Source organism: Hordeum vulgare, chromosome 6H (genome assembly GCF_904849725.1).
Source record: "Hordeum vulgare subsp. vulgare chromosome 6H, MorexV3_pseudomolecules_assembly, whole genome shotgun sequence".
In the NCBI taxonomy this organism is placed as follows: Eukaryota; Viridiplantae; Streptophyta; class Magnoliopsida; order Poales; family Poaceae; genus Hordeum; species Hordeum vulgare.
The window spans coordinates 173,000,527-173,072,615 of record NC_058523.1 but is presented as its reverse complement, the minus strand read 5'-3'; the positions used below and the strand labels follow the sequence as shown (position 1 = coordinate 173,072,615).

The 72,089-nt window shown below is 43.8% G+C and overlaps 1 pseudogene; it reads left to right on the top strand.

Annotated features, from left to right (window-relative positions):
- The first annotated feature begins 16,225 nt into the window (after positions 1-16,225).
- LOC123405266 lies at positions 16,226-25,469 on the top strand (annotated as a pseudogene).
- Positions 25,470-72,089: the final 46,620 nt, after the last annotated feature.

Sequence of the window (72,089 nt, the reverse complement as noted above, 5' to 3'; positions counted from 1 at the left end):
TCTCACAACATAGTGGATACTAGGGACCAAGCCCTAACAAAACTATCTAGATTACATGATGAATCTCATCCAAGACATCATCATCCAGCAAGCCTACAAAGAGATTACTCACTCCCAGCGGTGAACATCATGAAATTGGTGATGGAGAATGGTTGGTGATGATGATGACGGCGAATTCCCCTCTTCGGAGCCTAGAACAGACTCCAGATCTGGCCTCCCAATGAAGAACAGCAGATGACGATGGCTTCATATCATAAAATGCAATGAAACTGCCTCTCCTATTTTTTGTTGGGGAACGTCGCATGGGAAACAAAATTTTTCCTACGCGCACGAAGACCTATCATGGTGATGTCCATCTACGAGAGGGGATGAGTGATCTACATACCCTTGTAGACCGTACAGCAGAAGCGTTAGAGAACGCGGTTGATGTAGTTGAACGTCCTCACGTCCCTCGATCCGCCCCGCGAACAATCCCGCGATCAGTCCCACGATCTAGTACCGAACGGACGGCACCTCCGCGTTCAGCACACGTACAGCTCGACGATGATCTCGGCCTTCTTGATCCAGCAAGAGAGACGGAGAGGTAGAAGAGTTCTCCGGCAGCGTGACGGCGCTCCGGAGGTTGGTGATGATCTCGTCTCAGCAGGGCTCCGCCCGAGCTCCGCAGAAACGCGATCCAGAGGAAAAGCTATGGAGGTATGTGGTCGGGCAGCCGTGAGAAAGTCGTCCCAAATCTGCCCTAAAAGCCCCATATATATAGGAGGAGGGAGGGGGACCTTGCCTTGGGGTCCAAGGGACTCCCAAGGGGTCGGCCGAGCCAAGGGGGGGAGGACTCCCCCCCCAAACCGAGTTGGACTTGGTTTGGTGGGAGGAGTCCCCCTCCCTTCCCACTTCTTCCCTCTTTTTTTTTCTTTTCCTTTGATTTACTTTTCTTGGCGCATAGGCCCCCTTGGGGCTGTCCCACCAGCCCACTAAGGGCTGGTGTGTCTCCCCAAAGCCTATGGGCTTCCCCGGGGTAGGTTTCCCCCCCGGTGAACTCCCGGAACCCATTCGTCATTCCCGGTACATTCCCGGTAACTCCGAAAACCTTCCGGTAAACAAATGAGGTCATCCTATATATCAATCTTCGTTTCTAGACCATTCCGGAAACCCTCGTGACGTCCGTGATCTCATCCGGGACTCCGAACAACATTCGGTAACCAACCATATAACTCAAATACGCATAAAACAACGTCGAACCTTAAGTGTGCAGACCCTGCGGGTTCGAGAACTATGTAGACATGACCCGAGAGACTCCTCGGTCAATATCCAATAGCGGGACCTGGATGCCCATATTGGATCCTACATATTCTACGAAGATCTTATCGTTTGAACCTCAGTGCCAAGGATTCGTATAATCCCGTATGTCATTCCCTTTGTCCTTCGGTATGTTACTTGCCCGAGATTCGATCGTCAGTATCCGCATACCTATTTCAATCTCGTTTACCGGCAAGTCTCTTTACTCGTTCCGTAATACAAGATCCCGCAACTTACACTAAGTTACATTGCTTGCAAGGCTTGTGTGTGATGTTGTATTACCGAGTGGGCCCCGAGATACCTCTCCGTCACACGGAGTGACAAATCCCAGTCTTGATCCATACTAACTCAACTAACACCTTCGAAGATACCTGTAGAGCATCTTTATAGTCACCCAGTTACGTTGCAACGTTTGATACACACAAAGCATTCCTCCGGTGTCAGTGAGTTATATGATCTCATGGTCATAGGAATAAATACTTGACACGCAGAAAACAGTAGCAACAAAATGACACGATCAACATGCTACGTCTATTAGTTTGGGTCTAGTCCATCACGTGATTCTCCCAATGACGTGATCCAGTTATCAAGCAACAACACCTTGTTCATAATCAGAAGACACTGGCTATCATTGATCAACTGGCTAGCCAACTAGAGGCATGCTAGGGACGGTGTTTTGTCTATGTATCCACACATGTAAATGAGTCTTCATTCAATACAATTATAGCATGGATAATAAACTATTATCTTCATACAGGAATTATAATAATAACTATACATTTATTATTGCCTCTAGGGCATAATTCCAACAGTCTCCCACTTGCACTAGAGTCAATAATCTAGCCCTCACATCACCATGTGAATTACAATGTAATAAATCTAACACCCATACAGTTCTGGTGTCGATCATGTTTTGGCCATGGAAGAGGTTTAGTCAGCGGGTCTGCAACATTCAGATCCGTGTGCACTTTACATATATTTACGTCCTCCTCCTCGACGTAGTCGCGGATGAGGTTGAAGCGTCGTTTGATGTGTCTGGTCTTCTTGTGAAACCTTGGTTCCTTTGCTAAGGCAATGGCACCAGTGTTGTCACAGAACAAGGTTATTGGATCCAGTGCACTTGGCACCACTCCAAGATCCGTCATGAACTGCTTCATCCAGACACCCTCCTTAGCCGCCTCCGAGGCAGCCATGTACTCCGCTTCACATGTAGAATCTGCTACGATGCTTTGCTTGGAACTGCACCAGCTTACTGCACCCCCATTAAGAATAAATACGTATCCGGTTTGCGACTTAGAGTCGTCCGGATCTGTGTCAAAGCTTGCATCGACGTAACCTTTTACGGCGAGCTCTTCGTCACCTCCATACACGAGAAACATCTCCTTAGTCCTTTTCAGGTACTTCAGGATATTCTTGACCGCCGTCCAATGATCCACTCCTGGATTACTCTGGAACCTACCTGCCATACTTATGGCCACGCTAACATCCGGTCTAGTGCACAGCATTGCATACATGATAGAGCCTATGGCTGAAGCATAGGGGACGGAGCGCATATGCTCTCTATCTTCATCAGTTGCTGGGCACCAAGTCTTACTCAATCTCGTACCTTGTAACACTAGCAAGAACCCTTTCTTGGACTGTTCCATTTTGAACCTCTTCAAAACTTTATCAAGGTATGTGCTTTGTGAAAGTCCTATCAGGCGTTTTGATCTATCCCTATAGATCTTAATGCCTAGAATGTAAGCAGCTTCTCCAAGGTCCTTCATAGAGAAACTTTTATTCAAGTAACCTTTTATGCTCTCCAAAAGCTCTACGTTGTTTCCAACCAGCAGTATGTCATCCACATATAATATTAGAAACGCCACAGAGCTCCCACTCACTTTCTTGTAAATACAAGATTCTCCAACCACTTGTATAAACCCGAATGCTTTGATCACCTCATCAAAGCGTTTGTTCCAACTCCGAGATGATTGCACCAGTCCATAAATGGATCGCTGGAGCTTGCACACCTTGTCAGCATTTTTAGGATCGACAAAACCTTCGGGTTGCATCATATACAACTCTTCCTTAAGGAAACCGTTAAGGAACGCCGTTTTGACATCCATCTGCCAGATTTCATAATCGAAAAATGCAGCTATTGCTAACATGATTCTGACGGACTTAAGCATCGCTACGGGTGAGAAAGTCTCATCGTAGTCAACTCCTGGAACTTGTGAAAAACCCTTTGCCACAAGTCGAGCTTTATAAACGGTCACATTACCGTCAGCGTTCGTCTTCTTCTTAAAGATCCATTTGTTCTGAATAGCCTTGCGGCCCTCAGGCAGTATCTCCAAAGTCCACACTTTGTTCTCATACATGGATCCTATCTCGGATTTCATGGCTTCTAGCCATTTGTTGGAATCTGGGCCCACCATTGCTTCTTCATAATTTGCAGGTTCATTGTTGTCTAACAACATGATTGACAAGACGGGATTACCGTACCACTCTGGAGCAGCGCGTGATCTCGTCGACCTGCGTGGTTCAACAGAAACTTGAACTGGAGTTTCATGATCATCATCATTAACTTCCTCCTCAACCGGCGTCGCAACGACAGAGGTTTCCCCTTGCCCTGCGCCACCATCCAGAGGGATGAGAGGTTCGACAACCTCGTCAAGTTCTATCTTCCTCCCACTCAATTCTCTCGAGAGAAACTCCTTCTCGAGAAAAGTTCCGTTCTTAGCAACAAACACTTTGCCCTCGGATTTGAGATAGAAGGTGTACCCAACTGTCTCTTTTGGGTAACCTATGAAGACGCATTTTTCCGCTTCGGGTTCCAGCTTTTGAGGCTGAAGCTTTTTGACATAAGCATCACATCCCCAAACTTTTAAAAACGACAACTTTGGCCTTTTGCCATACCACAGTTCGTATGGTGTCGTCTCAACGGATTTTGATGGTGCCCTATTTAAAGTGAATGCAGCTGTTTCTAATGCATAACCCCAAAATGATAACGGCAAATCAGTAAGAGACATCATAGATTGCACCATCTCTAACAAAGTACGATTACGACGTTCGGACACACCATTACGCTGTGGTGTTCCAGGCGGTGTTAATTGCGAAACAATTCCACATTGTCTTAAGTGAGTACCAAACTCGAAACTCAGATATTCACCCCCACGATCAGACCGTAGGAACTTGATCTTCTTGTTACGATGATTTTCCACTTCACTCTGAAATTGCTTGAACTTTTCAAATGTTTCAGACTTGTGCTTCATTAAGTAGACATAACCATATCTACTTAAATCATCAGTGAAGGTGAGAAAATAACGATATCCGCCGCGTGCCTCCACGCTCATTGGACCACATACATCGGTATGTATGATTTCCAACAAGTCACTTGCACGCGCCATTGTTCCGGAGAACGGAGTCTTAGTCATCTTGCCCATGAGGCATGGTTCGCACGTGTCAAGTGAATCAAAGTCAAGTGACTCCAAAAGTCCATCAGCATGGAGTTTCTTCATGCGCTTTACACCAATATGACCCAAGCGGCAGTGCCACAAAAATATGGCGCTATCATTGTTTACTCTAACTCTTTTGGTCTCAATGTTATGTATATGCGTATCGCTATCAAGATTCAATATGAACAATCCTCTCACATTTGGTGCATGACCATAAAAGATGTTACTCGTAGAAATAGAACAACCATTATTGTCAGACTTAAAAGAGTAACCGTCTCGCAATAAACAAGATCCAAATATAATGTTCATGCTCAATGCAGGCACTAAATAACAATGATTTAAGTTCATCACTAATCCCGATGGTAGCTGAAGTGACACTGTGCCGACGGCGATTGCATCAACCTTGGAACCGTTTCCTACGCGCATCGTCACTTTGTCTTTCGCCAGCCTTCGTCTATTCCGCAGTTCCTGCTTCGAGTTGCAAATGTGAGCAACAGAACCGCTATCGAATACCCAGGCACTACTACGAGAGCCGGTTAAGTACACATCAATAACATGTATATCAAATATACCTGATTTTTCTTTGCCCGCCTTCTTATCTGCCAGATACTTGGGGCAATTGCGCTTCCAGTGACCCATACCCTTGCAATAGAAGCACTTTGTTTCAGGCTTAGGTCCAACCTTGGGTTTCTTCGGCGGATTGGCAACAGGCTTGCCGCTCTTCTTCGAATTTCCCTTCTTGCCTTTGCCGTTTCTCTTGAAACTAGTGGTCTTGCTCACCATCAACACTTGATGCTCTTTACGAAGTTCAGACTCTGTGACTTTCAGCATCGCAAACAACTCGCCGGGAGACTTGTTCATCCCTTGCATGTTGTAGTTCAACACAAAGCCTTTATAGCTTGGCGGCAGTGATTGAAGGATTCTGTCAGTGATAGCTTCTTGCGGGAGTTCAATCCCCAGTTCAGCTAGACGGTTTGAGTACCGAGACATTTTGAGCACATGTTCACTGACAGATGAGTTTTCCTCCATCTTGCAAGCATAGAATTTATCGGAGGTCTCATACCTCTCGATCCGGGCGTTCTTCTGAAAGATAAACTTCAACTCCTGGAACATCTCAAATGCTCCATGACGCTCAAAGCGACGTTGAAGTCCCGGTTCCAAGCCATACAAGACTGCACATTGAACTACTGAGTAGTCCTCCTTACGCGCCAACCAAGCGTTCTTAACATCCTGATCAGCCGTAGCGGGTGGTTCATCTCCTAGCGCAGCATTAAGGACATAATCCTTCTTTCCAGCTTGTAAGATTAGCTTAAGATTACGAGCCCAGTCTACAAAGTTGCTTCCATCATCTTTCAACTTAGCTTTCTCTAGGAACGTATTAAAATTCAGGATGACACTTGCGTGAGCCATGATCTACAACACAAATATATTCAAAGTGGACTTAGACTATGTTCAAGATAATTAGAGTTCAACTTAATCAAATTATATGCTAAACTCCCACTCAAAAAGTACATCTCTCTAGTCATTTGAGTGGTTCACGATCCACTTACACTATCCCAAGTCCGATCATCACGTGAGTCGAGAGTAGTTTCAGTGGTAAGCATCCCTATGCTAATCATATCAACTATATGATTCATGATCGACCTTTCGGTCTCATGTGTTCCGAGGCCATGTCTGTACATGCTAGGCTCGTCAAGCTTAACCCGAGTGTTCCGCGTGCGCAACTGTTTTGCACCCGTTGTATGTGAACGTTGAGTCTATCACACCCGATCATCACGTGGTGTCTCGAAACGACGAACTGTAGCAACGGTGCACAGTCGGGGAGAACACAATTTCGTCTTGAAATTTTAGTGAGAGATCACCTCATAATGCTACCGTCGTTCTAAGCAAAATAAGGTGCATAAAAGGATTAACATCACATGCAATTCATAAGTGACATGATATGGCCATCATCTCGTGCTTCTTGATCTCCATCACCAAAGCACCGGCACGATCTTCTTATCACCGGCGCCACACCATGATCATCCATCAACATGTTGCCATCGGGGTTGTCTTGCTACTTATGCTATTACTACTAAAGCTACATCCTAGCAAAATAGTAAACGCATCTGCAAGCACATATGTTAGTATAAAGACAACCCTATGGCTCCTGCCGGTTGCCGTACCATCGATGTGCAAGTCGATATTTCTATTACAACATGATCATCTCATACATCCAATATATCACATCACATCGTTGGCCATATCACATCACAATCATACCCTGCAAAAACAAGTTAGACGTCCTCTAATTTTGTTGTTGCATGTTTTACGTGGTGACCAAGGGTATCTAGTAGGATCGCATCTTACTTACGCAAGCACCACAACGGAGATATATGAGTTGCTATTTAACCTCATCCAAGGACCTCCTCGGTCAAATCCGATTCAACTAAAGTTGGAGAAACCGTCACTTGCCAGTCATCTTTGAGCAAAGGGGGTTACTCGTAACGATGAAACCAGTCTCTCGTAAGCGTACGAGTAATGTCGGTCCAAGCCGCTTCAATCCAACAATACCGCGGAATCAAGAAAAGACTAAGGAGGGCAGCAAAACGCACATCACCGCCCACAAAACCTTTTGTGTTCTACTCGAGAAGACATCTACGCATGAACCTAGCTCATGATGCCACTGTTGGGGAACGTCGCATGGGAAACAAAAATTTTCCTACGCGCACGAAGACCTATCATGGTGATGTCCATCTACGAGAGGGGATGAGTGATCTACATACCCTTGTAGACCGTACAACAGAAGCGTTAGAGAACGCGGTTGATGTAGTTGAACGTCCTCACGTCCCTCGATCCGCCCCGCGAACAATCCCGCGATCAGTCCCACGATCTAGTACCGAACGGACGACACCTCCGCGTTCAGCACACGTACAGCTCGACGATGATCTCGGCCTTATTGATCCAGCAAGAGAGACGGAGAGGTAGAAGAGTTCTCCGGCAGCGTGACGGCGCTCCGGAGGTTGGTGATGATCTCGTCTCAGCAGGGCTCCGCCCGAGCTCCGCAGAAACGCGATCTAGAGGAAAAACTATGGAGGTATGTGGTCGGGCAGCCGTGAGAAAGTCGTCCCAAATCTGCCCTAAAAGCTCCATATATATAGGAGGAGGGAGGGGGACCTTTCCTTGGGGTCCAAGGGACTCCCAAGGGGTCGGCCGAGCCAAGGGGGGGAGGACTCCCCCCCAAACCGAGTTGGACTTGGTTTGGTGGGAGGAGTCCCCCTCCCTTCCCACTTCTTCCCTCTTTTTTTTTCTTTTCCTTTGATTTACTTTTCTTGGCGCATAGGCCCCCTTGGGGCTGTCCCACCAGCCCACTAAGGGCTGGTGTGTCTCCCCAAAGCCTATGGGCTTCCCCGGGGTAGGTTGCCCCCCCCGGTGAACTCCCGGAACCCATTCGTCATTCCCGGTACATTCCCGGTAACTCCGAAAACCTTCCGGTAATCAAATGAGGTCATCCTATATATCAATCTTCATTTTCGGACCATTCCGGAAACCCTCGTGATGTCCGTGATCTCATCCGGGACTCCGAACAACATTCGGTAACCAACCATATAACTCAAATACGCATAAAACAACGTCGAACCTTAAGTGTGCAGACCCTGCGGGTTCGAGAACTATGTAGACATGACCCGAGAGACTCCTCGGTCAATATCCAATAGCGGGACCTGGATGCCCATATTGGATCCTACATATTCTACGAAGATCTTATCGTTTGAACCTCAGTGCCAAGGATTCGTATAATCCCGTATGTCATTCCCTTTGTCCTTCGGTATGTTACTTGCCCGAGATTCGATCGTCAGTATCCGCATACCTATTTCAATCTCGTTTACCGGCAAGTCTCTTTACTCGTTCCGTAATACAAGATCCCGCAACTTACACTAAGTTACATTGCTTGCAAGGCTTGTGTGTGATGTTGTATTACCGAGTGGGCCCCGAGATACCTCTCCATCACACGGAGTGACAAATCCCAGTCTTGATCCATACTAACTCAACTAACACCTTCGAAGATACCTGTAGAGCATCTTTATAGTCACCCAGTTACGTTGCGACGTTTGATACACACAAAGCATTCCTCCGGTGTCAGTGAGTTATATGATCTCATGGTCATAGGAATAAATACTTGACACGCAGAAAACAGTAGCAACAAAATGACACGATCAACATGCTACGTCTATTAGTTTGGGTCTAGTCCATCACGTGATTCTCCCAATGACGTGATCCAGTTATCAAGCAACAACACCTTGTTCATAATCAGAAGACACTGACTATCATTGATCAACTGGCTAGCCAACTAGGCATGCTAGGGACGGTGTTTTGTCTATGTATCCACACATGTAAATGAGTCTTCATTCAATACAATTATAGCATGGATAATAAACTATTATCTTCATACAGGAATTATAATAATAACTATACATTTATTATTGCCTCTAGGGCATAATTCCAACATTTTTGTCTCACAAAATAGGAACTTATAGTATATAGATTATGGTCAGTGGAGTCTTCTGGGCCCCACTACCCACTAGGGCGCACCAGAGGGCGGTAGGACACCCTGGTGCCTAGTGGGCAGCCGGGACCCCCCTCTAGTGGGTCTTGGTTCCAATATTTTTCTTTTATTCGAAAATAATTCTCGAAAAAGTTTCTTCCAATTTCGAGAACTTTTAGTTCGTCACAAAAACAACACCATGGTAGTTTTGCTGAAAAGAGCGCGAGTTCGGGTTAGTTTGATTCAAATCATGCAGATTAGAGTCGAGAACAAGAGCAAAAGCGTTAGGAAAAATTGATATGATAGAGACATATCAACTCCACCTAGCTTAACCCACTCCTTGTGCTCAAGCAATTCAGTTGACAAGCTGAATGTGATAAAGAAAAGCTTTTACAAACTTTTTTGTTCTTGTGTCCATATATATGCTTAAATAATACCCCGGTTTTCAGCAAAGATCATTCCTAACCATGAAAACGATAACTCTTAGAAATTATATTCACTCATATCAATGGCATAATCAACTAGTTAGCAATAATAAAATATTTCAAATGCCAATGCATTATCAAAATGATCATGATATAATATGAAAATAATGGTATCTCGCTACCCTTTTTGAGACTACAAAACATAAATGCAGAGCACCTCCGAAGCTCAAGCAACGAGTAAACATTGTAATTCATGGTAGAAGAGATCGAGTCATGATGCAGACAACATTGACAATAAACAATGCATGAGAATGACAATAGTGTTTTCCAGACTGGTGTTGTTTGAGAAGGTGAGGACTCAATAATAGAAGTGGAATTACATTAAATTAAGTATATATTCCTTTCATAGAGGAAAGCAGGGATTTGCAGAGGTGCCAGAGCTCATAGGTTAAATTAGAGATTAATATAATTTTGGGAGTTGGACCTTTCTTGTCAACGTTACAACCAAGAGCTTTCAATATCTTCCATGCTAAACAAATTAGCGACGGTTCCCTAGCAGTAAAACTAAAATTTACTGCCCCTCCACCAACAAACACAAGCCATGGCTAGCCGAATCCTCAGTTGCCCTCCATACCAACAACAATTCGGGGGAGTTTTGTTGAATTAGTTGCCATTTTGATCATGGGACTGGGCATCCTGATTACTGGCCCCTCTTGTGCAAGGACGAGTGAATAAACACTCATCATGAGAATAACCCACTTAGCATGGAAGTTACTGACCACCCCCTATCGCTCCATGAGCGGTAGAGACTCACAAAAGAGATGTTCATTTGAATTTTTAAAGGCGGCACATGCAAATTTACTTGTAACGACAAAGTAATACCGCATATAGGTAGACATAGTGGACTCATCTAGAACTTCGGTTTAACGATTTAGATGCACAAGCAGTATTCCCGCTTAGTACAGGCGAAGGCCAGCAAATAGGTTGAGAAGCGAACAACTAGAGAGCGAAAACGGTCATAAACATGTGTTGTGAATAATTAACACCGAATACTAGCATGAATAGGATATAGACACCATGAAAATAAATATCGTGGAAGCTATGTTTGTTTTCAATTAACTACACGCGTGAGCATGTGCCAACTCAAGCCACTCAAAACATTCATAGTAGGATACCATATCATCATACTACATCACAACCATTTTAATGCATGTTGACATCTAAAATAAATCATTATCCACTCCTAGCCACTTAAACATGGCATGGGCAACTATAATCTCTAATTGTCATCATTAACATGTTCAATCATAATATGCTGAATCATGCATACTGAGTTAAACATATTTAGAGAAACAAAAACAAGTTGAGTTCATACCCACCTTTCTCTACCCCAGTCACTTCATCATATATCGTCATATTATTGCCTTTCACTTGCACAACCGAATGAGAAGAAAATAATAATAATAGTGCAAGAGTGTCGTGGACTAAGCTGGAATGTGTAAACATTTTATTCAAAGGAGAAGGCAAGTTAGTATGGACACATTATTAAATCGACAATAATGCAAATGAGAGCCACTCAACATTTTCATCATGGTCTTCTCGTTAGTACTACTCAACAAAAGAAAATAATTTCAGAGAAACACACAGAAATATTTTTGCAGTTTTTAGTTTTTCTTAAAGTAAAAAAATAACAAACGAAAACAAAAAAGAGAATATTATTTACATAGGAAAGCTCCCAACAAGCAAAACAAAAACAATAATCTTTTTGGGTTTTCTCTTAATACTACAACTCATTAAAGAAGAGAGAAAAATCTAAAAGAAGCGAGAAATGTTTTTCGATTTTCTCAAAGTTTTTCAAACACACAAGAAGAAAGCGAGAAAATAAATATAACCTGGATAAATTTTTTTTAAGAGGATGAACACCAACAACTGGAATGAAATGTGTGAACATGAATGTAATGTCGGTGGAAATATGTACTCCCCAGAGCTTGGGCTTTTGGCGTATGTTGCTAATCACCATACGTAGTAGCCGTACGGTCCCATGTGAAAGTGCTGAGGCGGCAACACAGGAGAATCCCACTCCTGGGGCGCCTCCTCTGCCATTGTCTATGCATTCCGGTAGGCGACAATGTCCTCTGGTAGGAAGGTATATCCGTTCCTTGCATAAGAATCAAACAAAGCAGATGCAGACAATGGAATAATATCACGAGTGTTCTCATAAAAACTAAATTATAATGGATGAGATGTGGAGGCTCAGGCTCATCGATAAAGTGGAGAGCTATCATAGACTGCTGTTCTAAAAAGGCTCAAGGTAATAAGTAATCATGAGGGCGTATAGATACATTTAAACATCTCGCAAAGCGAGTAGCGAAAATACCACCATGAATTTTACCCTTAGTCCTATTAGTGTGTAGGCGACGTGTGATAGTGGCCCCAAGGTTACAAGTAGTGTTATTATGAAGTGCTCATGTAGAATGGCAAGGTTAGGGGCGCTGAGTATAATGCCTTTATCTCTAGCAGTCACATGTTTCATTATGAATAAGCAAAGTAATGAACAAAAGAAAATTGTAAACTAGTTGCAGTTGCTTTCGACACGCCCCTTTCCTATTCCGTGATTAATGTGCCAAGGAAATCATGAAACTCCGCTGGTCTAGGCTCTCTTAATTCCCCGTCAGAAGGGATGAAACATATCTCATACAATTCAGTAAGCAATATCTCACAGGTTTCATAAAGTAAATTGAAACGCACCGCAGGAGGTTCGAGGCTTTTCAAGAAATGAAAGTTTTGCACAAAGGAATTCAAAAGGATGTGGTGTTGGTCACACTCATCTGTGAGGAAATTGGTCAGCCCAACATTTGCAATGAATTGGACGAACTCTGCGTAGAACCCAGCTTCGTTCATAAAATCATTGTGCGACCATTCGCATGGGTGGACCATCGTCGTTCGCGGAGTGTTGAGATCATTGTCTGATGATTCCTCGGTGACTCCCTTGGGATTCCTTTTTGAGGATTACCTCCGGAAGATACCCATTTTTCCTATCAACAAATTTGTAAAATCTTTGGGCCACAAAATGATATCAATAAAACTCTGCAAAACTGATAGGAACCACTCACATGGATGTCTAGAGGCTATATCAAGTATTCAAAGTACCTGGAACTCAAAGAATGCAACATGCAAGGTCATTTTTAGTAGCACCAAGAGCAGCTAATTACTCAAAATATCAATCAATTGAGAAAAACTATTTGGAGCAATGGAGGAGTCACATACCAAGTAGCAATCCCCCAAAACAGTTTTGGAAACGAATCTCTCAGCAAAGAGATTGAAAATCTCAGCTTTGGGAGCAAGAGCGCGCGATAGAGCTATTGGGATGTTTTGGAGGTAGGTGATGAAGTGAGCTAAAGGAGTGGTTGAGTGGAGGCTCGTGGGGCACACTTCCCACCAGGGCACACTAGGTGGGTGTGGCGTGTCCTGGTGCCTAGTGGGCACCTTGGGCACCACCTTGTGGTGTTTTTACTACAAGAACACTATAAGAAATATGCTCATACATGACGTTCTTCAAGATGTCATTGATGAATTCGTCATAAATCTATGATGATTTCATCCGAGATGGTCGTAAGCCTATGAGGGGATCGAATCTACATATAAGTTACGACGATGTGAGTCAAAAACGTCGTAACCGCATAAGATGGGATCATCATAACTTTTACAACGATTATAAAAATGTCGTAACATGTTCTAACTATGTTGACATGTCACTCGTGGGTCCATTCTATCCCACCTCATCCTAGTTTGTGAAGCAACCTACTATTTTTTCATTCCAAAAATTCTCGAAAAATTATCATAAATACTTTGGATCATATGTTCCTCAAATATGTGAAAACCATTCCTTCCATAGTTCAAAAATAATTCAGCAATATTCATTTCCCTATTCTGTTCAGAATAGCACTTTGTGAAGGAAGTGCTATTTCTATTTCTTTGATTACCCTCATATTTTTACGCACTCTTTCCTATCCAAATCATTGCCTCATGAAAACTTTCGTAACTATTCACCTAGTAAATCTTTTTCAGCAAATTTCGAAAGTTTGTGTTGAGCTAACAACTTTGTGAAGGAAGTACTAGATAGGAATATCCTGATGAGTTGATTTTTTCCACATCTTCTATGTGCCCAAACCATAGCTCTACACAAAATTTTAGCCCCATCTAACAATCCATGTGAGCTCATCATCCAATCTTTGTTTCTGGTAATATTTCCAGTTTGTGAAGAAACTACATTTTATTATTCTTTATAGTTGATGAAAACTTACCATGGAATTAAACTGACCATATAACCTCACTCGACCAAATTTCAGGTTATTTAATTCAGCCAGTTTCCCTCAATATTTTTCCCAATATTCTGTTCAGTAGAGAGCATTGTGAAGGAAATAAAAATTTTGTTTATCCAAATTTTATGAAATTTTTACTGTGCCTTAATGTGCCCAAATTATCATCCTCCTCCAAATTTCAGCTCAATCCAATCATCTTTGTGATCCGAGTTTCAATTACCATTTTTTGTCCAGATTGGCACATTGTGAATGAAGTGTCACTTTGAAATGTCCAAATGGTATAACTTTTTTACTGTTCCTTCATATGCCCAAATTAACATAATACACCAAATTCCAGCTCAATCCATTCAATAATTTGATCCGAGCTTCAACATCCATATTTTTGCATAGTGTGTTACTTTGCAAAGCAAGTGCCACCTAGGTTGATCCATTTGAGCTATACATTTGCCAAGAGAGTCTCCTTAGTAGATGATCATCCTCAGCCAAAATTTAGGCCCATTGTCTATGTGCATTACCCACACCGCTAATCAAATACTTGGCTGCTAATTCATGTTTGAGCTTAGTTCAGTCTCCTCGTGAGATTCTTCTATTGTATTCTTCTTCCTAGCACCTACCAAGGGATTGTCCAACCCAGCAGACATGCCTATTCCACCCAGAACGCGTGGCAATGCAACGATCAGGCGGTGACCATGCGGCTGGCATGCAAGTTCATGCGCTCTGGAGTTGGTGCCCTCGACCACCATCCAAACCTTGACGTCAAGCCACCACACCATGTATTTACGATTAAATATATCATTATGTATCTACAAATGATTTTTGGGTGAAATAAAGAGCAAACTATAATGCAACTGCAGTTCAAATTTAACCTGCTTCCAAGTGAATTGACATAAATTTGTGTTTTTCACGAGAGGTGGATAAAAGCTTTTAACATCCAACTATTTTGTCAATTTTACATTAAATATGGCCTAGTATTTTAGAAAAATGATTTGGTACAATTTTGAAACAAATATATGGTAGGTCCTTCACAAAAAAACTCATTTTAGACACTGTGAAAAAGGAAATGATTTTTCTGTGCAAAGAAAATGAAAACTCCCTTTGGCAACATTGTTTTTCATTCGAACATGCACCCTTGTGCAAAATATTAGATCATTTGAACAAACTATGGCATGAATGTGGCCGCGAGATTGATCATTTGGCTTGAAAGCATGAATCTTCACACATGATAGCTCATTTCTGAGAACACTTTTTAAAAATAATTACCGTATTATAAGTTTATTATTTTTCCTGGTAACTTGGTCACATATGATGACAAAACGCGAAGGTTTTGTATTTTTTGATTTTTGTTGAATTTGTTATGCCCGTTTCAAAATGCGGTCAAATCATCGAGCATGACCGTTCATAGTTAGGTGTTGAATCTTGACAAAAAAGTTTTGGATCTCTGACTAAATAGATACTTCTTTACCTAAAAATGGATTTTGGAAAAAATCATGAGAAAACTATGAGGCAACTCTAGTTCAAATTTGACCCGCTTCCTCCTGAATCGATGCTAATTTGTCTTTTTCACTAGAGGTGGATCGAGACCTTTTGACATCCAACCATTTGGTCAATTGTGCATTGAATATGGACTAATATTTTAGAAAAAAGATTTGGTCCAATTTTACAACAAATATTTGGTAGGTCCTTCACAAAAAACTCAATTTAGGCACTCAAAAAATGGATAATGAATTTTCGTACAAAGTAAATGAAAACTTCCTTTGGCAACATTGTTTCCATTAAAATATGCACCCTTGTGTAGAATATTATATCGATTCAACAAACTATGCCATGAATGTCGCCATAAGATTGATCATTTGGCTTAAAAGCCCTGAATCTTCACACATAATAGGTCATTTCTGAGAATACTTTTTTAAAATAATTGCCGTATTACAAGTTTATTGTTTTACCTGGTAACTTTGTCAGATATAATGACACAATGCAAACTTTTTCCTTTTTTTATTTTTTCACGCCCATTTCAAAATGCGGTCAAAACGGCGGGTATGACCATTCATATTATTTGAAAATGTAAACAAGATTTCATGTTTATGAAATTTGGTGTGGTATTGGTTTATAGTCTCTAGAAGGCGTGGAATTTTTTTGAACATTTTTACTAATTTTTGAAATGTTTATTTTGGCAAAACTAATAGTACAAAGAAACACAAATTATTTCAAGCTTTCCTATTGGATGGAATGGAACTCTCCTGGATCGATGATGTGGCGGACAGATCCACGCCCCACACCCACCACAGATCCCAGCCGAGTCCCACGTGTCATTGTGTCCAAACCCAACCCCTCGCCGTCCCTCCCCACGAACCCCTCCTCCCTTCCAGATGGAGAGAGAGTGCGAGAGCGAGATCTTGCCTCCTCCCTTCCAGATCCGCGCCGCCACCTCCCTACTTCGACTCCCCCGACGACGAGCTGAAGACTATAACGGTCCGCGACCTCGCCGCGGGCAAGAAGGTGGAACTGTTCGCGGTCCCGGCCACCTTCATGCCCACCTTCACCTAGAAGCACCTCCCGAGGTTCGTGGCCAGGGCCGGGGAGCTGCACGCCAAGGGGTGGACACCACCGCCTGCGTCTCCATCAACGAAGCCTTCGTGATGCACGCGTGGAAGGAGAGCCTCGGTGTCGGCGCCGAGGTGCTACTCCTGTCGGACCACAATGACGAGCTGACCCGTGCCATGGGCGTGGAGCTGGACCTGTCGGACAATCTGTTGGGGAACGTCGCAAGGGAAACAAAAAATTTCCTACGCGCACGAAGACCTATCATGGTGATGTCCATCTACGAGAGGGGATGAGTGATCTACATACCCTTGTAGACCGTACAGCAGAAGCGTTAGAGAACGCGGTTGATGTAGTGGAACGTCCTCACGTCCCTCGATCCGCCCCGCGAACAATCCCGCGATTAGTCCCACGATCTAGTACGGAACGGACGGCACCTCCGCGTTCAGCACACGTACAGCTCGACGATGATCTCGGCCTTCTTGATCCAGCAAGAGAGACGGAGAGGTAGAAGAGTTCTCCGGCAGCGTGACAGCGCTCCGGAGGTTGGTGATGACCTTGTCTCAGCAGGGCTCCGCCCGAGCTCCGCAGAAACGCGATCTAGAGGAAAAACCGTGGAGGTATGTGGTCGGGCTGCCGTGGAAAAGTCGTCTCAAATCAGCCCTAAAACCTCCGTATATATAGGTGGGTGGGAGGGGAGGAGGCAACCTCAAAACCTAAAGGTTTGGCCGAAATTGGAGGTGGAGGAGTCCTACTCCAATCCTACTTGGAGTAGGATTCCACCTTCCCACTTGGAAACTCTTTCCACCTTATGTTTTTTCCTTCTCAAACCTTATGGGCCTTAGTGGGAACTTATTCCAACCCACTAGGGGCTGGTTTATCTCTTCCCATAGCCCATGAGACCCCTTGGGGCGTGACACCCCTCCCGATGGTCCCAGGCACCCCTCCCGGCACTCCCGGTACACTACCGATGAGCCTGAAACCTTTCCGGTAATGCACGAAAACCTTCCGGTAACCAAATGAGGTCATCCTATATATCAATCTTCGTTTCCGGACCATTCCGGAAACCCTCGTGACGTGTGTGATCTCATCCGGGACTCCGAACAACATTCGGTAACCAACCATATAACTCAAATACACATAAAATAACGTCGAACCTTAAGTGTGCAGACCCTGCGGGTTCGAGAACTATGTAGACATGACCCGAGAGACTCCTCAGTCAATATCCAATAGAGGGACCTGGATGCCCATATTGGATCCTACATATTCTACGAAGATCTTATCGTTTGAACCTCAGTGCCAAGGATTCATATAATCCTGTATGTCATTCCCTTTGTCCTTCGGTATGTTACTTGCCCGAGATTCGATCGTCAGTATCCGCATACCTATTTCAATCTCGTTTACCGGCAAGTCTCTTTACTCGTTCCGTAATACAAGATCCCGCAACTTACATTAAGTTACATTGCTTGCAAGGCTTGTGTGTGATGTTGTATTACCGAGTGGGCCCCGAGATACCTCTCCGTCACACGGAGTGACAAATCCCAGTCTCGATCTATACTAACTCAACGAACACCTTCGGAGATACCTGTAGAGCATCTTTATAGTCACCCAGTTACGTTGCGACGTTTGATACACACAAAGCATTCCTCCGGTGTCCGTGAGTTATATGATCTCATGGTCATAGGAACAAATACTTGACACGCAGAAAACAGTAGCAACAAAATGACACGATCAACATGCTACGTCTATTAGTTTGGGTCTAGTCCATCACATGATTCTCCTAATGATGTGATCCCGTTATCAAGTGACAACACTTTCCTATGGCCAGGAAACCTTGACCATCTTTGATCAACGAGCTAGTCAACTAGAGGCTTACTAGGGACAGTGTTTTGTCTATGTATCCACACAAGTATTGTGTTTCCAATCAGTACAATTATAGCATGGATAATAAACGATTATCATGAACTAAGAAATATAATAATAACTAATTTATTATTGCCTCTAGGGCATATTTCCAACAGTCTCCCACTTGCACTAGAGTCAATAATCTAGTTCACATCACCATGTGATTCCAACGAATCCAACACCCATATAGTTATGGGGTCTGATCACGTCTTGCTCGTGAGAGAGGTTTTAGTCAACGGTTCTGAAACTTTCAGATTCGTGCGTTCTTTACAAATCTTTATGTCATCTTATAGATGCTGCTACTACGTGCTATTCGGAAATGCTCCAAATATCTACTCTACTATACGAATCCGTTTCACTACTCATAGTTATCCGGATTAGTGTCAAAGCTTGCATTGACGTAACCCTTTATGACAAACTCTTTAACCACCTCCATAATCGAGAAAAATTCCTTAGTCCATTAGTTACTAAGGATAAATTTCGACCTCTGCTAGTGATTCAATCATGGATCACTCTCTGTACCTCTCAACATACTTTGAGTCAAGGCACACTTCAGGTGCGGTACACAGCATGGCATACTTTAGATTCTACGGCTAAGGCATAGAAGACGACCTTCGTCTATTCTCTTTATTCTGCCGTGGTCGGGTTTTGAGTCTTACTCAAATTCACACCTCACAACGCAACCAAGAACTCCTTCTTTGCTGGTCTATTTTGAACTCTTTCAAAAACTTGTCAAGGCATGCATCTTGTTGAAACTTCTATTAAGCGCTTTCGATCTATCTCCATAGATCTTTGATGCTCAACGTTCAAGTAGCGTAATCCAGGTACTCCTTTGAAAACTTCTTTCAAACAACCTTGTATGCTTTACAGAAATTCTACATTACTTCTGATCCACAATATGTCAACCACATATACCTATCAGAAATTCTATAGTGCTCCCACTCACTTCTTTGGAAATACAAGTTTCTCATAAACCTTGTACAAACCCAAAATCTTTGATCATCTCATCAAAGTGTATATTCCAACTCCGAGATGCTTGCACCAGTCCATTGAAGGATCACTGGAGCTTGCATACTTGCTAGTATCTTTAGGATCGACAAAACCTTCTGGTTGTATCACATACAATGTTTGCTCAAAGAAACCGTTGAGAAAACAATGTTTTGACATCCTATGTGCAATATTTCATAAATAATGCATCAACAACTAACATAATTCTAACAGACCTTTAGCATCGCTACGAGTGAGAAAGACTCATCATAGTCAACAATTTGATCTTGTCGGAAACATCTTTGCGACAAGTCGAGCTTTTATTAATAGTGACTTATCACCATCACCGTCTGTCTTTCCTTTGAAGACCCATCTTTACTCAATAGTCCTCTGACCATCAAGTAGTTCTTCCAAAGTCTACACTTTGTTTTCATACATGGATCCTCTCTCGGATTTCATGGCTTCTAGCCATTTGTCGGAATCTGGGCCCACCATCGCTTTCTCCATAACTCGTAGGTTCACTATTGCTCAACAACATGACCTCCAAGACAGGGTTACCGTACCACTCTGTAGTAGTACGCGACCTTGTCAACCTACGAGGCTTGTAGTAACTTGATCTGATGCTCGATGATCACCATCATCAGCTTCCACTTCAATTGGTGTAGGCGCCACAGGAACAACTTCCTGCGCCCTGCTACACACTGGTTGAAGTGATGGTTCAATAACCTCATCAAGTTTTACCACTCTCCCACTCAATTCTTTCGAGAGAAACCTTTCCTCGAGAAAGGATCCGTTTCTAGAAACAAACAGTTTGCTTTCGGATCCGAGATAGGAGATGTACCCAACTGTTTTGGATATCCTATGAAGATGCATTTATCCGCTTTGGGTTCGAGCTTATCAGACTGAAACTTTTTCACATAAGTGTCGAAACCCTAAACTTTCAAGAAATGACAGTTTAGATTTCTCTAAACCTCAGTCTATACTGTGTCATCTCAACGGAAATACGCGGTGCCCTATTTAAAGTGAGTGCGGTTGTCCCTAATGCATAACCCATAAACGATAGTGGTAATTCGATAAGAGACATCATAGTATGCACCATACCAAATAGTGCGTGGCTATGACGTTCAGACACATCATCACACTATGATGTTCCAGGTGGCATGAACTGCGAAACAATTTCCACATTGTCTTAACTGCGTACCAAAACTCGTAACTCAGATATTCATTTCCATGATCATATCATAGACAGTTTATCCTCTTGTTACGACGAACTTCACTCTGAAACGGAATTGAGCTTTTCAACATTTCAGACTTGTGATTCATTAAGTAAATACTCCTGTATCTACTCAAATCGTCAGTGAAGTAAGAACATAATGATATCCACTGCGTGCCTCAGCACCCATTGGACTGCATACATCAAAATGTATCACTTCCAACAAGTTACTATCTTATTTCATCTCAATGAAAACAAGGCCTTGCTCATGTGGTATGATTTGCATGTCACTAGTGATTCGAAATCAGGTGAGTACAAAGATCCATCAGCATGGAGCCTCTTCATGCAATTTATACTAACATGACTCAACTGGCAGTGCCACAAGTAAATGGTACTATCATCATTAACTCGTATCTTTTGGCACCAATATCATGAACATGTGTAACACTACGATCGAGATTCAATAAACCATTGAAGGTGAATATTCAAGAAAATAGAGTAACCATTATTCTCTTTAAATGAATAATCGTATTGCAATAAACACGATCTAATCATGTTCATGCTTAACGCAAGCACCAAATAACAATTATTTACGTTTAACACCAATCCCGATGGTAGAGGGAGCGTGCGGCGTTTGATCATATCAACCTTGGAAACACTTCCAACACGTATCGTCACCTCGCCTTTAGCTAGTCTCCGTTTATACCGTAGCTTTCATTTCGTGTTACTAATCACTTAGCAACCGAACCGGTATCCAATTCCCTCATGCTACTAGGAGTACTAGTAAAGTACACATCAACATCATGTATATCAAATACACTTCTTTCGACTTTTGCCAGCCTTCTTTATCTACCAAGTATCTAGAGTTGCTCCGCCTCAGTGACTGTTCCCCTCATTACAGAAGCACTTAGTCTCGGGTTTGGGTTTAATCTTGGGTCTCTTCATTAGTGCAGCAACCGTTTTGCCGTTTCACGAAGTATCCCTTCCAGCCCTTGCCTTTCTTGAAACTTAGTGGTTTTACAAACCATCAACTATTGATGCTCCTTCTTGATTTCTACTTTCGCAGTGTCAAACATCGCGAATCGCTCAAGGATCATTGTATCTATCCTTTATAGTTCATCATGAAGCTCTCACAGCTTGGTGGCAGTGACTTTGGAGAACCATCACTATCTCATTTGGAAGATTAACTCCCACTTGATTCAAGTGATTGTCGTACTCAGACAACCTGAGCACAGGCTCAACGATTGAGCTTTTCTCCTTTACTTTGTGGACAAAGAATCTTGTTTGGAGGTCTCGTACCTCTTAACAAGGGCACAAGCATGAAATCACAATTTCATCTCTTTAGAACATCACTTATGTTCCGTGACGTTTTACAACGTTTTCGGCGCCTTGCTTCTAAGCCATTAAGTATTTTGCACTGAACTATCGTGTAGTCATCAGAAACGTGTATGTCGGATGTTCACAGCATCCACAGACGACGCTCGAGGTGCAGCACATCGAGTGGTGCATTAAGGACATAAGCCTTCTGTGCAGCAACGAGGACAATCCTCGGTTTTACAGACTCAGTCTGCAAAGTTTGCTACTATCAACTTTCAACTAAATTTTCTCTAGGAACATATAAAACAGTAGAGCTATAGCGCAAGCTACATCGTAATTCGCAAAGGCCATTAGACTATGTTCATGCCAATTAGTTCAATTAATCATATTACTTAAGAACTCCCACTCAAAAAGTACATCTCTCTAGTCATTTGAGTGGTACATGATCCAAATCCACTATCTCAAGTCCGATCATCACGTGAGTCGAGAATAGTTTCAGTGGTAAGCATCTCTATGCTAATCATATCAACTATACGATTCATGCTCGACCTTTCGGTCTCATGTGTTCTGAGGCCATGTCTGCACATGCTAGGCTCGTCAAGCTTAACCCGAGTGTTCCGCGTGCGCAACTGTTTTGCACCCGTTGTATGTGAACGTTGAGTCTATCACACCCGATCATCACGTGGTGTCTCGAAACGACGAACTATAGCAACGGTGCACAGTCGGGGAGAACACAATTTCGTCTTGAAATTTTAGTGAGAGATCACCTCATAATGCTACCGTCGTTCTAAGCAAAATAAGGTGCATAAAAGGATTAACATCACATGCAATTTATAAGTGACATGATATGGCCATCATCACGTGCTTCTTGATCTCCATCACCAAAGCACCGGCACGATCTTCTTGTCACCGGCGTCACACCACGATCCGCGTGTCGCCATCGGGGTTGTCGTGCTACTCATGCTATTACTACTAAAGCTATGTCCTAGCAAAATAGTAAACGCATCTGCAAGCACAAACGTTAGTTATAAAGACAACCCTATGGCTCCTGCCGGTTGCCGTACCATCGACGTGCAAGTCGATATTTCTATTACAACATGATCATCTCATACATCCAATATATCACATCACATCATTGGCCATATCACATCACAAGCATACCCGGCAAAAACAAGTTAGACGTCCTCTAATTTTGTTGTTGCATGTTTTACGTGGTGACCATGGATATCCAGTAGGATCGCATCTTACTTACGCAAACACCACAACGGAGATATATGAGTTGCTATTTAACCTCATCCAAGGACCTCCTCGGTCAAATCCGATTCAACTAAAGTTGGAGAAACCGACACTTGCCAGTCATCTTTGAGCAACGGGGTTACTCGTAGCGATGAAACCAGTCTCTCGTAAGCGTACGAGTAATGTCGGTCCAAGCCGCTTCAATCCAACAATACCGCGGAATCAAGAAAAGACTAAGGAGGGCAGCAAAACGCACATCACCGCCCACAAAAACTTTTGTGTTCTACTCGAGAAGACATCTACGCATGAACCTAGCTCATGATGCCACTGTTGGGGAACGTCGCATGGGAAACAAAAATTTTCCTACGCGCACGAAGACCTATCATGGTGATGTCCATCTACGAGAGGGGATGAGTGATCTACATACCCTTGTAGACCGTACAGCAGAAGCATTAGAGAACGCGGTTGATGTAGTGGAACGTCCTCACGTCCCTCGATCCACCCCGCGAACAATCCCGCGATCAGTCCCACGATCTAGTACCGAACGGACGGCACCTCCGCGTTCAGCACACGTACAGCTCGACGATGATCTCGGCCTTCTTGATCCAGCAAGGGAGACGGAGAGGTAGAAGAGTTCTCCGGCAGCGTGACAGCGCTCCGGAGGTTGGTGATGACCTTGTCTCAGCAGGGCTCCGCCCGAGCTCTGCAGAAACGCGATCTAGAGGAAAAACCGTGGAGGTATGTGGTCGGGCTGCCGTGGAAAAGTTGTCTCAAATCAGCCCTAAAACCTCCGTATATATAGGTGGGTGGGAGGGGAGGAGGCAACCTCAAAACCTAAAGGTTTGGCCGAAATTGGAGGTGGAGGAGTCCTACTCCAATCCTACTTGGAGTAGGATTCCACCTTCCCACTTGGAAACTCTTTCCACCTTATGTTTTTTCCTTCTCAAACCTTATGGGCCTTAGTGGGAACTTATTCCAACCCACTAGGGGCTGGTTGATCTCTTCCCATAGCCCATGAGACCCCTTGGGGCGTGACACCCCTCCCGATGGTCCCCGGCACCCCTCCCGGCACTCCCGGTACACTACCGATGAGCCTGAAACCTTTCCGGTAATGCACAAAAACCTTCCGGTAACCAAATGAGGTCATCCTATATATCAATCTTCGTTTCCGGACCATTCCGGAAACCCTCGTGACGTCTGTGATCTCATCCGGGACTCCGAACAACATTCGGTAACCAACCATATAACTCAAATACACATAAAATAACGTCGAACCTTAAGTGTGCAGACCCTGCGGGTTCGAGAACTATGTAGACATAACCCGAGAGACTCCTCAGTCAATATCCAATAGAGGGACCTGGATGCCCATATTGGATCCTACATATTCTACGAAGATCTTATCGTTTGAACCTCAGTGCCAAGGATTCATATAATCCTGTATGTCATTCCCTTTGTCCTTCGGTATGTTACTTGCCCGAGATTCGATCGTCAGTATCCGCATACCTATTTCAATCTCGTTTACCGGCAAGTCTCTTTACTCGTTCCGTAATACAAGATCCCGCAACTTACATTAAGTTACATTGCTTGCAAGGCTTGTGTGTGATGTTGTATTACCGAGTGGGCCCCGAGATACCTCTCCGTCACACGGAGTGACAAATCCCAGTCTCGATCTATACTAACTCAACGAACACCTTCGGAGATACCTGTAGAGCATCTTTATAGTCACCCAGTTACGTTGCGACGTTTGATACACACAAAGCATTCCTCCGGTGTCCGTGAGTTATATGATCTCATGGTCATAGGAACAAATACTTGACACGCAGAAAACAGTAGCAACAAAATGACACGATCAACATGCTACGTCTATTAGTTTGGGTCTAGTCCATCACATGATTCTCCTAATGATGTGATCCTGTTATCAAGTGACAACACTTGCCTATGGCCAGGAAACCTTGACCATCTTTGATAGACGAGCTAGTCAACTAGAGGCTTACTAGGGACAGTGTTTTGTCTATGTATCCACACAAGTATTGTGTTTCCAATCAGTACAATTATAGCATGGATAATAAACGATTATCATGAACTAAGAAATATAATAATAACTAATTTATTATTGCCTCTAGGGCATATTTCCAACACAATCCTGTGGGGCTCGGCCTCCGGTCGCGCCGCTACGCGCTGCTCGCCGATGACGGCGTCGTCAAGGTGCTCAACCTCGAGGAGGGCGGCGCCTAAACCAACAGCAACGCCGAGGATATGCTCAAGGCGCTCTGAAGCTTGAGCTGCGACTCCCCTCCGCCCTCGCCATGCCTGTCGAGTCATCGTCGCCGGCTCGGTTCGTCCTCTATTTCCTGATGAAGGCTTTTTTTTGCTTCGTTTTCCCCTAAATAATAATAATCAGTGTGACAGCGGTGGACTGTGTTTACTGCTGCTGCTGTCCCCTCGATGTGATGTGGCGAGTACCGAGTAGTGCATCGTAGCTTTGCGAAGTTTCTGGAGAACTATGAATCTGTCGTGGCCGTGTCCTGGTTTGCAATCTGGCATGGAATGGAATATCAACTTGTGGTATTTTTTTGCATCGTATCATAGTGATTCGTATTCGTGATGGCACGACTGTAGTACCTAAACCTGAGAATGGTTATTAAAAAACCGGGTGTAACGGTTTGGTTTTTTCTTTGGGTTTGATTGGTTCAGGTTTTATTGGATTGAGAATTTTTTAGTTTGGTTTTGGTTTGGGTATGTGGGGAAACCAGTTTGGGTATAGTTGGTTATGGGTTTAAACGGTTTGGTTATTAGCGGTTATAAACTTTGGGTCCAAACCGGTTTCTAGGCATTGGTTATATGCAATAATCAACGAAGACCGAGAACGAGTATCTTTGATCCGTGTGCATGCTGTAATGCACTATGTAATTATGTATTATGGGGAAACAACACATGAAAATCGGAAGTGTTTTCTAATGCGTTCGCTAAGCAATTTGGTTTTAATACACTTGTTAGTGAGCTTTTCAGCCATGTGCATGTTCTTTTTGTCTCTTATTATGTGTCGAGTGTATCTCAAGGATAACTTTGTTTCCAAACGGTTTTAGATGCACTTGTGCCTTTTCTATCTCATTTGCTTCTTAACATGTCAATTTGTGCAATCATGTGTACATTAAAGCAAACCCAAAGTTATGTACTGGGTTGAAACCCACGGTTATGTATTGGGTTTAAACTGGTTTGGGTGGAAAAAATAGTGGGTTTGATTTTGGTTGGGCTAAAAATGACATTAAATGGGTATGGTTCAAGTTTGGTTTTGAGAGATAATTGAACGGGTATGGTTCAAGTATGGTTCAAGTATGAAACCATTCTCAGGTTTAGTAGTTCCATGGCTCCGTTTATATGCAGGAAAATTAAGGTTGTGATGTGTACCAGCGTTGCTCCCAGGTTGTAAATCTGTGATGGAGGCGGAGGACTACCAGGTTGGAAAATTAACGTTGTGATGCGCACCAGCGTTGGTATCCATGATGGTCATGTTAGTTTTTATACCCTTTGATTGGATTACTGAATACATTGCACGCCTTTCGTTGAGTATAAGGGAGTTGTTCCAACAGATCAGTTACAGGATACAAAAATCCAACTAGAAAAGGAGGCGAACGAACTGATTTCGAAAGGAGCCAAGGTATTACCCAAGAAACCTTGGCGTATAGGATTTCATGACTTGGTATATTTTGATTGTTTGCCATTGATGCAGATCTTAGTCTCTGCTTTCCCTTATGAGGAGGCAGCTAAATTATGTGGAGGTGCTCTGCCTAACTACATTTCAGAGGTTAGTTCAGTTCAATACTCTTCGATGGATTTGTCTTCCTTGTATTAAATTCAAACTGTCCCAACATCATGGATATTTTTGTGTATATTTGGATGACTTCTCATATATAATTCACAACTTTAATTTAAACTCTCATTTTAATTTAAAAAACACAGAAGTACTCCCCCGTTTCCATATGTCGGGACCCCGATCCTAAGCCATAGGAATCCAGCCTGTAACACATCGCATCCCTTTGTGGTCTCACGCACGGTTAACTCCACGGCTGCAGCCTTACCTTAGCCGGGACCGTTTGCGTCTTTTGACTCACGTATGCGATAGTGTCGCTAGCATTCCAATGTCAAAGAACCCGGATCGACATGTCTAGTCATAAGCCAAAGTGGCAGTTCCGCACAAGGACAGGCATACATGACCCAACAAAGCAGGTGTCGGTCATCAACGAACGTAGACGAGTCGTAGCAAGCTACAAGGACTCCATTACGTCGCGTGACATTTCCCAAAGGGGATAGACACAGCAGCTAAGAAGGACACATGCCGGTCAACCAATGTGTCCGGAGCAGTAGCGAACTACCAAGGCTCGCTGGATCACAACGGGGCATTTCCTTGTAGGGAGTGCTACTAAAGTTCACGACTAGGTATTCGAACCCCATACATATCAAGTAAGACACACGTACGCATGGCATACCGATATGTATAGATACATTGATGGCATCACAACATAACCATAAACATACAAACTTTATTTAGGAGGCTCGGAAGAGCCACACACATAATATTACACATCAAGGGTCTCGCGACCCATAATAGCAGTCATACAATACAAGCCAGCGGAAGGATTATAAACTGCCTGGGTACAGACAGAGCAACTAGAAGGCACATGGCCTGACTGTACTACAGAGCCGATGTAGGGCCAGATCGTAGCTGGGACACCAGCTACTCGTCGTTGTCGATGTCTACGAAGAACCCTCCATTAGGGTCATTAGCAACCTCTGCAACATTATTAAGCAAACATGAGTACGAAGGTACTCAGCAAGACTTTAGGATGGCTAACTACTCATGCAAGGTATCAAGAAGGTATTGTGGGGTTTCATGCAGAAAGCCAGCATTTGTCTCGTGGCTAGACAACTTGCTTTTTCAAATTAGTTTTGACAATTCGATTTCTCGCACACGAGTCCACTAACACCACAACAATACCCTATCGTGGAATCATTCCGTCTCCATACGGAAATGCCGTCCACGACACTCACGCTTATCTTGACAATTTTATGAGTAGCCATTGAAGTTATCTATGAACAACATATGTCTCCAAGTAGTCCATATCCGCGGACGCGGCTATTCGAATAGATCATAACCCTGCAGGGGTGTACTTCGTCACACACGCTCCCGCCACTTATCGCCATGTGCACGTCATGCACCTCGGCAACCTTCAAGCGGAAGCCCAGCGAGGGAGTCGGCCACGACCGTTAACCACATTAGTACCTAGTCCAGGTTTATCGCCTATCTGAGAGTAACCCGTACGGAAGTCCGGCCGAGGTTTCCGCCACGGCCTCAAACGATGTGCGGAGGGTTCCCAAGCCCACCATCCGGGTGCCACTTGGTACACCGTGCCACTGCCTACCGCATCACGGTCCACCTCTCAGGTCAGCACCATGCACGGCCTCCAGCATTACTATAAACACCAGAAACTACTTGCAACTCCTGGACCGAGTACTACGTGATTAATAGGCCGAGCGGGGTCATATTTCAGGGCCCAACATGTGGTAGTATCTAGTCTTGGATTACATACACGGAACTCAGTTCCTAAGGACGGCTCCAGTGAAACAACCCACCATGTACTCCTACACAGCCTTTCACCGGTACCTTTATCAAATCAAGTTCAACACACGACCTTTGCTTACCGAACACATTCCACATTTCTGTTCATCTCCCAGATGACAGACCATACACAACTCTAAGCATAGCATGCATAGCAGGATAAGGCACATCATAGCTCAAGCAACTACCAGGTATGCTAGGTTGCAAGGTTCGGCTATTTACTGTGACAAGGTTAAGTCATGCAAAGGAAGTGGGTCCAACTATTATGGCAAAAGCAGTTGAAGCATTTGATCCTAATGCATTAAATAGGTGCAGGAGCAAGAACATAGGTGTTATCGGGATGATCAAAAGGGGTGCTTGCCTTGTTGCTCAGAGGAGGAACGATATCCGTCGGACGGATATTCGGTGGAATCCGGGGGTGCGGAGCCTACCGAAATGAACGACAACATTCAATAACAATCATATGCAATCAAAATGATGCATGAACATGGCATGAGAATGCAAAGTGATAAGTTATTATAATCAAGATGTTTTAGGTTTAGAGTTGATTTGAATCACATTCGAATAGCAATTCAAACGGGTATTTTCGGATACCGGTTTAATTGACTCGACCTGATGCTCAGATCAACCTAATGTTAACATGCATGAAATGTCATGTTATGGTACTGGTTTATATCTAGGGCAGTGTGTGATCATTGCATTTATAATGTAATTTGGATATCTTTGCAAATTCCATTTATAAAGTGATTAAAGAATTGAATTATTCCTTATTTCACAATTTAGGGTTCTGTAACTTTTTCAAACATAGCTGAAAATAGCATAATCAGAATCCTTGAATTTTTCTGATACTTTTTCATATATAAATTATTTTCATTGGAGTTACAGATTAATTTCTATGATTTTTGCAATTTTTAGCAATTTCCTGAATTATTTTTATACTGGAAATTCCATTTATTGCATCAGGCTGAAGTTAGCAGGTCAGCCGACCTGTGCAGGTCAAACCTGACAGGGGGGCCCACAGGTCAGCCTCTCTGGGACTAATCCCGCGCTTACCAGCCCCTAATTGGGGTTTGACCAGGCGTGGGGCCCTCTGTCAGCGACTCAGAGGAGGGCGATTAGGCCCTAATGGCCGGCCACGTCGACGGCCACCGGAGGATGGTCGCCGGCGACCAAACCCGCGGCGAAGGGCTCGCCGGAGGCGACCTAGACGGCGCTGCACCGCACGAAAACGCACGCGGTTGGCAGCTAAAGCAAGCTCGCGAAGTGGCCGATCTGGCAGGACCAACTCGGGAGGCTAGGTTCGCCGGAAAAGGCGTCGGCGACGAGCCGGAGCGGCGGCCGAAGCTCGGGCGTCGTCGGGGGCTTTGAATCAGAGGGATCCACGCTTAGATCTTAGCTGCTACGGCATCTACGCGTCGTCCTGGAGCTTCTGGTGCTCACGGGAGGACGAGCTGGACATCGGAGGGCTACCGGCGACGAGCGGCAGCGGCGGTGCTCGTCGGGCTCCGGTGAAACTAGGGCTAGAGGAGGGGATCGACAGGGGAAAGCTTAGGGAAAACCACCGCATGCTCACAGGGAGTGCAGAGAAGAGCTCAGACGGCTCGGGGAAGGCCTAGGGGCGACGAATCGACAGGAGAGGTCCGGCGGCCGGAGGAAGAAGACGACGGCGTTGCGGGCGTTGCAGGGCTCGAGGGGACTTCGGCTTCTGCAGGGACGACCAGGGCGACGAGGAGGAGCTAATGGCGTGCTCGCGGAGGAGATCCTATGGCCAGGGGCACGGCCAGCTCGAGCTCGAGCTCGGCTCTAATGGCGGCAGCAGGGAGGGGGAGGAGATCCGGGCGGAGGGGAAGAACCGAGGCGGGGAATGGATAAGGGAGGCTCTGGGGAGCTTATCCCCGTCGTCGCCAGCGCGAACCGGCGGCCAGGCAGGCACGCAGGTGCGTGGCCGCGCTGGAGGAGGCGGCGGCCACCTCCTGCTGCCTACTGGCGCGGGGAAGGGGACGAGCGGCGAGATGGGCTGGGCCTGGCTTGGGCGTCAGGTAAGTCTTTTCCTTTTTTTTCTGCTTTTGTTTTTCTGTTTTGCTATTTATTGCTTTGCTAATTATTTCAGCTCCAAAACAAAAAGTAAAAACTAATTTTGACCTCCTGAAATATTTGTTATAATATCCCCACTCATTTCCAAGACTTTCAACATTTTTGGAAAATTATAGTTTCTGATTTCAAATTTTTAAATTTGAAACCAGTGGCTTTTGCATTTATTTAAAATGCTTAAAGTGTCAAGAAAATAGTTTTCTCTAATGCTCATTTACTTTCATGATTTATCAGAAAGTTTGAACATTTCTTGAGGCCATTTTGGGTTCATTGATTTTGAACTAGTTGAATTTTCCTTTAATTGAAATGGTGGCTAGGGTTTAGAGTTTTTCCTTTGCCACTTTGTTGTTTTTGTTGGAACTTCTTGGATGCAAATGCAAAGAAGACATGAGCACAATGCTATCTAGCTTAAGGTTTAGGGATGTGACAACTCACCCCCACTCAAAAGAATCTCGTCCCGACATTTAGAAGTCGTCGGGAATAACGCAGGATATTCAAGTCGGAGACGATCCTCTCTTTCCCAAGTTGGCTCCTTTTCAGAATGATTTGACCATTGAACTTTAAGAAACTTGAGATTTCGATGTCGAGTGGTACGCTCAGCTTGATCAAGAATACGCACGGGGTATTCTCGGTAAGAAAGGTTATCTTGGAGATCAAGCGTTTCGTGGTCCACTTCACGGATAGGATCCGAAAAGCAACGCCTGAGTTGCGAGACGTGGAAAACATCATGAACTTTGGAAAGATGCGGAGGAAGTTCCAACTGGTAGGCAACTTCTCCTCGTTTGGCAAGAATGCGAAAAGGTCCAATGTAACGAGGAGCCAACTTGCCCTTGATACCGAAACGATGGGTACCCTTCAAAGGTGTAACCCGAAGATAAGCCTTCTCGTCAACTTCAAAGGTCATAGCCTTATGATGACGATCATATTGGCTCTTTTGACGAGACTGGGCTGTTTTCAACTTTTCACGAATAATGCGAACCTGCTCTTCTGCATCCTGGATTATGTCCGGGCCAAAGAGTTGCCTCTCTCCGGTTTCTGACCAATTAAGAGGTGTTCGACATCTTCGTCCATAGAGAACTTCAAAAGGGGCTTTGCCCAAGCTTGATTGATAACTATTGTTATAAGCGAATTCGGCGAATGGAAGGCACTTCTCCCAATTCATACCGAACGAAATAACACAAGCTCGGAGCATATCTTCTAGGATTTGATTCACTCTTTCTACTTGACCACTTGACTGGGGATGGAAAGCAGTGCTAAAAGATACGTGAGTCCCCATGGCATTCTGAAAACTTTCCCAGAAGCGAGAAGTAAAGATACTTCCACGGTCCGAGTTAATTTCTAGGGGAACACCATGAAGAGACACTATTCGAGAGATATATAACTCCGCTAGCTGGCTAGCTGTTATACTCTCACGAACAGGAAGAAAATGAGCCACTTTGGAAAGACGGTCAATGACCACAAAGATAGCATTGTTTCCTTTCTTGGTCTTGGGAAATCCGGTAATCAAATCCATGCTAACTTTATCCCATTTCCATTCAGGAATAGCTAAAGGTTGAAGGGTGCCAGCAGGCCTTTGATGTTCTACCTTAACTCGACGACAAACGTCGCAGTTAGCAACGAACTCAGCAATTTCTCTCTTCATCCTAGTCCACCAGAACCTCTGGCGTAGGTCCTGATACATCTTAGTACTACCGGGGTGAATGGTGAGAGGAGAATCATGAGCCTCCTTAAGGATTAACTGCCTTAGATGTGGGTTCTTAGGAACCACTAAACGATTCTGGAAGAACACCACACCTTGATCATTCATGGAAAATTCTTTAGCGTTACCGCTAAAAATATTCTCCTTGATCCGTGATATACCCTTGTCACGCTTTTGGCCAGCTATAATTTGATCCTTAAGAGTAGGCTTCGCCACCAGGGTAGAAAGGAATCCTTGAGGAACGATATGAAGATTCAACTTCCGAAAGTCCTCATGGAGAAGTGGTTGACCTTGTTGTAGCATCAAATTGTTACAATAAGATTTACGACTTAGTGCATCGGCCATAACATTGGCCTTCCCCGGGGTGTAAGTTATCCCTAAGTCATAATCCGAGATCAACTCAACCCACCGTCTTTGCCTGAGATTCAATTCCGGCTGGGTGAAGCTATATTTCAGAGTTTGGTGATCAGTGAATATTTCGCAACGATTACCCAAAAGGTAATGTCGCCAGGTTTTTAGTGCATGGACCACAGCTGCAAGCTCAAGGTCATGTGTGGGATAATTATCCTCATGTGGACGCAACTGTCGAGATGCGTATGCGATCACATGACGATCTTGCATGAGAATGCAACCTAATCCCTGTCGCGAGGCGTCGCAATAGATAACAAAGTCCTTAGAAAAATCTGGTGGTAGCAACACAGGTGCGGAAGTCAAGCGTCTTTTCAGTTCCTGAAAACTATGCTCACACTATGGTGTCCACTCGAACTTCTTATATTTCTTGAGGAGTTCAGTCAGAGGCTTTGCAACCTTGGAGAAATTCTCGACGAAGCGGCGACAATAGCTCGCTAGACCAAGAAAACTCCTAACTTGCTTAACCGATTCAGGTTGAGTCCAATCAAGGACAGCTTGAACTCTCTCGGGATTGACAGCAATACCCTTACCAGAGATTACATGGCCTAGATAGGTCACTTCTGGTAACCAGAATTCACATTTTGAAAATTTGGCATAAAGGCGATGCTCTCGAAGTTTCATCAATACCAGCCTTAGATGTTCGGCATGTTCTTGTTCATTCTTGGAGTAGATGAGAATATCATCGAGGTATACTAGGACGAATTTATCCAAATACTCCATGAAGATTGAGTTCATCAGCCGAGAGAAGGTGGCTGGGGCATTGGTTAAACCGAAGGACATGACGGTGTACTCATATTGGCCATAACGAGTAACAAAAGCCGTTTTTGGAATGTCCCCGTTCTTAATCTTGATTTGATGGTATCCCAACCTCAAATCCATTTTGGAGAAGACTGAGGATCCAGCGAGCTGATCGTACAGGTCGTTGATCCTGGGGAGCGGATACTTGTTCTTTATGGTGACCAGGTTAACTGGTCGGTAATCTACAACCATCCGATCCATTCCGTCTTTCTTCTTGACGAAGAGGACGGGACAAGCCCAAGGAGAAGAGCTAGGACGAATGAATCCTTTGCTCAAGGCCTCATCTAATTTCTTCTTAAGTTCGGCTAGCTCCAGGGGTGCCATCTTATAAGGTCTTCTGGCTATTGGGACAGTTCCCGGAACAAGATCTATCACAAACTCTACATCTCTGTCAGGTGGAATTCCTGGCAGTTCCTCTGGAAAAACATCCGGGAAGTCACGGACTACCGGAATGTCTTCAAGTTCCGGAAGAGGGTTGGCATTTAGGGAATAGAGCTGGCATTTGGCAACTCGAGTAGAGACATTTACTATCTCACCCGAGGGATGGGTAAGCTGGACATTTCTAGAGTGAGTATCAATCTTGGCATAGTGAGCTGACATCCAGTCCATGCCCAAGATGATATTAATATCCGAAGATTTCAATGCTATCAATGAGGCTAGAAAAACTAGCCTGTCTACTAGAATTTCATTGTCATAGGTTATCCTAGAGGTTTGCCATTTACTACCAGGGGTTTGGACAACCAATGGGATTGGCATATCACAAAATGACATGTTATGCAACTGTGCATAACTTTCTGAAATGAAGGAATGAGAAGACCCAGTGTCAAAGAGAACGGACGCTGGGTGATGATTAACAAGAAGCGTACCCAGCATGACGTCGGGATCCTCTGCAGCTTCTTCTGCTGACACATAGTTCACACGGCCACGTGCAGAAGTTGGCTTCACATAAAACGCTTTGCCCGACTTGGCCTGCCCGACGGACTTTCCGGGTTGCTTGGCACCCACATTGTGAGGAAACTCACGGGAATAATGCCCTGGTTCTCCACACTTGTAGCATATCACCTGGTTGGCACGTGGTGCAGCATTGCCAGCTGGACCACCATAAGCTTTTGCTAGAGGGTTGGCCTGATTCGTCTGAGGTGCCACATAGGATGGCCTCGGAGTGTATCTTGGCGGCAGAGAACTGTTTGGAACCCACAGCCTGCGTTTTGGAAACGCGGAACCAGAAAACGAGCCAAAGTCACGGGAGTGCTTCCTTGTGGCTTCGAAGTCAGTATGACCAGTCTCCGCACTGATCGCTTTGTTGACCAGGGCTTGAAAGCTTGCACACTCATGGAGGAGCAGATCTCGACGGAGCTTAGGGCTCAGACCCTTACGGAATCTTGCTTGCTTCTTGGCGTCAGAGACACCTCCTCTGTTGCATAGCGGGCGAGGTTACCGAACTCGCGGCTATAGGCATCCACAGACAACTTGCCCTGAGTGAAGGCACAGAACTCCTCTCTCTTTCTGTCCATCAGACCCTCTGGGATGTGGTGCAGACGAAAAGCTGCACTGAAGTCTGCCCATGTGGCCACTGGTTCAGCGGGACGCATAGCTTCAAAATTCTCCCACCACAGATTGGCGGGTCGCTCCAGGAAATACGTCGCGAAGGTCACCTTGTCGGCTTCAGATACATTTGCCGAGCGAATCTTGCATGAGATGCTGCATAGCCAGTCATCAGCGTCGAGGGGATCGACGGAATGATGAAACTTTGGAGGATTCAGCTTCACAAAGTCATTGAGGGATACTGCAGCATTCCTAGGCTGTCGAGCCGTATTCTTCTCAATACGCTCTAGCAGTCGGTTGGTCTCCCTTTTGTTTCTTTCTACCTCAAGCATCACTTCTACCAGAGAAGGTGGGTGAGGGAGGTCTTCCTGCGATGCTTGACTACCCTCACCTTGCTCATGAACTGGGGCACGGTTCACGCTGGTGAACACCATCCTGACAAACAAACTCATAGCTTAGACCAATATCATATCATTACTAGCTATGGATTAAGAATGTACTGAACACACGGAATGCGAAATGAATATCCGAACAACATGGTAACAAGCAACTGCTATATATACACCATGGTTCATACACACCCTTACATAGTTTAGTACAAACTTACTCGAAGAGCAAACTACTGAAATGGTGGAACTACTCATCAGAGGCTTACAAGCTTCCTATACATTATTTATCTAGGCCTCCGGAATTCGTTTCACATTACTACCATACTCCACAAGTCACACAGGACTGTGAACGTACGACTACTACCATACTATCCTTCCGCTCACAGCTCAGGCATCCGCATAGAACATCTCATACAGATTACCTCCATGACCTGGAAGCTCAACCTGCGGATCAGGAAACACTCTAGCGTGTGATCCCTGGGATCCATAAGGACACGGATGTGGCCTTGGTCCCCTGACTGGTGGTAAGAGGGGTCCCTGAAGAGGTGTGACTCCTCCTATAGCTGGCCAGTCAACGTGGGCCGGAAGATGGGTCCTAACAGGGTTCAGCATCTCCATCTCTCCATACCCTGTCTGGACTACCGGTGCCAGCTGCGCCAAAGCTGTCCACAGACAGGCACGGGTAGCGTAAAGCTCCATGCGGAGAGCACGAGCATCCCTGTCTTTGTTCTCTAGCATCTCAACAGTGGTCTGCAGAAGTGGATCCTCCATAGATGAATCAAAATAGACTCCACTGAGGTATCCCTCTTCGCCAGACTGAGAGGCCGGAACATAGCAGAACTATGAATTCTGCAGCAGTGCATGTCTCGCTCTCATAATAGTCAGCATTGAATAGGCAGCATCTTGTACTGCCATGTCAACAGTGACTCCCAACCCATAGGACCAATGGATTGGCTTCTCCGCTCTGGTTGAAATACCCTAACAGTGCAGATGTACTGGCTCTGGTTGAAGTCTCGGTACTGTTCCTCCACTGTGTACTCGGGGTACCAGCGGTAGCCGCACACCGACAACATCCTGACCAGCATGGCCGTATGACCCGGTACATCAATGCACCTGGTCAGACGTACCACCTGACGAGAAGGACGGCCAGGCATCTGTAAATAGAGAGTAATGCAAAAAGCATTAGAGCTCTGAATGCAAAATTGGGTGCCATAACGGCTGTAAATGCTCAAAAACAAATTTTGAGACAACCCAAAAAATGAAATAGCGTCACCACTCAACTATCAAGTTCAACTCTCTGATCATCAAACTTACTTCCTGCTTCCTAGGAATAAAAGAAACTCAATATCTCTCGACCCGTAGTCCTATAATCTACCGATCAAAAATCCGAGCCTAGGAGAAGATGAGTAACCTAGTCCTTAATTCCCGCAGAAAAGACGAGAATGACCAGAATAGAATACCTTGAGAAGAGAACAAGAGTGTTACGTTCCCTTCCACAAACAATTCCCTTATATATAACTAAAGCAATTCTAGACTCAACTTCGACCAGTTTGGCTTAGTAATCCTACAGTCAGTCAGGCTCTGATACCAACGCTGTCGGGACCCCGATCCTAAGCCATAGGAATCCAGCCTGTAACACATCGCATCCCTTTGTGGTCTCACGCACGGTTAACTCCACGGCTGCAGCCTTACCTTAGCCGGGACCGTTTGCGTCTTTTGACTCACGTATGCGATAGTGTCGCTAGCATTCCAATGTCCAAGAACCCGGATCGACATGTCTAGTCATAAGCCAAAGTGGCAGTTCCGCACAAGGACAGGCATACATGACCCAACAAAGCAGGTGTCGGTCATCAACGAACGTAGACGAGTCGTAGCAAGCTACAAGGACTCCATTACGTCGCGTGACATTTCCCAAAGGGGATAGACACAGCAGCTAAGAAGGACACATGCCGGTCAACCAATGTGTCTGGAGCAGTAGCGAACTACCAAGGCTCGCTGGATCACAACGGGGCATTTCCTTGTAGGGAGTGCTACTAAAGTTCACGACTAGGTATTCGAACCCCATACATATCAAGTAAGACACACGTACGCATGGCATACCGATATGTATAGATACATTGATGGCATCACAACATAACCATAAACATACAAACTTTATTTAGGAGGCTCGGAAGAGCCACACACATAATATTACACATCAAGGGTCTCGCGACCCATAATAGCAGTCATACAATACAAGCCAGCGGAAGGATTATAAACTGCCTGGGTACAGACAGAGCAACTAGAAGGCACATGGCCTGACTATAATACAGAGCCGACGTAGGGCCAGATCGTAGCTGGGACACCAGCTACTCGTCGTCGTCGATGTCTACGAAGAACCCTCCATTAGGGTCATTAGCAACCTCTGCAACATTATTAAGCAAACATGAGTACGAAGGTACTCAGCAAGACTTTAGGATAGCTAACTACTCATGCAAGGTATCAAGAAGGTATTGTGGGGTTTCATGCAGAAAGCCAGCATTTGACTCATGGCTAGACAACTTGCTTTTTGAAATTAGTTTTGACAATTCGATTTCTCGCACACGAGTCCACTAACACCACAACAATACCCTATCGTGGAATCATTCCGTCTCCATACGTAAATGCCGTCCACGACACTCACGCTTATCTTGACAATTTTATGAGTAGCCATTGAAGTTATCTATGAACAACATATGTCTCCAAGTAGTCCATATCCGCGGACGCGGCTATTCGAATAGATCATAACCCTGCAGGGGTGTACTTCGTCACACACGCTCCCGCCACTTAGCGCCATGTGCACGTCATGCACCTCGGCAACCTTCAAGCGGAAGCCCAGCGAGGGAGTCGGCCACGACCGTTAACCACATTAGTACCTAGTCCAGGTTTATCGCCTATCTGAGAGTAACCCGTACGGAAGTCCGGCCGAGGTTTCCGCCACGGCCTCAAACGATGTGCGCAGGGTTCCCAAGCCCACCATCCGGGTGCCACTTGGTACACCGTGCCACTGCCTACCGCATCACGGTCCACCTCTCAGGTCAGCACCATGCACGGCCTCCAGCATTACTATAAACACCAGAAACTACTTGCAACTCCTGGACCGAGTACTACGTGATTAATAGGCCGAGCGGGGTCATATTTCAGGGCCCAACATGTGGTAGTATCTAGTCTTGGATTACATACACGGAACTCAGTTCCTAAGGACGGCTCCAATGAAACAACCCGCCATGTACTCCTACACAGCCTTTCACCGGTACCTTTATCAAATCAAGTTCAACACACGACCTTTGCTTACCGAACACATTCCACATTTCTGTTCATCTCCCAGATGACAGACCATACACAACTCTAAGCATAGCATGCATAGCAGGATAAGGCACATCATAGCTCAAGCAACTACCAGGTATGCTAGGTTGCAAGGTTCGGCTATTTACTGTGACAAGGTTAAGTCATGCAAAGGAAGTGGGTCCAACTATTATGGAAAAAGCAGTTGAAGCATTTGATCCTAATGCATTAAATAGGTGCAGGAGCAAGAACATAGGTGTTATCGGGATGATCAAAAGGGGTGCTTGCCTTGTTGCTCAGAGGAGGAATGATATCCGTCGGACGGATATTCGGTGGAATCCGGGGGTGCGGAGACTACCGAAATGAACGACAACATTCAATAACAATCATATGCAATCAAAATGATGCATGAACATGGCATGAGAATGCAAAGTGATAAGTTATTATAATCAAGATGTTTTAGGTTTAGAGTTGATTTGAATCACATTCGAATAGCAATTCAAACGGGTATTTTCGGATACCGGTTTAATTGAGTCGACCTGATGCTCAGATCAACCTAATGTTAACATGCATGAAATGTCATGTTATGGTACTGGTTTATATCTAGGGCAGTGTGTGATCATTGCATTTATAATGTAATTTGGATATCTTTGCAAATTCCATTTATAAAGTGATTAAAGAATTGAATTATTCTTTATTTCACAATTTAGGGTTCTGTAACTTTTTCAAACATAGCTGAAAATAGAATAATCAGAATCCTTGAATTTTTCTGATACATTTTCATATATAAATTATTTTCATTGGAGTTAGAGATTAATTTCTATGATTTTTGCAATTTTTAGCAATTTCCTGAATTATTTTTATACTGGAAATTCCATTAATTGCATCAGGCTGAAGTTAGCAGGTCAGCCGACCTGTGCAGGCAAACCTGACAGGGGGGCCCACTGGTCAGCCTCTCTGGGACTAATCCCGCGCTGACCAGCCCCTAATTGGGGTTTGACCAGGCGTGGGGCCCTCTGTCAAGGACTCAGAGGAGGGCGATTAGGCCCTAATGGCCGGCCACGTCGACGGCCACCGGAGGATGGCCGCCGGCGACCAAACCCGCGGCGAAGGGCTCGCCGGAGGCAACCTAGACGGCGCTGCACCGCACGAAAACGCACGCGGTTGGCAGCTAAAGCAAGCTCGCGAAGTGGCCGATCTGGCAGGACCAACTTGGGAGGCTAGGTTCGCCGGAAAAGGCGTCGGCGACGAGCCGGAGCGGCGGCCGAAGCTCGGGCGTCGTCGGGGGCTTTGAATCAGAGGGATCCACGCTTAGATCTTAGCTGCTACGGCATCTACGCGTCGTCCTGGAGCTTCTGGTGCTCACGGGAGGACGAGCTGGACATCGGAGGGCTACCGGCGACGAGCGGCAGCGGCGGTGCTCGTCGGGCTCCGGTGAAACTAGGGCTAGAGGAGGGGATCGACGGGGGAAAGCTTAGGGAAAACCACCGCATGCTCACAGGGAGTGCAGAGAAGAGCTCAGACGGCTCGGGGAAGGCCTGGGGGCGACGAATCGACAGGAGAGGTCCGGCGGCCGGAGGAAGAAGACGACGGCGTTGCGGGCGTTGCAGGGCTCGAGGGGACTTCGGCTTCTGCAGGGACGACCAGGGCGACGAGGCGGAGCTAATGGCGTGCTCGCGGAGGAGATCCTATGGCCAGGGGCACGACCAGCTCGAGCTCGAGCTCGGCTCTAATGGCGGCAGCAGGGAGGGGGAGGAGATCCGGGCGGAGGGGAAGAACCGAGGCGGGGAATGGATAAGGGAGGCTCTGGGGAGCTTATCCCCGTCGTCGCCAGCGCGAACCGGCGGCCAGGCAGGCACGCAGGTGCGTGGCCGCGCTGGAGGAGGCGGCGGCCACCTCCTGCTGCCTACTGGCGCGGGGAAGGGGACGAGCGGCGAGATGGGCTGGGCCTGGCTTGGGCGTCAGGTAAGTCTTTTCCTTTTTTTTCTGCTTTTGTTTTTCTGTTTTGCTATTTATTGCTTTGCTAATTATTTCAGCTCCAAAACAAAAAGTAAAAACTAATTTTGACCTCCTGAAATATTTGTTATAATATCCCCACTCATTTCCAAGACTTTCAACATTTTTGGAAAATTATAGTTTCTGATTTCAAATTTTTAAATTTGAAACCAGTGGCTTTTGCATTTATTTAAAATGCTTAAAGTGTCAAGAAAATAGTTTTCTCTAATGCTCATTTACTTTCATGATTTATCAGAAAGTTTGAACATTTCTTGAGGCCATTTTGGGTTCATTGATTTTGAACTAGTTGAATTTTCCTTTAATTGAAATGGTGGCTAGGGTTTAGAGTTTTTCCTTTGCCACTTTGTTGTTTTTGTTGGAACTTCTTGGATGCAAATGCAAAGAAGACATGAGCACAATGCTATCTAGCTTAAGGTTTAGGGATGTGACACCATACTAGCTGTTCTTTTGGACATCGACATGTTCTCTAAAATGTAACTTTGGCCACAAATTTCTATTGCAATGTATTTATGAAATCTCACTGAATTGTGTGCTGTGAAATTACGCTTAACAAATTCAGACATATTATTTTCAGTTATCTAGTTCAAATATTTTTAAAGATGTTGGTTGTGAAAGCTCTATATGTTTGACTTCCCTTATGTGACAATTGTTAGGGAAGCATTGTTTGTGTCAAATCTTTACTATGTACCATGCTTAGTGTTTATTGAGCCGAGGCATTGGGAAATGGAAACATTACAGTCAACTGTCAAGTTGATTCTAAAATGTCTCATGAACTTCATTGCTGCTAATGGTTGGGTAACAAAATAAGATTGTACCTTCGTTAGAAGCAAAGTGCAAGTTGTATTAGAAATAAAATAGAAACACTATTCTGCTTTAATTTATGATGTTCGACAATTTAACATCATGATGAGGATTGCTTGTTTTTGTGCCTTGTTTCTATTCTTGATCTGTATCTTGTAGCTCCTAAAAATATGGTTGTTTCTTTTACAGGACCTCCACGCCTAAGAAAGTTGAAGTGCGAAGCCTTAAAGCCAATTGTGTGAAGCTCTGCTTATCCAAGAATGCATATTATGTATTGTAATAATAGGCATATCTGGTTTGTAACAGATTGGAAAAATTGTAATATACTACCTTCATGTTAATTTGATGAATTTCACATGTTCTCTGTTCTCTATTTTAAATATTTATATCATATGCGATTTGAAAATGTGTGAAATGAAAACCTGACCAGAACTTCTTGACATATGGGACAAATTATGAGAACAACATGACAAGTGGGACGTGCGCACAAAATATAATGGCTAAAAATAGATAATCAATGGAGTAAAAAGGCCATGACCAAAAAATAGAAGGGCTGGATTGTGGACTCGGCCCATCTAGCTAACCAAAATTATCAGAAAAATAGATTATAAATGGGCTATTATTTATAGATATATTAACATCATAAAAGAAAAAAAAGCTCCTAAATTCAAAAATGAAAAAAGGCCGAATCTGAAACTGGACCAAATGTATTTGAGCACTAAAAGGCCAGGGCCCAAATTATAATGGTACAAAAAAATTAGAAAAAAATACTATAAGTGGTTGTAAATAGGCTAAGGCCCAAAAATAAGCCCAATAAGAAAAGCCCCAAAAAGTAATACCAACCCATGTGATCAATTGAAATGGGTTGGGTTGATTTCAACCATGACGTTTTGATTTCGTCGTAATTTTGCCACGTAGGACTGAGTTAGATTGCTAACGATGATTTAGGATCGTCGTAAAGGTTACGATGATGCAGGAATTGTCGTAAAAGTTACGACGATTTTGATCAAAATGCCATTGCTGTCAGTTTTAATGCTTCATTTTCGACACTTGGTTTTTCGTCGTAAGATCGTCATAAATTAAAAATCGTGATGATGTAGCAACGAAAATATAGCGTCATGTATTAGCATATTTCTTGTAGTGGAAATTCTCAAATATTCCGAAAAAAATGTGGTAAAATTTTATGACATTCTAAGCACTTTTATTTTTGGGATATTTTTTATTGCATAGATAATTTAGAAAACAGGATAAACATGGAATTTTATTGCATTTAACTAAAAATAAGAGAAAAACAAAAGTAGGGACAAAAGGCTCTGCTTACTAAATACATCGACCACATGCCTCTCGAAAGTAATCAATTAATAAGGTTGATCAAGTCTTATTAACAACCACCTTCGATTAGCATGAACCAGGGGAATCTTCGTAGAACACTAAGTTACCTCAACGGGGATATGCATATCCCCAACAATAACTATTTCATATTTCTATTTGACAGTAGGAAGGGGAAGTTGGAAACTACCAAAAATAATTGTCGAGGTCTTTTCAATAACGTTAATACCATTCACTTGAAATTATTTCTTTGAAAAGTGCATCGTATGCTCACTACCATTGATATGAAAAGTGACCTTGCTTTTATTGCAATCAATAACAGCCCGTGCAGTATTCAAAAAGGGTCTACTAAGTAAAATCGACATGTTGTCATCCTCGGGCATCTAAAGTATAACAAAGTATGTTAAGATTGTAATATTTGCAACAACAATGGGTATTGTAGTTGATTTGTCAGCCATTTGCAAAGATATTTTAGTAGATGTGAGTTTATGTAAATCAAGTCTTTTATAACAATAAAAGGGCATGACACTAGCACCAACCCCTAAATCACATAAGGCGGTTTTGACATAGTTTCTTTTGATAGAGCATGGTATAGTTAGTGTTCTTGGATCTCCTAATTTCTTAGGTACTCCATCCTTAAAAGAATAATTAGCAAGCATGGTGGGATTTTAGATTAGGTATTTTTATTTTATTAGCGACAATATCTTTCATGTATTTAGCATAAGGGGCCATTTTCAAAATATCAGTTAAACAAGTGCGCAAAAAGTCTAGCCTAAGCATTTCAGCAAAGCGTTCAAATTCTTCATCATCCTTTTTCTTAGATGGTTAGGTGGAAAGTTCATGTGTTTCTAAACCCATGGTTCTCTTTCTTTATCGTGTTTCCTAGCAACAATGTCTCTCTTGTCATAATGTTTATGCTTAGCACGTGGGTTGTCAAGATCAACAACAGGTTCTATTTAAATGTCATTGTCAGGTTTTTATCATTTTCTAGTTGAGCATCTACATGAACATCATAATTGTCATTTTCATTATCACTAGGTGAATGTTCATTATGAGATTGTCCTTCATCATCAAAAATAGAGACAACATTATTATCCAGAGAAGTTTTCCTACCTCAGGTTCACTAGAAGTACGCAATGTCCTATCATTTTTCTTTTTATTTTCCTTTTTGGAAGGACTAGGTGCGTCAACATTATTTATTTGAGAATCTTTTTCAATTCTTTTCGGGAGTCCCTCAAGATAAAGTACTCTTGAGTCATTTACCTCCTCTAGTCATTACTCTAACAACATGATCATTCATAGTATTGTTCATTTCATTACGCAATTCACTTTGAGATTTCGCAACTTGCTTTAACTGAGTTTGACCCACAGAAGCATGTTTACTAAAACCTTTGACATCATTAACAATTCTGAACAGCAAGTCACTTAATCGTTCTATCATATCAGAATCCGTTTCAATTGTTTCCTAACGTTTGCATTGAAGTAATCTAGCTTTATAATGTAATTGTCAAACTCATACAAGCATTGACTCGGATGTTTATTGTAAGGAATATAAACTTCATCAAACTTTGTAAAATAATTTATCTCTACCCTCTATGGTGGTGTGTCAAGACCATGTATTTCTTCAATAGGTGGTAAAATTTTAAGATCTTCAGCTTTAATACCCTTTTCCTTCATATATTTCTTTGCTTCTTCCAAATCTCTAGTACTGAGAGATAAGATACCCCTCTTCTTAGGAGTGGGTTTATGCGGTGGTCCAGGTAGTGTCCAATAATTATCATTCTTCAATATATTGTTCAATAATTCATCATCTTTTTCAATAATTTGTTCCCTGAAAACACATCCACCACAACTATCTATGTAGTCCCTAGAAGCACCGGTTAGTCCATTATAGAAGATATCAAGTATTTCACTTTTCTTAAGGGGATGATAAGGCAAAGCAGTAAGTAATTAGAGCAGCCTCCCCCAAGCTTGTGGGCGACTCTCTTCTTCAATTTGCACAAAGTTAAATATTTCCTATAAGGCAGCTTGTTTCTTATGAGCAGGAAAATATTATCCACAGAAGTAATAAATCATGTCCGGGGACTACGCAGACATCTAGGAGCAAGAATATTATACCATATCTTCGCATTTACCCGTTAATGAAAAAGGAAACAACTTAAGAATATCTTAATAGAGAAATTTTTCTCATCAGCAAATTGGGTGGCTATATCTTTTAATTTAGTGAGATGTGCCAGAACAGTTTAAGTGTCATAGCCATGGAAAGGATCACATTCAACCAAACTAATTAACTCTAGGTCGACACAGAATTTGTAATCCTTATCAGTAATAAAGGTAGGTGAAGTAGCAAACTTAGGATCATATTTCATTCTAGCATTCAAAGATTTTTCTTTTCACTTGCACAGTAATTTCCTAAGATCATCTCTAACCTTACAAGCAAAAAAGTATGTACGTATTTCTCTATCCATAACGTAACCCTTAGTTATCTCACATAGTTCATATCTAGGAGCACTAGTTCCAATAGGTGAATCATAATTTTTAGTTTCAATAATTTCATCTGTTTGAGGATTCTAAATTTTTCTAGCTTTAGCGAGTTGTTCATCAAGAAATTTACCCAGTGGTATAGTGTTATGAAGCAAAGTACTAGCATCATCAATAGCATCATTCCCAGCATCATGCATATCAGAAGTGGCATCCTTAATTACTTGCGACATATTGATGTCCACTACATAACTTGTTTTTTAGACTCGTGTTGGGCCTCCAAGCACGGAGTTTTGTTGGACAGTAGAAAATTTCCCTTAAGTGGATGACCTAAGGTTGATCAATGTGTGCGAGTCGTGGGATGGAGATGGTCTCTCTCAAAAAACCTTGCAACCAAATAATAAAAAGTCTCTAGTGTCCCCAACAACAAATAAAATTATAAATTGTATAGGTGCACTAGTTCGGCGAAGAGATGGTGATACAAGTGTAGTAATGATACAAGATATAGTTTTATGTAATCTGAAAATATAAAAACAACAAGGTAGCAATTGACAAAAGTGAGCATAAGTGGTATTGCAATGCTTGAAAATGAGACCTAGGGTCCGTACTTTCGCTAGTGCAATATGTCAACAATGCTAATATAATTGGATCACGTAACAATCCCTCAACATGCAATAAAGAATCACTCCAAAGTTCTTATCTAGTGGGGAACATAAGAAGAAATTTTTTGTAGGGTACGAAACCACTCAAAGTTATTATTTCTAATCAATCTTTCTATGGGGACCCCGACTTACGAGTCGAGATCGCCGAATGAACGTATGCTCACCGAACACACATATGCTGAATAATAAGAGTCTTACATCCAACATAACGAAATAATACAACACATGAGCAATAAGGTCAAGTTCACATAGGTAGGGCCTATAAGGCAAAAAAAAAGTGATACAACTAGTGGCGGAAATCTTGGGGCTAAGCGGGTGCCCATGCCATCAGGCTACACCAAGAGGCATTCTGACTGGGAAGCATCCTAGTTCGCAGATCCGTCTCTCAAGACGTATTCTTCTCCAAACTCTGGTCCTTCCATGTCTGGTCAATAATATAACAAGTGGCAAGCCAGTGAGTACTTTGAATGTACTTTGATATCATAACAATTAATATGCAATATTGGTGGATAGCAGCTTAACTATAAGTTAACATGATCATAGATGAATGTGCAACATAAGTTGGATGGTATTTTAGAAGATCAGGTCACAAATATCAATATATCTGTTAAGGGCTGAACACTCCGGGTTCACTCGATATGCCAAGTCACCAAACTTGGTCATATCAACTCCTTCTCGGATAACACCATTAAACACACACACACTTGGTTTATGCGGGAACGACTAGACGTAGTTTAAGCAGCACCACCCAACTGTCCTTGACCGTGGACACGACTATTCGAATAGTTTTACACTCTACAGTGGTTGTACGCTGTACCCACGAGATCCGGGAAACTTCCGTGTCATCCACGACTCGCGGTATATAACATACTTGAGGTAAGTACCCGATCAATGCCTTTCCCCTGACGATACTAGACAAAGAGATCCACTCGATTGGTACCCAAACCACATGATGTACATCTTACGAGCATCGACACTGGATAGTATCATACACGCGGGGTCCAACGGTGTGTCCGGAACACGTAAAAATGGCATAGTCGTCCTACCTGGCATGAACTCGTCACGAGAGTGACCACACATCACTCCAGCCACTAGTAATGTGGCTCTTTGCTAGCATCGACCAAAGTAATCAACAAAGCACCGTCCAATAAAGAGGTAACGTGGTCGCACATGTGAGGTTGGGACGGTCGACATATCATAAATCTATTCCCATTTCCGAAACCACTCACACCAAAATACACCCGGTGCACCACTTCTCCAAAACTGGCCACCCATCTCATCATCACTCTCGGGCATTAGTGGCACCCGACGGGATTTTCATAAACCTTTGTTATTTACCATCATCATGCTCATGCTACTACTATGCTTAGCTCTACTAGTCAAGATGGTATTAGCGTGACACTCATTGGTGGTAGGATCATGCTCAAAATGCAAGTGCTCCTGAGGAGCCATCAGTAACATCACATCGGTGATTTACCAAATATTTATGGTCATATGCAACGGGAATAATTGCTCTACTAGCATGCAATATAACATATGCTCAGACATGGTGAAAGGGCTGCTTGCCTCAATCAGCTAAGTATCGGGGGTCTTCGGGGGTTCTCAAGTCCAACTCCTTCGTCAAACGTGGTTTCTATCGTCGTAATAAATAAAGAAGCAATAAGTAGCTCACTCAAAAATAGATCAAAAACTCACTTTAACAATGTTGCCTTATTCTGATAAATCCACATTGTTATGTTTAAAATATTTACCTTTGGTTTTAGTAAAAGGATTATTTTAAAAATCACTTTAACAGAAGCAAAACTATTCCAAATAGCCTTTTTAATTATTATAAACCAGAAAAGTTGTCTTAAAAATTTGTGCAAAGGCTGTGTTAAATTCTACTCATTTTTAGAAGAATTATGGTGGAAAAATAATAAAAATATATTGGATAACCATTTTTATAAAAATCCTTTAAGACTAGAATAAACAGAAAAAGAGAAAGAGGCTGGGGCTCAGGCCTGGCTCGACGTGTGGCTTGGGCCGGCCTAGCTAGCTAGCCAGCCAGCCAGCCCACGCACGTGCACGACAAGGTTCAAACCTAATGTGCAGGCCCCTGCAGTCACCGATAGAGAGAAGAGAGGGGGAGAGAGAAGAGCCACCGACATGTCTGCCCCACCTGCCGGGGTCGTCTTTCACCTCGGGACAAAGAGGAGGGGAGGCACGCCCGCGTTGCTACCGACGTCCTCGAGCCCAACCGAAGGCAGAAATGGAACCATCTCATCATCCCCTACCTGCTGGTGGTCGAGGGGTCGACGAGGAGGCCCTTGTTCACTAGTGACGAGGTGGCTGCGGCGGAGCTATTTTGGGAGGCTAATGAACTAGGTGCTACATGTGTGGATTAGCTCGGGGAGGTGATGGGGAAGCTCCCTGCGGGTTCTAGGGTCACAAGAAAGGTGACAGGAGCGTCGGAGCTGGCCCGTAGCCCGAGATCGACGGAGCTCTGAAACGGCGGGGCCTCGGTCTATCTCGAGCACAGGAGCTCGCTATGCTCAAATGGAGTGGCTAGGGGTGGAATTTAGGCACTGGAGGAGTGGGATGGGGGTGCTGGAGCGAGGGGGAGGCCTATTTATAAGCTCCCTGCGGGTGCTAGGGTCGCAGGAGGGGCAGTCAGTACTCGGGGTAGAAACCACGGTATGTGGATGTGGTTTAGGACCTGCGTGACCCACTGAGAGGGAGAGAGAGCAAAGAGGAGCGTGCATGCATGGCCGTGGTCTTCTGGTTGGATCTGGCGCGCGTGGGCACACGTTGCTCCGGTCAACAAAGCAAGGGAGGAGGGGCCCTGAGGCTGCCCTCATACAAATATGTGGTCTGGGACTGGAATGGGCATCAGGGGGAGGCTCGAACCAGCGGGGCTGGCCACCTTTGCTTCGGGTGCGCCCAGTAGCTTTCCCAGAGCGCAGTTTTGGCATGCCACTGCATGCTGGCGCCTCTGGGCGCTTTGGCCATGTCTCGAGGTGTCCTGGGACTTGGTCTCAAGATGCCTAGCCGTTTGGCAGCCGCGGGACTCTCTACTGGCCATGGAGTGTGATGAAAGAAGATATGCCATCTTTGAACCAGAAATTAGGATTGGGGTTTTTGGATCTTTTGCTTGGATTCAAGGAGGGGCCACTCTCCTGTAGTTGGGAGTGGTGTTGGCTCCTTGGTCAAAGAGTTTGGAGGGAAGAGCTTAGGTGTGGAGTGGGGTAGGAGCTGATTTGCTAATATGACAGAAGGTGTTCGATAGGTGTTTGGGATAGCAACAGCTCACCACTGGTGATGAGAGTTAACATGATTAAGTTTGATGGAAAAATAAGATACTCCACCAAATCTGAGCTTCATTGGACAAGTTTGGCAATGCAAACTTGAAATCACCCCGAAATGGGCAGATCTGTCCCTTCCAAAGGGAATGTGGGTAGATTACCTCCTGCAAATCCCATTTTTGGCAGAGACTCCTCATTTGGGGTGTTGAACACTCCTACAAAGTTTCAACCTATTTGGATAAACTTTTTAATGTAGAGATGTTTCAACTTGGTTCTGGACAGAGAGGGTTTTCGGATTATTTAGTGAACCAAATCACCTTGTAATGAGGTGAAACTTGGTGTGGCCACCAAATATAGCTTGGGAAGGTTGGTGGAATTTTCTAGGATTTTATTCGAAATATTTCCTTTGGAAATAGTCCAAAAGATCAAAACAAACAGAATAGGTTTTCAAGGTTTTGCTCAAATATTTTGAATATAAATAAGTTTTGAAAATATTAGTATCTCCAAATTTTCTCAGATTTCTCTAAGGGAGAAAAGTAATTTTCCATATAGGATTATCATTTCTGGCCTCAGAAATGGACATGCATAATTATAAAATAACTATTTTATGGGTTTGGAGAGTTAAAATAGTTTTAGAACTAGATCACCATCTTTGGGTAAGAGCACTCCCTTGCTATCGAGGACTTGTAGTGCAACCCAAAGCAAGGCTTTGAAATAGTCAAAAATAAGAAAAAGAATTTTGCGAATATTTATGTTATGAAAAATATGGTTTTTGATACAACACGATCAAGCATACAAACATACAATGACAACCTTGGCACTCACAACACTGTTTTTTTTAATTTTTTACTAAACTCAGATTTTGAAACTACAGTGAAAGTGAGGTGAAAGCAGGGTGTGACACTTTCCAAGAGTTCATACTAATATAACAAGTTATCCTTTCCGACCGGTCTATGAAGAGTTCATCCTAAAATAACACCACAACAAATTCAGATTTATTCAATCCAACACAAAGAACTTCAAGGAGCCCACCAAGATTTCTATTGGAGAGCATAGTATGTAAACGTGCAATCAACCATTGTGCCTAGATTACAACAATGTCACCTCGGGAATCCGTGAGTTGATGCCACAAAATATATCAAGTGCATCATTTGAGTATCCCCAATGTCACTACGGGTATCCACATGCAAGACATATATCATCTGCTCTCAAACCTGAATATTCAATCCAACATAACGATATCTTAAAGTGAAAGAGTCAATTCATCACAAGAGTAGCATGGGACAAACACCATATGATCCAACTATATTAGGAAGGCTCGTGATATATCAAGATCATGACATCTCAAGAACACGAGAGAGCGAGATTAAACACATAGCTACTGGTACAAACCCTTAGCCCCTAGGTTGCACTACTCCCTCCACTACATGGTCTCGACCGGGAAGATGAAGATGGCCACCGGAGATGATCTCCCCCTGCGGAAGGCTGCCTAAACAGGCTCCCAATTAATTTTTCGTGGCTACACACGCTTGCGGTGGCGGAACTTCTAGTCTAGTGTTATTTCTGGAGGTTTCTATATTTATAGGATTTTTGGGCGTTGGAATCATGCCAAGATGGGCCACGATGTGCCCACTAGATACCAGGTCATGCCAGCTCGGGCTGGTGTGCCCTGGTGTCTAGTGGGCACCAACCCCCTCTGGTGGTTCTTTGCTCCAATATTTCTCTTTTCCTCTAACAAAATCATCAAAAAGTTTCTTCCAATTCTGTGAACTTTTATTTCTGCATAAAAAAGAACACCACGGTAGTTTTGCTGAAAATAGGGTGAGTCTAGGTTAGTTCTAAATAAATCATATAAAATGCAACAAAACCATATAAAAGTATTGTAAACATAGGCAAACATGGCATGAATACTTCATAAATTATTGATACGTTGGAGACGTATTAGCATCCCCAAGCTCAATTCCTACTCGTCCTTGAGTCGGTAAATGATAAAAGAATTAATTTATGAAGTGTGAATGCTAAAATAGTGCATAAGTTTAATCCATGATAATTTCCGTCACTTTTCCTAGCCCCATAATAGCAACTCTTTCTCATAAAACTCATCATGATAAAGTAGCAACCAATTCACATGTTACGGTTCAAACAATGGACTTGCTTGAAACTTAACAACCTATGTTCTTAGTCACCAAATAATTGCAATTTAACTTATTCTCAGCAAAGTCTAAGTAAGAGCTCCACATACTCAATCTTGATATAGGCTTCTGTTGGAAACATGCCCTAGAGGAAATAATAAAGTTGTTATTATTATATTTCCAGTTCATGATAATTGTCTATTATTCATGCTATAATTGTATTAGCCGGAAACCGTAATACACGTGTAAATATATAGATCATAATGTGTCCCTAGTGAGCCTCTAGTTGGCTAGCTCGTTGATCAACAGATGATCATGGTTTCTTGATCATGGACACTGGATGTCGTTGATAACGTGATCACATCATTACGGAATGATGTGATGGACAAGACCCAATCCTAAGCATAGCACTAGATCGTGTTGTTTGTCTGCTAAAGCTTTTCTAATGTCAAGTATCATTTCCTTAGACCGTGAGATTGTGTAACTCCCGAATACCGCAGGAGTGCTTTGGGTGTACCATATGTCACAACATAATCGGGTGATTATAAAGGTGCACTACGGGTATTTCCGAAAGTGTCAGTTGAGTTGTACGAATTGAGACCGGGATTTGTCACTCCGTGTGATACAGAGGTATCTCTGGGCCCACTCGGTAATCCATCATCATATTTAGCTCAGTGTGACTAAGGGGTTAGCCATGGGATGATGTGTTACAGAACGAGTAAAGAGACTTGCCGGGTAACGAAATTGAACAAGGAATAGAGATATCAATGATCGAATCTCGGGCAAGTATAATACCGATAGACAACGGGAACTGCATACGGGATTGATTGAATCCTTGACATTGTGGTTCATCCAATGAGATCATCGTGGAACATGTGGGAACCAACAAGCATATACAGACCCCGTTGTTGGTTATTGGCCGGAGAGATGTCTCGGTCATGTCTGCATGTCTCCCGAACCCGTAGGGTCTACACACTTAAGGTTCGATGATGCCAGGCTTATAGGGAAATATTGTACGTGGTTACCAATGGTTGTTCAGAGTCCCGGATGAGATCTCAAACGTCACGAGGAGCTCCGTAATGGTCCGAAGGTAAAGATTGATATATAGGATGAGGGGTTTTAGACACCGGAAATGTTTCGAGCGTCACCGGTAACGTACCGGGACCACCGGAAGGGTTCCGGGGGTCCACTTGGAGGGGCCACCAGGACCAAAGGGTAGCATGGGCCAAAAGGTAGAAGGGAACCAGCCCAGAGTGAGGTGGTGCGCCTCCCACCTAGGCCCAAGCCGCAGCAACAAAGGGAAGGGGGCGGTGACACCCTAGCACAGATGGGCCTTAGGCCCATCTCGGGTGCGCCACCCCCTCTCTCTTACCGTGGTCGCCACCTCCCATGCCAGATGGGGATGCCGCACCCCTTGGGGGTGGGAACCCTAAGGGAGGAGCCCCCTTCCCTCTTCCCCTATATATAATGGAGGTTTTGGCCTTTGGAGAACACGAAATCTCTCTCTCTCGGCACAACCCTTCCTCTCTCTCCTCGTCCTCCGCATTTCCTAGCGAAGCTTTGTTGGAGAACCACGTAGCTCCAGTGCCACCACGCCGTTCTGCTGCCGGAGCTCTCTCCCTCAACCTCTCCTTCTTCCTTGCTGGTTCAAGGTGTTGGAGACATCACCGGGCTGCACGTGTGTTGAACGTGGAGGTGCCGAGATTCGGCACATAGATCAGAATCAACCGCGATCTGAATCGCTGCGAGTACGACTCCATCAACCGGGTTCATAGTAATGCTTCCGCTTAGCGATCTTCAAAGGTATGAACATGCTCTACTATTGGAAATATGCCCTAGAGGCAATAATAAATTAGTTATTATTATATTTCTTTGTTCGTGATAATTTTTTATTATTAATGCTATAATTGTATTGATTGGAAACACTAATACATGTGTGGATACATAGACAAAACACTGTCCCTAGTAATCCTCTAGTTGAATAACTCGTTGATCAAAGATGGTCAAGGTTTCCTGACCATAGACAAGTGTTGTTGTTGGAAATATGCCCTAGAGGCAATAATAAAATGGTTATTATCATATTTCCTTGTTCATGATAATCGTCTATTGTTCATGCTATAATTGTATTAACAGGAAACAGTAATACATGTGTGGATAAATAGATCACAATGTGTCCCTAGCAAGCCTCTAGTTGGCTAGCTCGTTAGTCAATAGATGATCATGGTTTCCTGATCATGGACATTGGATGTCATTGATAACAGGATCACATCATTGGGAGAATGATGTGATGGACAAGACCCAATCCTAAGCCTAGCACTAGATCGTATTGTTCGTATGCTAGAGCTTTTCCAATGTCAAGTATCTTTTCCTTCGACCGTCAGATTGTGCAACTCCCGGATACCGTAGGAGTGCTTTGGGTGTATCAAACGTCACAACTTGTCGGGACCCCGATCCTAAGCCATAGGAATCCAGCGTGTAACACATCGCATCTCTTTGCGGTCTCACGCACGGTTAACTCCACGGCTGCAGCCTTACCTTAGCCGGGACCGTTTGCGTCTTTTGACTCACGTATGCAATAGTGTTGCTAGCATTCCAATGTCAAAGAACCCGGATCGACATGTCTAGTCATAAACCAAAGTGGCAGTACCGCACAAGGACAGGCATACATGACCCAACAAAGCAGGTGTCGGTCATCAGCGAACGTAGACGAGTCGTAGAAAGCTACAAGGACTCCAATACGTCGCGTGACATTTCCCCAAAGGGGACAGACACAGCTGCTAAGAAGGACACATGCCGGTCAACCAATGTGTCCGGAGCAGTAGCGAACTACCAAGGCTCGTTGGATCACAAAGGGGCATTTCCTTGTAAGGAGTGCTACTAAAGTTCACGACTAGGTATTCGAACCCCATACATATCAAGTAAGACACACGTACGCATGGCATACCGATATGTATAGATACATCGATGGCATCACAACATAACCATAAACATACAAGCTTTATTTAAGAAGCTCGGAAGAGCCACACACATAATATTACACATTAAGGGTCTCACGACCCATAATAACAGTCATTCAGTGACAAGCCAGTGGAAGAGTTTAAAACTGTCTGAGTACAGACAGGGCAACTAGAAGGCACATGGCCTGACTATACTACAGATCCAACGTAGGGCCAGATCGTAGCTGGGACACCAGCTACTCGTCGTCGTCGATGTATATGAAGAACCCTCCATTAGGGTCATTAGCAACCTCTGCAACATTTATTAAGCAAACATGAGTACGAAGGTACTCAGCAAGACTATAGGAGAACTAAATACTCATGCAAGGTATCAAAGGGTATTGTGGGGTTTCATGCGGAAAGCCAGCATTTGACTCGTGGCTAGCCAACTTGCATTTTGAAATTAGTTTTGAGAACTTGATTTCTCGCACACGAGTCCACTAACACCACAACTATACACTATCGTGGAATCATTCCGTCTCCATACGGAAATGTCATCCACGACACTCACGCTTATCTTGACAATTTTATGAGTAGCCATTGAAGTTATCTATGAACAACATATGTCTCCAAGTAGTCCATATCCGCGGACGCGGCTATTCGAATAGATCATAACCCTGCAGGGGTGTACTTCGTCACACACACTCTCGCCACTTATCGCCATGTGCACGTCATGCACCTCGGCAACCTTCAAGCGGAAGCCCAGCGAGGGAGTCGGCCACGACCGTTAACCACACTAGTACCTAGTCCAGGTTTATCGCCTATCTGAGAGTAACCCGTACGGAAGTCCGGCCGAGGTTTCCGACACGGCCTCAAACGATGTGCGCAGGGTTCCCAAGCCCACCATCCGGGTGCCACTTGGTACACCGTGCCACTGCCTACCGCATCACGGCCCACCTCTCAGGTCAGCAGCATGCACGGCCTCCAGCATTACTATAAACACCAGAAACTACTTGCAACTCCTGGACCGAGTACTACGCGATTAATAGGCCGAGCGGGGTCATATTTCAGGGCCCAGCATGTGGTAGTATCTAGTCTTGGATTACATACACGGAACTCAGTTCCTAAGGACGGTTCCAATGAAACAACCCGCCATGTACTCCTACACGGCCTTTCACCGGTACCTTTACCAACTCAAGTTCAACACACAACCTTTGCTCACCAAACACATTCCACAATTCTGTTCATCTCCCAGATGACATACCATACACAACTCTAAGCATAGCATGCATAGCAGGATAAGGCACATCACAGCTCAAGCAACTACCAGGTATGCTAGGTTGCAAGGTTTGGCTATTTACTGTGACAAGGTTAAGTCATGCAAAGGCAGTGGGTTCAACTATCGTGGCAAAAGCAGTTGAAGCATTTGATCTTAAATGCAATAAATAGGTGCAGGAGCAAGAACATGGGAGTTATCGGGATGATCAAAGGGGTTGCTTGCCTTGTTGCTCAGAGGAGGAACGATATCCGTCAGACGGATATTCGGTGGAATCTGGGGGTGTGGAGCCTACCGAAATGAATGGCAACATTCAATAACAATCATATGCACTCAAAATGATGCATGAGCATGGCATGAGAATGCAAGGTGATAAGTTATTATTTTAAACATGTATTAGGTTTAGAGTTGATTTGAATCACATTCGAATAGCAATTCAAACGGGGTATTCTCGGATACTGGTTTAATTGATTCGACCTGATGCTCAGATCAACTTGATGTTAAAATGCATGAAATGTCATGTTATGGTACTGATTTGTAATTAGGACAGTGGTAAACATTGTATATATAATGAAATTTGAATATTTTTGCAAATTCCATTTAAAAAGTAATTATAAGAATTGAATTATTCCTTATTCCACAATTTAGGGTTCTTTAACTTTTTCAAACATAGTTGAAAATAGCATAATCAGAATCCTTGAATTTTTCTGATAATTTTTCATATATAAATTATTTTCATTGGAGTTACAGATTAATTTCTATGATTTTTACAAATTTCAGCAATTTCCTGGAATTAGTTTTATACTGGAAATTCTAATTATTGCATCAGACTGACGTCAGCAGGTCAGCCGACCTGTTCAGGTCAAACCTGACAGGGGGCCCCACTGGTCAGCCTCTCTGGGACTAATCCCGGGCTGACCAGCCCTAATTGAGATTTGACTTGGCCTTGGGCCCACTTGTCAGCGAGTGATTAAGTCCTGGGCTGCTGGGTTAGCTTTGCCACGTCGACCCCCACCGAAGGGTGGTCGCCGGCGACCAGGCCCGCGGCGGAGGGCTCGCCGGAGGCGACCTAAACGGCGCTGCACAGCACCAAAACGCACGCGGTTTGCAGCTACGGCACGCTGGCGAAGTGGCCGATCTGGCAGGGGCATCAGGGGAGGTTAGGGTCGCCGGAATAGGCGCCGGCGACGAGCCGGAGCGGCGGCCGAAGCTCGGCCTTCTATGAGAGACGGCTCTAAGGCACGGGGAGGGCAGCTGGAGGGCTCGACACGCTCCTGGGGGTTCCAGGAGCTCGAATCCTAGCTCGAGCGCGTGGATCGGACATCACAACGACGACGATGACATGACCGGCGGCGAGAAGCTCTCGGCCTTGGTGGGGAACTAGGCTACGATGCACGGGAGAGCGTGGGGCGAGAGGGGAAACGACGACGAGCTCACGGCGGTTCTGATGGTGCTGAAGAGGGGCTCGGGGATGCGCCGGAGGAAGCGAATCGACGGGAGAGGTCCGGCGGCCGGAGGTGGAAGACGACGGCGTTGGGAGTGATGCAGAGCTTGGGGAAGCTTCGGGTTCTGCAGAGATGACCAGGGCGACGAGGCGGAGCTAACAGACTACTCGGAGGCGGGATCCCATGGCTAGAGGTGCTGTGGCTCGAGCTCGAGCTCGGCTCCAATGGCGGCAACAAGGAGGAGGAAGAGATCCGGGAGGAGGGAGAGAGCCGATGCGGGGAATGGATAGGGGAGGCCTCAGGGGGCTTATCCCCGGCCTTGCAAGCGCGAGGCGACGGCCAGGTAGGCGCACAGGTGCGTGGCCGCGCCGGAGGAGGCGGCGGCCACCTCCTGCTGCCTACTGGCGCGAGAGAGGGGACGAGCGAGGGAGATGGGCCGGGCCAGGCTAGGCGACAGGTAAGGGTTTCCCATTTTTTTTCTGTTTTTGTTTTTCTGTTTTGCTAACTATTGTTTTGCTAATTATTTCAGCTCCAAAACAAAAAGTAAAAACTATTTTAGACCTCCTGAAATATTGTTATAACATTCCCAACCATTTCCAAAGTTTTCAACATTTTTGGAAATTTATAGATTCTAGTTTCAAATTTAAAACTTGAAACCAGTAGCCTTTTGCATTTGTTTAAAATGCTTAAAGTGTCAAGAAAATAGTTTTCTCCAATGCTCATTTACTTTCATGATTTATCAGAAAGTTTGAACATTTCTTGAGGCCATTTTGGGTTCATTGATTTGAACTAGTTTGGGATTTTCTTTAATTGAAATAGTGGCGAGGGTTTTGAGTTTTTCCTTTGCCACTTTGTTGTGTTTGTTGAAACTTCTTAGATGCAAATGCAAAGAAGACATGAGCACAAGACTAACTTGCTTAAGGGTTAGGGATGTGACAACTCACCCCCACTCAAAAGAATCTCGTCCCGAGATTTAGAAGTCGTCGGGAATAACGCCGGATATTCAAGTCGGAGATGATCCTCTCTTTCCCAAGTTGCCTCCTTTTCAGAATGATTTGACCATTGAACTTTAAGAAACTTGAGGTTTCGACGTCGAGTGGTACGCTCAGCTTGATCAAGAATACGCACGGGGTATTCTCGGTATGAAAGGTTATCTTGGAGATCAAGCGTTTCGTGGTCCACTTCACGGATAGGATCCGAAAAGCAACGCTTGAGTTGCGAGACATGGAAAACATCATGAACCTTGGAAATATGCGGAGGAAGTTCCAACTGGTAGGCAACTTTTCCTCGTTTGGCAAGAATGCGAAAAGGACCAATGTAACGAGGAGCCAATTTGCCCTTGATACCGAATCGATGGGTACCCTTCAAAGGTGTAACCCGAAGGTAAGCCTTCTCGTGAACTTCAAAGGTCACAGCCTTATGATGACGATCATATTGGCTCTTTTGACGAGACTGGGCTGTTTTCAAATTTTCACGAATAATGCAAACCTGCTCTTCTGCAACCTGGATCATATCCGGGCCAAAGAGTTGCCTCTCTCCGGTTTCTGACCAATTAAGAGGTGTTCGACATGTTCGTCCATAGAGAACTTCAAAAGGGGCTTTGCCTAAGCTTGATTGATAACTATTGTTATAAGCGAATTCGGCGAATGGACGACACTTCTCCCAATTCATACCGAACGAAATAACACAAGCTCGGAGCATATCTTCTAGGATTTGATTCACTCTTTCTACTTGACCACTTGATTGAGGATGGAAAGCAGTGCTAAAAGATAAGTGAGTCCCCATGGCATTCTAAAAACTTTCCCAGAAGCGAGAAGTAAAGATACTTCCACGGTCCGAGTTAATTTCCAGGGGAACACCATGAAGAGACACTATTCGAGAGATATATAACTCTGCTAGCTGGCTAGCTGTTATATTCTCATGGACAGGAAGAAAATGAGCCACTTTGGAAAGACGGTCAATGACCACAAAGATAGCATTATTTCCTTTCTTGGTCTTGGGAAATTCGGTAATGAAATCCATGCTAACTTTATCCCATTTCCACTCAGGAATAGCTAAAGGTTGAAGGGTGCCAGCAGGCCTTTGATGTTCTGCCTTAACTCGACGACAAACGTCGCAGTTAGCAACGAACTCAACAATTTCTCTCTTCATCCTAGTCCACCAGAACCTCTGGCGTAGGTCCTGATACATCTTAGTACTACCGGGATGAATGTTGAGAGGAGAATCATGAGCCTCCTTAAGGATTAACTGCCTTAGAATCATGAGAACAAAGTATGGACTTTGGTGGACTTATCCGATGATCGGCGAGCCATAGAAAATAAATGGATGTTCAAGAAGAAGATTGACGCGGATGGTAATGTGACCATCTATAAGGCTCGAATTGTCGCTAAGAGTTATCGACAAGTTCAAGGGATTGACTACGATGAGACCTTCTCACCCGTAGTGATGCTGAAGTCTGTCCGAATCATGTTAGCAATTGCCGCATTTTATGATTATGAAATGTGGCAAGGCTTTCTTAAAGAAGAATTGGATGTGATACAACCCGAAGGTTTTGACAATCCTAGCAGTGCTAACAAGGTATGCAAACTCTAGCGCTCCATCTATGGGCTGGTGCAAGCATCTTGGAGTTGGAACATTCGCTTTGATGAGGTGATCAAAGTGTTTGGGTTTATACAAACTTATGGAGAAGCCTGCATTTACAAGAAAGTGAGTGGGAGCTCTGTAGCATTTCTCATATTATATGTGGATGACATATTGTTGATGGGAAATGATATAGAACTATTGGAAAGCATCAAGGCCTATTTGAATAAGAGTTTTTCAATGAAAAACCTTGGAGAAGCTGCTTACATATTAGGCATCAAGATCTATAGAGATATATCGAGACGCCTCATAGGTCTTTCACAAAGCACATACCTTGATGAGATATTGAAGAAGTTCAATATGGAGAAGGCTAAGAACGAGTTCTTGCGTCTATTGCAAGGTGTGAGGTTGAGTACGACTCAACGACCGACCACGGCTAAAGATAGAGAAAAGATGAGAACCGTCCCCTATGCTTCAGCCATAGGCTCTATCATGTATGACATGCTGTGTACCAGACCTGATGTGAACCTTGCCATAAGTTTGGTAGGGAGGTACCTGAGTGATCCAGGAGTGGATCACTGACAGCGGTCAAGAATATCCTTAACTACCTGAAAAGGACTAAAGATATGTTTCTCGTCTATGGAGGTGCCAAAGAGCTCGTCGTAAAGGGTTACGTTGATGCTAGCTTCGACACAAATCCGGATGACTCCAAGTCACAAACCAGATACGTGTACATTTTGAATAATGGGGCAGTTAGCTGGTGCATTTTCAAGCAAAGCATCGTGGCGGCATCTACATGTGAAGTGGAGTACATAGCTACTTTGGAAGCAACACACGAAGGAGTCTGGATGAAGGAGTTCATCACCGACCTAGGAGTGATTCCAAGTGCGTCGGGCCCGATGACTATGTTCTGTGACAACAATTGAGCTATTGCTATTGCAAAGGAGCCCAGGTTTCACAAGAAGACCAAGCACATCAAGCGCCGCTTCAAATCCATTCGTGGATACATCCAAGATGGAGATATAGATATTTGTAAAGTACATACAGAAGTGAATTTCGCAGACCCGTTGACTAAATATCTTCCACGAGCAAAGCATGATCAACACCAGAACTCTATGGGTGTTCGATTCATCACAATGTAACAAGATTATTGACTCTCATGCAAGTGGGAGACTATTGGAAATATTCCCTAGAGGAAATAATAAAGTAGTTATTATTATATTTCTAGTTCATGATTATTCATGCTATAATTGTATTAACCAGAAACCGTAATACATGTGTGAATATATAGATCACAATGTGTCCCTAGTGAGCCTGTAGTTGGCCAGCTCGTTGATCAATAGGTGATCATGGTTTCTTGATCATGGACATTGGATGTCGTTTATAACGGGATCACATCATTAGGGAATGATGTGATGGACAAGACCCAATCGTAAGCATAGCACTAGATCGTGTTGTTCGCATGCTAAAGCTTTTATAATGTCAAGTATCATTTCCTTAGACCGTTAGATTGTGCAACTCCCGGATACCGTAGGAGTGCTTTGGGTGTACCAAACATCACAACGTATCTGGGTGATTATAAAGGTGCACTATGTTTATCTCCGAAAGTGTCTGTTGAGTTGTATGAATCAAGAACATGATTTGTCACTCCATGTGACACAGAGGTATCTCTGGGCCCACTCAGTAATCCATCATCATATTGATCTCAGTATGACTAAGGGGTTAGCCACGGGATGATGTGTTATAGAACGAGTAAAGAGACTTGCCGGGTAAGGAGATTGAACAAGGTATAGGGATACCGACGATCGAATCTTGGGCAAGTATCATACCGATAGACAAAGGGAATTGTATTTGCTATTGATTGAATCCTTGACATCGTGGTTCATCCGATGATATCATCGTGGAACATGTGGGAACCAACATGGATATCCTGATCCCGTTCTTCGTTATTGTCCGGAGAGATGTCTCGGTCATGTCTGCATGTCTCCCGAACCCGTATGGTCTACACACTTAAGGTTAGTTGACGCCAGGGTTATAGGGAAATAGTGTACATGGTTACCAAAGGTTGTTCGGAGTCCTGGATGAGATCCCAGACGTCACGAGGAGCTCCGGAATGCTTCGGAGGTAAAGATTAAATATAGGATGTCGGTGCACTAAAGACTGGGGTCCTTAGCGCCCCAGACTTGTGCACGGGTGCAAAGAGCCCCTGACGGCAAGGTGTGGCGGGATCCAGACAAGATGCACCCCCAAGATTACCAAGGCCCCGACAAGCCTGCCTTGCCGGGAAGTTATCCAAGGCCACGCCCGTTTAGTGGATGTGATGAGCGCACCAAGCACAAGACCTCGGCAAGCCTCCCTCGTCGGGAAGACAATCAAAATCCTGGAAAGATTCCTTAGCAGGACAAAGACCCAAGGCCCTGGCAAGCACCCTTGCTGGGATGACAAGGCTAGGCACTGGAGGGCGTCCGGCCTTGCCACAATGCTACCGCCCCCAAGTTCCAGCGCATCCCGCATGCACCAGCGCGGTGTCCAGGTGTTGAACCACCTGGACACATGTCTTCACCAGCACGTTGCTAACAAGGACAAGACATGCATTTAATGCACGTGACAGTGGTAAATGGATAAGCATTGCTCTAGGTTCACTGTAACTTCTCATAAACCTACCATCGAGCACTGTAGGTGACCCCTTTGCCTATAAAAGGAGGCCCTTAGCTCATTCACAAGGGGTTAGACTCTTTCCAGATTGGCCAAGAAGATGGATATCATAAGTCACTATATCAAAATAACAAAACGCTTAATACGATCAGACGAGCACGACGTCGGGTTTTACGCGTAAGCGTCCTGAACCTGGGTAAAAAGGCTTGCCGGGTGTTCATCACTAGCTCTGCTCTTGACGTCGTATTTCCCCGCCTTACGATCACAAGGGTTTCACGTTGATTCCCATAGGTGTCGACCTAGCATCGCCGACATAGGATGAGGGGTTTTGGACACCAGAAATGTTTCGAGCGTCATCGGTAACGTACCGGGACCATCAGAAGGGTTCCGGGGGTCCACCGGGAGGGGCCACCTGTCCCAAAGGCTAGCATGGGCCAAAAGGTGGAAGGAAACCAGCCCAGAGTGGTCTTGTGCGCCTCCCACCTAGGCCCAAGGCACAACAAGAGAGATAAGGGGGGAAACCCTAGCGCAGATGGGCCTAAGGCCCATCTGGATTGCGCCACCCCCTCTCTCTTGCCCTGGCCGCCACCTCCCATGCCAGATGGGGCTGCCGCACCCCTTGGGTGTGGGAACCCTAAGGGAGGTTCCCCCTTCCCTCTTCCGCTATATATAGTGGATGTTTTGGCCTTTGGAGAAGACGAAACCACTCTCTCTCGGCGCAGCCCTTCCTCCCTCTCTCCTTGTCCTCCTCATAGCTTAGCGAAGCTCTGCCGGAGAACCACGTAGCCCCACCACCACCACGCCATCGTGCTGCCGGAGCTCTCTCCCTCAATCTCTCCTTCCTCCTTGTTGGTTCAAGGTGTTGGAGATGTCACCGGGCTGGACGTGCGTTGAACGCGGAGGTGCCGTGATTCGGCACATCGATCGAAATCCACCGCGATCTGAATCGCTGGGAGTACGACTCCATCAATCGCGTTCATAGTAACACTTCCTCTTAGCGATCTGCAAAGGTATGAATATGTTCTACAACCTCTCTCGTTGTTGGTTTCTCCATAGATAGATCCTTGTATGGCGTAGGGAATTTCTTGAAATTACTACGATCCCCAACAACTTCTATGATTGCTAGTACCCAAAGCATATTTTTAGAACAATTGGCATCCATCATACACAAAGAAATATATGGGCTTAATGTCTCTCATCCCAACTCATTTATCATATAGATAATTATCAACAATAATAAGTCATGATCAAATATATTTGACTGGCCATATGTGCCTAGATCTTTCCATGCTTGCCAACTAGAGAATGATTGAGGTTGAAACGAGAATGCATACTATTGACTCTTGGATTAAAATAAATACTGAAAGGTAAAAGATAAGCCCTTCGCAGAGGAAGAAAAGGTTGTCATGCACTTTTTGGTTTTGTATGCACAATCCCTTAATGCAAAAGCACATCACGTTATGTTGCCCCTTATGATAGCAACCTTTATTATGTAGTACGTCATTTTTTTACTTTGCCATCAGAAGTTAGTATAACGCTCAATTTTCTCTTACACTAAATGACAAAACACATTTAGAAGAATTTTTATAGCCTTTTTGCACCGATGACAACTTACTTGAAGGATATTATTCAATCCATAGGTAGGTATGGTGGACACTCATGGCAAGAAACTTGGTTTAAGTGTTTTTGGATGCACAAGTAGTATGTCTACTTAGTACAAATTTTTGGCTGGCAAAATATCCTAAGCAAACACCATATGTTGGAGGATCCATAACAATATAACTTCCATACAAATATACACAACCATAACAAATTACATTTTCTTCCTTGTCCAACTTCAACTAATTTTCTCAATTTTTAAAATAATTAATGGGTATTCACAATCATAGAATATTTCTAAGATAATATATTTATGTGTGAAAGTTTTCTTCCTTCTACAAATCAATCATGAATTGCTTGTATGACCAATATTGTGATTGTCAAGCTTCAAAAGATTTAACTTTCTAAACCCAATGTGAAGCTACTACTAGCCATGACATGAACATATAATTCCAACTTTATGGTATTCAATTCATTCAACAATTTATTCATAGGATATAAGTGCAGCACAAGAGCAAACAATCAAACTACTCTCAAAAGATATAAGTCAATATCAATGAGTAGTTAAAAAATCAAGTAGCTATGTGAGGACTCTATCGCAATAAATATTTCCAGATCTGGTATTTTATTTCAAACATAAAATAAAACAAAAGACACTCCAAGAATAGCACATATCATGTGGACACATAAAAATTTAGGCTCAACATAGGCTAACCGACAGTTGTTCAATGAAGGGAGGTGGGGTGTGTATCATCCCCAAGCTTAGATGCTTGAGACTTCTTTAAATATTTACTTGGGGTGCCCTAGGCATCCTCAAGCTTGAGATTTTGTATCTCGTTAAATCCTCTCATATCCTGGTTTCACCTAAGTCTCAAAAACTTCATCCACACAAAACTTGAAAAGTACTCGTGAGATAGGTTAGTACACATAAAAGTAAATGAACACTTCATGTACCGCCAAGAAAAGTTGCATAATAATTTTAAAAATGTATATAATGTTTACTATAATGTCCAAAATTTATATATCCGAATATAGGCTATGGAAACTATAGGATAAGTAGATAAGAAAACTATGACAACAATTTGTCCAAACAGAACAGTGTGTAGCCATTTAGATAAAAATGAATTTTTATATCCAAAAGGTCTACAAATTTAACAAGCGGTAAATAATTTGTATGATAGTACTTCGTAAAAATATCAGATACTTTCCACGTTTGAGTAAACTATGATAATTCAAATACTACAACAAAAGTTTTTGTTTTTCACAGCACACATCACACATGCAATTCAAGCATTCCAAAGGCATTTTTTGGAACTTTTTACTGAAAAACAAGGTTATAAATAACATCTAACAAATAAAAAAGAAAATAAAATGATGCTCCAAGCAAAACATGTATTATGTGATGAATAAAAATGAAGGTCCAAGTATGATATACCGATAATGTTGGACATGAAAGAGGGAATGCCTTTCGGGGCATCCCCAAGCTTAGACGCTTGAGTCTTCCTTTTGGATATTAATTTGGGGATGCCTTAGGAATCCCCAATATTTGGTTCTTCCTGCTCCTTATTCTCCTCATATTGGTATCTCACCTAGACTTGCAAACTTCAATCACACAAAACGTAATGGAACTTCGTTAGATGGGTTAGTATGATAAATATAGACCATTCACATAGGTATTCAGTTAGGTAATGTCAAGAAAACATCATAATTGTTCTAACATAAAAACTATTGTATTCTATCATTCACATAACTTATATCACGAAATATATGTTATGGAAACACTAAAACAAGCAAACTATGCATGCAAAACAGAATCTATTAAAACACGGAACAATTTGTGAAGATCTGCACTAAAACCATACTTTACTAAGTCTAAAAATTATGAAAATTATGACAACAAAGATAATTTGCATACCAAAATTGTGTACAAATTTCAGAATTTTTGATGTTCTAGTAAAATCAGAGAAATTCTGCGCTAGACGTAAAAGTTTCTGTCTTTGCACAGAATCAAGCAAGCAAGTATCCACACTATCCCAAAGGCTTTACTTGGAACTTTACTGAAATAAATGAAATAAATGAAACAAATAATGATTAATACAGTACATTAATAATGTAAACACTCAAAAACCTAAAGTACAAGTGTTGGGTTGTCTCCCAACAAGCGCTTTTCTTTAATGCCTTTTAGCTAGGCATGATGATTTCAATGTTACTAGTATAGGAATAATAGTTGAAACATGCAAGAGAGCATCATGAATCACATGGAAAGCACAATTAAGTCTAAACAACTTCCTATGCATAGGGATTTCGTGAACAAACAATTTATTGTAGCAAGGATCAATTTGCATAGGAAGGCAAAACAAGCATAACTTCAAAACTTTGAACACATAGGGAGGAAACTTGATATTATTACAATTCCTACAAGCATATGTTCCTCCCTCATAATAATTTTCAGTAGCATCATGAAGGAATCAACAATATAACTATAACATACAATATTCTTTTCATGATGCACATGCATATAATTTTTACTGCTCTCCACATAAGAAAATTACTTCTCATTCATTATAGTGGGAGAAAACTCAACAAAATAACTATCATGAGACACTTGATTGGCATAATCCAATTTAAAAATGTAATCATGATGAAAAGTTCCACGATTATCATTATTCTTTATAACATACATGTCATCACAATAATTGACATAGATAGCAACTTTATTGTCATAATCAATTAGAACCTTTTACTAAATAGTGGAATAATCACTAAATAAAGTCATGACCTCTCCAATGCCAGTTTTTTCATTATGAAAAGATTCAACACCATCCAAAATAGTGGGATCATTAGTTCCTAGAGTTTAAACTCTTCCAAACCCATTTTCATGAATATTATCATCATAAAAAGGAGGCATGCTTTCGTCATAATAATTTGGCTCATCAAAATTTGGTGGACTAAAAATATGGTCTTCATCAAACATAACATCCCCAAGCTTGTGGCTTTGTGTATCATTAGCATCATGGATATTAAGAGAATTCATACTAACAATATTACTATCATGCTCATCATTCAAGGAATTCACATTAAGCATTTTCATAAATTCTTCCTCTAACAATAGAGCAAATTTTTCCTTTCCATTATTTTCAAGAAAGACATGGTAGAGATGGACAATATGAGACCACCTCAATTCCATTTTTTGTAATTTTCTGAACAGAACTAGTGATAAACAAGAAACTAAAAGATTTAATTGCAAGATCTAATGATATACCTTCAAGGACTCACCTCCCCGGCAACGGCGCCAAAAAATAGTTTGATGTCTACTACACAACTTGTTCTTGTAGACTTGTGTTGGGACTCCAAGCACATAGTTTTGTAAGACAATAGCCAATTTCCCTCTAGTGGATGACCTAAGGTTTATCAACCCTTCGACGGTGTAGGATGAAGATGGTATCTCTCAAACAACCCTGCAACCAAATAAGAAAAAGTCTCTTATGTCCCCATCCCACCAATTACAATGGTCAATTGTATAGGTGCAATAGTTCGGCGAAGAGATGGTGATACAAGTGTATTATTGATAGTAAATATTTTTTACTGTAATATGAAAATATAAAAACAGAAAGGTAGCTAGTGACAAAAGTGAGCATAAACGGTATTGCAATCCTTGAAAATGAGGCCTAGGGTTCGTACAGTCGCTAGTGGAATCTCTCAAAAATACTAATATAATTGGATCACACAACAATCCCACAATGTGCAATAAAGAATCACTCCAAATTTCCTATCTAGCAGAAAACATAAGAAGAAATTGTTTGTATGGTACGAAAGCACCTCAAAGTTATTCTTTTCGATCAATCTTTCCAAGAGTTCGTACTAAGATACCAAGTTATCCTTTCTGATCGATCTGTTAGGAGTTCCTACTAAAATAAAACCATAACAAATTCAGATTCATAATAATCAATCCAACACAAAGAACTTCAAGGAGCACACCAAGATTTCTATCGGAGAACATAGTATGATAATGTGCAATCAACCCCTATGCCTAGATTGCCCCAATGTCACCTCGGGAATCCGCAAGTTGATGCCACAACTTATATCTAGTGAATCACTTGAATACCCCAATGTCACTACGGGTATCCGCATGCAAGACATATATCATGTGCCCTCAAACCTGAATATTCAATCCAACATAACGATATCTTAAAGTAGAGACTCAATTCATCACAGCAGGATGATCTACATCATACCCTGCAAAAACAAGTCGACTGAAGATGGCGACTCCACCCTTCAACCACCTCCACCGGCGACTCCATGGCGATATGGATTTCTAGCCGGAGCGCACCATCTTCTCTCTGATCATTACTCAGATGATTGCTCATGACCTCGGACACACCTTTTTCCATGGCTTCTTCTGGTGGCACCACTTTGGATCTGGATTTCTCCCATGGTGCGGCTTTTGCGGGTGACGTGTTTACGCGATATGGTATTTCAGTGCATTTGATGGATCATCAACGTTCTTTCATTATGGTGGTTTCTTTTAGTCGACATGCGTTTTGTTTAAGTGATGATGCTGTTGCAGCCACCCTGGAGTCAGTGATTGGGGGCTCGGCCATTGATCTAATCGTGGAGTGTATCAAGGACAAAGTTTTTTCTTTCACTGTTCATGCAAACAAGTTGGATTTCACATTCTTGATCTACGTTCTTATAAATGTTCTCGCTTCAAGTGTTTTTTCGACCTATGGGGTAATGGTGGATCAAATTGGTGGTGTAAATTTAATTTGTGGAAGAAGCAACGTGAAGCCGAGTAGATCCTGGTGAGCCCGTCCAAGAGACGTTCTTCTCTGGGGCTGATGGCAATGCATTCCACACCGATTAAATCTGCGATGATATCTGGAACTTTGTTTGTAAGAAACTTTCTTTCGCCACCCTACAACAATATGATGTGTGCAAGGGTTACTGGTGCCCTCCTATGCAAGATGAGATTGTTGCTCTCCGATATGCTGGTTACAATCTATCACAGCATGAACGAGATATCATCCACCCCCACCGATGACAGAGGTCTGGTGGACAATTGCCTCGCCGCACATCACCTTTGGGACGGTTCCTCAATCCTCGTCAGCCTCCTATGCTAATTTCGGGGTTCAGGTCCCTTCCAGCGTTGATCCAGGAAGTTCACATCTTCCTAATAAAGCTACTCCCAACGGTGTGGAAGGGGCATAACTTATTGCGCCTATCACGCGAGATACTCATGGCGGGTATTCCGGATTTTTGAATCCTACAAGGCTAGGCGCAGCAAATGGGCCGGCCCTCGACAAGCCTGCAGATACTGGGTCTTGCTCCAAATTCCTTCTTCCCAAGAGGCCCAGGATAATTTCGATACAATGTTAAATGATATGGTGACTAGGATTTTGACCTCCACTATTTGCCTTCGTCAGGGTCATCTAGCCTCTAACTGTACATCTCGAGAGATTTGCTCCTCCTGCTGTCGGGTGGGCCACGCCAAATCTGGTTGTGTCTCTTTTGGACTTGAAAATAGGCTTATTTGGAAACAGAAGAGTCCCTCCTGTGTTTTGGATTTTTCGGGAACCTCTACCTATCTTGGGGAAATCGCGCGAGTTGTAGCGCTGCCCTCACCTGTCTCATCACATTAAATCTCTCCAAGTACTCCATCAGAGCCGCCACCATCGACACCTCCACCCCCAGCTTCACCTCCTCTGATGGCCAACTTTGAGTTCGACCCGGAGCGTTACGTCCCTCAGGGCCATCACATCATCGACGGAGGTCCTCACCGTCTTCCCCGGACTTATGTCACTCCGGTGGCTCCCATCGCCCGTCGACACGAGCAATATTTGGTGGCTGAAGTGATGCTTGCTGCGCCCGTCAACCTGATTGGTCATGTACGACAGCAAGTTGTGGAGCTTTTCAACAACAGGGGTTTTGATGTCCACTCAGCCCAATCTTGGATTGCGGGTGTGGGTATTTTTGAGCTAAGAGATGCTGCACAGAGATTTGCCATTGTCGAGATGGTCCCGCAAGACTTGGGGACTGATTCTTTTGTTTGTTTTGTGAAGCATAATGAAGGATAGGGTTTTCTTGGAGCTACGGTTTTTTGTCAAGGCTGCCTCATGCTTCTTGGAGTTCCCCTCGATTTACGCAATATAGGTGGACCGACATGCTGCTGATAATACCTTTGGGGAGTTTGATCACTAGGTCAGTGACGACCCATATCTCGTGCGAGCTGTGGTCTTTGCTTCCTTCCTTGAAGATGCTCTGGTGCCCCGCGGTGTCACCTTCTCTGAATATGTTGCATGCGGCAGCGCAAGGGTTTCTTGGACCGATACACTTTATATTCTCGGTGCAAATTATGCCGAGCAGATGTCCCATGATGAAGACCCAATACCCCTCAACGAAAATCCGCATCCTCTGCCGGCGCACCTCATGCCAGATAACCTAATGTTTGCTCTACCACCATATCGTGCCCTCGGATGCAATGACACCCCACTGCTGCCGATACCAGAGCATCAAGAGCCTCAGAACTAGCAAAACCAGCATGATGTTAATGGATGGGGCTGGAGTGTAGAAGAGCCTGTAGTTTAGCCGGATGAACCTGCCCAGGACCAAGATTCCATGGTTATTCACCAGACAGACACTTCACACTTTGTTCAGATGCTTCAGCGAGTGCTCCATCCGCCTAATCACAATGAAGTTCCAGCGGATCAGGAACCGCCATCGGTGTTCAACCCTCTAGCAATTGTACCTTATCAGCAACCCATCATCGAACGAGTAAATCTGTTGACTGGATCAGTACGGGTGGTTTATGGACCACCGTTACCCCCTGTGCTGGCCTGGCGGAGGACCTTTGAGTCTCTAATAGATGTTTGCAACGCCCCGACAATTCCTCGTGCACTTCTCCTTGTTGCTGCTAAACCTCTCGTGCTATGCAAGCGGTCCTGGTCCATTGCATTTGATGACGTCAACTTGGTTTCAAAATTGGTTTGCCTTGTGAAAAATGATCATGTTTTCCCTTCTTTGGTTAGTCCTCGGCCTATTTCCAGAGCACTCTTCAATGATGCGCTGGACACTGAAGCTCCACAAGTCAGTGCAGATACTACCTCTAATGCTCAATTCTCTTTCTCTAATCCATATGCTAAGAAGAGGGGCCCTCAGAAGAAGTCTACACCAATTGTGGACTCTACGGCTCGTAGCTGCACCCGGGGATCGGTGATGCGTGATAGCTTCAAGCCAATATTGTAGGAGCTACCAATGCCATTGCCGAAGAAGAGAAAGCCTCGCTCCAAGCCACTTGAAGTACGACGAGCTGATCACAAGGAGAATGGAACATCTAGAGATGAGTAGCAGAATCAAGAGAACACACCCGCCACGCCCGTTAGGGTGATCCAAGACGTCGGTCAGAGCCTTGACATTGCACCAGAGAAGCTGACAGTGGACCTTCTTATGGAAGATCCGACCAAGTCCCCCCACGCCTCTGGAGGTTTGATTGTTCCTTGGAATTCCTGGATACTCAATGGAATTTTGCTAGACTACCAAAGTTTTGGCATGGTCATTTCATTCACTTCAAACCACAATAGTGAGAAATTGATGTTAGTCAATTTGTACGAGCCATGCCAAGGAGAAGCCAGGGACCATTTTGTCTCCTGGCTCTACAATCTGAATATACCCGTCAATGAAAACTGGTTGCTGCTGGGAGATTTTAATTTTATTTGATCCACTTCCAATTGAAATCTTCCTGGTGCAGATGTCAATGATATCTTCATTTTTAATGAAATTATAGGTCATCTTGATCTTCTTGAGTTACCTCTCAGGGGCAGGTCATATACATGGTCAAACATGCACACACTC